The 70,429-nt window shown below is 42.7% G+C and overlaps 5 protein-coding genes and 1 long non-coding RNA gene across 6 annotated transcripts in view; 1 reads left to right on the top strand and 5 right to left on the bottom strand.

Moving 5' to 3' along the window:
- Positions 1 to 1,746, bottom strand: part of LOC144587092 (lysozyme C, milk isozyme-like) — a 6,101-nt gene extending 4,355 nt beyond the window's left edge. Inside the window, exon 1 of the mRNA XM_078386448.1 lies at positions 1,430 to 1,746. Within this exon, the coding sequence (XP_078242574.1) occupies positions 1,430 to 1,565 (136 nt within the window). The 5' untranslated portion in view covers positions 1,566 to 1,746. The remainder of the gene's footprint in view (positions 1 to 1,429) is intronic.
- Positions 1,747 to 14,296: 12,550 nt separating this feature from the next.
- On the bottom strand, positions 14,297 to 18,504 carry LOC140704709 (lysozyme C, milk isozyme). The gene is made up of 4 exons (XM_072991289.2): positions 18,369 to 18,504; positions 17,244 to 17,399; positions 16,664 to 16,739; positions 14,297 to 14,453 (listed from the first exon to the last, which is right to left on the bottom strand). The coding sequence occupies exons 1-4, from the start codon at positions 18,502 to 18,504 to the stop codon at positions 14,297 to 14,299; spliced, it is 525 nt and encodes a 174-aa protein (XP_072847390.2).
- A 41-nt stretch (positions 18,505 to 18,545) lies between these two features.
- LOC110081156 (lysozyme C, milk isozyme-like) lies at positions 18,546 to 24,270 on the bottom strand. The gene is made up of 4 exons (XM_020797638.3): positions 24,132 to 24,270; positions 21,973 to 22,134; positions 20,489 to 20,567; positions 18,546 to 19,687 (listed from the first exon to the last, which is right to left on the bottom strand). Exons 1-4 carry the CDS (start codon positions 24,268 to 24,270, stop codon positions 19,621 to 19,623), a joined length of 447 nt encoding a protein of 148 aa, XP_020653297.3. The 3' UTR covers positions 18,546 to 19,620.
- A 12,503-nt stretch (positions 24,271 to 36,773) lies between these two features.
- On the bottom strand, positions 36,774 to 44,177 carry LOC110081122 (lysozyme C, milk isozyme-like). Its single transcript, XM_020797571.3, has 4 exons — positions 44,004 to 44,177; positions 43,063 to 43,224; positions 41,966 to 42,044; positions 36,774 to 37,167 (listed from the first exon to the last, which is right to left on the bottom strand). The coding sequence occupies exons 1-4, from the start codon at positions 44,140 to 44,142 to the stop codon at positions 37,101 to 37,103; spliced, it is 447 nt and encodes a 148-aa protein (XP_020653230.3). The 5' UTR covers positions 44,143 to 44,177; the 3' UTR covers positions 36,774 to 37,100.
- Positions 44,178 to 59,926: 15,749 nt separating this feature from the next.
- LOC140704707 (lysozyme C, milk isozyme) lies at positions 59,927 to 66,047 on the bottom strand. Its single transcript, XM_072991287.2, has 4 exons — positions 64,859 to 66,047; positions 63,739 to 63,900; positions 62,230 to 62,308; positions 59,927 to 60,247 (listed from the first exon to the last, which is right to left on the bottom strand). The coding sequence occupies exons 1-4, from the start codon at positions 64,995 to 64,997 to the stop codon at positions 60,181 to 60,183; spliced, it is 447 nt and encodes a 148-aa protein (XP_072847388.2). The 5' UTR covers positions 64,998 to 66,047; the 3' UTR covers positions 59,927 to 60,180.
- Positions 66,048 to 70,124: 4,077 nt separating this feature from the next.
- Positions 70,125 to 70,429, top strand: part of LOC144587091 (uncharacterized) — a 13,509-nt gene continuing 13,204 nt past the window's right edge. Inside the window, exon 1 of the long non-coding RNA XR_013542256.1 lies at positions 70,125 to 70,429. This exon is cut by the window's right edge and continues 9,784 nt beyond it. This is a non-coding gene — a long non-coding RNA (uncharacterized LOC144587091).

The following is a 70,429-nucleotide window of genomic DNA, read 5'->3' as shown; positions in this document are numbered from 1 at the left end:
TGACGTAAAACTAACCATGAGTAAGCACAGTCTTTTTTCCATGGCATTTGTTACTTTTCATTCAGCAAGCAGGACTACCTTTTTTTGGTAGCAATTCTACTCCTTGTTTTTTTCTGTTTTGTTTCTAGTGTGATTGCCTATATCATTCTAAAAGGGCAATAGCAAATGTGTTCTGAGGTGATATTGATGATTGGGCATTTAAGAGAGAAAAGAATTGGCAGGCAACATTGCTGAATTGATATAACTTGTGAAACTACAGTTCTTATATGACATAGTACTAAATTTGACAAGCATCAACATCATCATCATCATCATCATCATCATCATCATAGTCATCCCATGGAGGCACAAGAGGTACCCACTTGAGGTGAGATAGTCCCACTGTACTGACATTTCATGCTCCACTCAAGGGTATGCTGATATAGTGGGAACAAAACCCCTCAAGTGAGTGCTTCTTGTCTCACCTCTGGATGAACTTTTTTCATTATGCTTGACAAATTTAGTGCTACACTAGATAAGCAGTGAACTTCCACAAGCTGTGACATCAAATCAGCACCATGTCACTTACAAAAATTGGTTTGAAAAAAGAAGAAGGAAGAAGCAGGGAAGAGGGGGGTGTTAATGGCAGAGGGAGGGGGCAAACAGTGGTTCCACTGAGAATTGTAGACATTTGAGGTGCAGTGTGTACTATTGCTCAGAAAATTGCCCAAGATAGTTAAGCTTTCTGTGTGAAATAGCAGTTTAACGGCCACTGGAAACTTTGAATCAACCCAAGTCAATCCAAGATAGACTCTCTGTCTAGTCATACCTTCAGCCTCAAGCCGGAATAATTCCAACAGCCCATGTTCACTGTTATCATTGTGCAAGACCTGTTGCACAACTGGTAGCTTATTTTTAGAGTTAGCAAAAGGATAGCATCCTGTATGTGTGTGCATCTAACTGGCACAAGTGCTTGCTCAACAATGTGATCCACTGGAACAGCATGAGTAAGGGTTTACACTCAGCTAGTGTTACATTAAATTCAAACTCTAGTGTTTATATTGGTATCAGTGTATTAAAAATTCACCCTTTCCCAATTCCAACAATGCAAAATAACAAGGAATGCATGCTAATATCTACTACTATGTAAAAAGCTGATGACTTTCAAATTTCTCGGCACCTCCTTTGAATCATGCTCATTTTATGGGTACTTATTTCCCATTTTCCCAATTGTCCAGATAATTTGAAAATATTCACAAGCAAGAATAAACTGTGGTAAAGAAACCATTTGAAAAGACAACAGTATTTCAGATAGTTTAAACCCCATTTTGTTCAGGAAAAAAAAGGAAAAGAAACCAAAGGAGAAACTTACCCCCACCCCCAGCAACCAATGATTCAAATTATACTAAAATTGCAATAGTTAGCTATATACCCAATAGATAGAACTCACATTCTTCTGAGTAGATGCCTTTAAAAGGATCCATCCCAAGATGTTTCAGTTCATAGTAGAGTTCACAAACACGAAACACTTTTGTTTTATTTGTTACAATGAATAGGTAAAACAAAGCAAAATAGATTATTGTCATTCCTGCAGGCCTCGGCACAGAATGCCTGGATTTCTATACTGCTAATGGTCCCAGTTCCTGACTGCAGGCTGCCCAAAGCATGTTTCCTCTACAGGTGATAATCTTGCGTCATCAGGGCAAGCTTGAAGATTGACTAAATGCTGAAGGAAACTGCCGGTGCTTCTCTAAAGAGTTCCACATCTTACAAGAGCCTCGTGGCGCAGTGGTTAAAACGCTGTACTGCAGCTAAAACTGTGCTGACGACCTGGGGTTCAAATCCCAGGTAGCCGGCTCAAGGTTGACTCAGCCTTCCATCCTTCCGAGGTCGGTAAAATGAGTACCCAGCTTGCTGGGGGGGCAATGTGTAGCCTGTATAATTAAAATTGTAAACCGCCCGGAGAGTGCTTGTAGCGCTATGGGGCGGTATATAAGTCCAATAAATAAATAAATAAATAAACTGCTAACAGCAGTTGTTCTCAAGCTTGGGCCCCCAAATATTCTTGGACTAAAACTCGCTCACCACTACGAAGCTGTGCTGGCCAGGAGTTCTGAGAGTTATAGTCCAAGAACATCTGGGGACCCATACTTGGGAATCACTAGGTTACAGAAAATAAGTTACTCAAAATATTATTTTTGAGTACCCATCAAAAAGGTGGATATTTATTCCTTCTCGTGCAAAAAACTGGAAAACTCAACTGTAGAGATGCAAGAATTATCTATCTGTCTGTCTGTCTGTCTGTCTGTCTGTCTGTCTGTCTGTCTGTCTGTCTGTCTATCTATCTATCTATCTATCTATCTATCTATCTATCTATCTATCTATCTATCTATCTATCTATCTATCTATCTATCTATCTATCTATCTATCTATCTATCTATCTATCTATCTATCTATCTATCTATCTATCTATCTATCTATCTATCTATCTATCTATCTATCTATCATTGGACTACAGCTCCAGAATATCCCGGCCTGCATGGCCAATTTTGGGAATTTTAATTAAAAAATATAACATTTCCAATCTCCACCCCAGGGTTGTGTAGCTCCTAAGTTGCTTGCACACGGTGTTAAATACCCAAGAACAATTGTTTGTATGTGAGTACCACACCTGGCCTTTTTGCAAAAGGAAACAAGTTGTAAAAACTGAGGCAGCAAAGTGTTGCTAATTAATGAGTTGTCGCTTGCATTCTTTATTGTGTACCAGCTATGTGACTGGCACGCAACTAGGAGAGCAAGTGGCAACTTGTTAATTAGCAGCAATTCACCACTGTAATTTACGCTGGTATAAATCCAATATGGGATTGTGGCCATCATGTGCTAAGAATTGCTGTTGATTTAATCCTCTAGATATATTCTGGAATTTGTGAGTGCACGCCATTCAGCTGTTCCTCCCATCTTCCTGCAGCAGCAATTGCCACAAAAGTTACTTTTGAGAACTGTCCTAGGAGGTTGAAATGTTGTGAAAGTGGCTTTTGTGTGTTGCCATTTCTGATGTTAGATTTGTGTTCTTTGGTTCTCTTGCCTAGTGATTGCCCCATTTTCTCTAGGAAGAAAGGAAAGGGGTCCTGCTTGCAAAGAATAGCACAGGTCATGTTAGCAGAAAAATGACATGTCCTTGATGTTGGTTGTGATTCTCTTACAACATCATTATATATTTGTGCTTATTTTTGTTGTGATATTCTTATACATTTTTTAAAAAATGAATACATTAACAGAATATTAGTTTCATTTGTACCCACTGAGAAGTAATGTACGATTACCATATTTTGTAGGATTCTTCTTCAGGCCCAAAGTTGATATCAAACAACAACGAGAACAACAAAAGGAAAGAATAAGGGGTGATGCTTGTGGGGGAGATCTAGATGGGTTTCAGCAGGGGGCATAGTGTCATATTAGAAATACAGAAGATCTAACTTTAGAAGGAAACTGTTCTTTCACAACAAACTGAACAGCATCAATGGAATAGTATTGCTGGATGGGTCTGTGTTACATGTTTCAGCTGGATCCTCCATAATGATGCTCAGTCCCTGGTTCTTGGCCGATGTACACAACAGGCACTCCGAATTGAGGAAAGAGATTTTTTTTTGTTGTATCCTTTTCCATTTACAGTCCTGATAGCTTTCTGAATGGACATGCACAAAGTGTCCCAGAAAGAGGCAGGCATCAATTAAAAGCCTTTGAATCCAAACGAAAACCTCTGAATTTCCCAGAAGCAAAATTCAGAATCTTGAAGAATGGCACAATTTCCCCTAGCTCTGATTATATTAGGGTTTTTTTTGTGTGTGTTTTGAGAAACGGAAGTACTTTGTCTTCCATTATGCATTTCAAGTGGATTGTCTTTAACGAGAATGCACCAGACCATAAAGTGCTGGAACTATTAGTTTCCAGCCTCCCTTCTCCTACATATCTGTAATCTTTGCTTCCCTCAGTTTTTAAAAGTAAACAAGATACCACAATATTCTCTGATGAAGCTGCTTTCACTGTGTCCCACAGAGTATGCAAGTGGGATAAGGTATGGCTTGTCCTCACTGTAGGAAGAATTGGTCTTTGATCCTCCTGTGCCCATTAAACTTAGAAAATTCCTATGAAAATTAATGGGGCATTTAACCATCATCTGAAGGTGGTTTTCATTCTGATGAAGGAACTAGCTTCAGAAAGACACTACATTGCTACAAAAGGGCCAAAGTACAGGAATATATGCCTTTGAGTAGTTCAATGAGGAAATCGAAATTATTAGTTTTATTTCATTTTGTTATTGTCTTTAAAATATTTTTATCCCACCTTTCTCCTTAAATAGGATGTTAGGGTCACCATATACCCGCTAACTCCGAATCTGACAGAAATTTCTGCATAAAGTTTCTCTTGCGTTGGATAGACTTCTCATTTGGAGAGGGCTGGTAGGATAGTTCTCCAGAATTTAGACAGCTTGAAAGGTCAGATTGAGAAGACAAACCTGCCCCTCATAAAGCTTTTCCTTTATTTATTTATTTTATCACCACAGCCGCATTTTGCAACCAAGGCAGTGCAATGCTTTTAAGAAAGTCTCTCAGCTGGTGATTAGCAGTCTTCTTCCCTCAATACCACCTTTGAATGATGCTGTTCCATATTGTAGCATCATTCTGAGATGGGGTTCTGGGGACAAGTAGAAAGTCTGACGGACGGGCCTAATTACTGAAAAGGCCTGTTCCCCGTGCACAGCAACCTTAACGCTCCTATCAGCAGCCATGCCAGTGTATTATTAACATTCAGTAGTACATTTTTCCTTCAAAAATACTGAAGTTAGGACTGCCAGACCCCAGTGTAGTTCAAAATTCATGTACTATTCTTATGCCCTCTCCAATGTAACTACAAAGCATAAAAACACACACCTACACACACACACACACACACATGCACACCAATTCTCTCTATTGGGGTTCTCTTCCATAGTGTGGACAGTCCTTTCCATACAATACTGTGCACAATGATCCTTAAAGGTCCTAATGACCCCTCACCCCCAAACTAGAGGCTGAATTTGGGATGTGGTGTTTGGGGGCAAGGAGATCACTTTGATGCCTGCAGTTTTGAACTCCTGACATTCTGGTTGGCCATGGGGACAATATTTGTTCACTGTTCATTCATTGAATATTTATTTATTGAAAAAAATTCTGTGTGCAACTGTGCTGTTCAGACTCGTGCAATTCAAGGCAGACGTGTAGTTCTTTGTTGATGTCAGGAGCGATCTGAGGAGTGGAGCGGGAGGGTCAGCCGACAGGGCGTGGTTGTAGCCTAGGGCAGGGATCCCCAACCCCCAGTCCGTGTCCTGGCAGCGGTCCGCATCCTGGGCAGGACCGGGCTGCAGACACAGATTTCCTGTCCCCCCACAAGCGGCACTGCAAGCATGCATGTGAGCGCCCCTCCACAAGTGCACCATGCCCCTGCAAGTGCACCATACCCCCCACAAGTGTGCCACACCCCAACCAGTCCACGTTTGGGAAAAGGTTGGGGACCACTCTCCCAGGGGTTGCCTGAGTGAGTTTTCAGTCCTCCCATTCTTTAGGGAGGCTCTTTCTGTGTCCCCCCCCCTATATTTCTCATACTGTGCTATTAAGAATTCAGTAGGAAGAGGAAGGGAATTAAGGAATCGTCTTTGCAGTCATCATTCATTTATTATTTTTCTTACTGCTGTCTTCCTCTAAAATACAACCAACCAAAGAGAGGGGCCACTTGCAGAGAGAACTGCACAATGACACTTTATTCAGGCATAAATGAGCTGTGTGCCTAAAATTATTAATTTACTGTATTTCTTTTTATTTATAGGTCACCTTTCTCCTAATAAGGGGACTCCCCCAGTACTAGTGCGGAAGGGAGTGTCCTTGTCTTTCACTGCTCATTTCCTTATTATATAGTGACATGTCTTATTTCTATTCTTGAGGACTAGCCCCTCAAGCAAGAAAAAAAACACAAAGAAAATTGAGGGGTGAGGGTGTCCTGTGTTTGGGCTTCTCACATAGATCCTCTAGGTGTTTTTCTATAAGACTCACGGTCATGGACTGATGGTACAATTTGGTGAAGGTGATTTCCCCCATCTTTTATTTATTTCATTTTTATTGTTGTTAAACTCGCAGTGTGCCATTATAAGCTGGAGACTTTTCTTCACTGGTCAAGGGAACTCTTTTTAAAACAGTGAAACAAGCAGTTGTTTTAATCCAGAACAGCATCACAGGGATGCTGCTTGGAGTTTTGAAAGACAGGTGGGCCTTGAAGCGGAGTAGACATGGAAGCTGGGTTAGGAAACGTGCCAGGTATATAATAGATTCAGGGGTATTTTTCTAGATTGCAAAGTTCCATTTAGTGAAAATAGTAGATATACTGTACTCAATGATCTGGTAATGTTTCCAAATATAATTTCCCCCTCCCCCCAACTGACATATATGGCTCCCTGCTTTTACTGTCCTCACAACAGACCTGCAAGGCACATCATACTGAGATAGTGTCACTAGTCCAAGGCCACCCTTGGAGGTTCGTGGGTCAGCAAATAGGGACTTGAATCTAGATCTCCCAAATCTCCTTCTGGCTCTGCAAACACTGGAAGTGACAAGACACTTCTTTGGAAGCGTGGTGAGGATGATCGCAACACAGAGATGAGCCATTGCAACATAGAAGGCCAAGGGCGGGAAAAGAAGCCAACAAGCCTCAGCGTTGTTCTGTCTGTCTGTTTTAATCTCATCTTGAAATAGATGTAAAATGCACGGACACACGAAGTAAGAAAGCACCAGCCATCATTTGGTGACCTGTATGTGCATCGTATGCGCCAGACGCAGCCTCATTATTTTGTGGTACCACCCATCGTTGGTGAAAAAAAAGCTACATCGCATAAAAATGTAGCTGAGAACATTGATGTTGCAGTGTTCATTGTGAGTTGGCCTGAAAGAATAAGGAGGAAAAACCGATGAAATCAGGAGCATATTAAGACTCTTTATTGGAGATGGGCATGAACGGTGGTTCTGTAGTTTGGCATGGCTCAGCAATTTGGCTGCCCAGCTGTTCTGTGGGCACCTCAGCTTCCCAGCTGTGCCTCCTCAAGCAGGCGTCCACTCAGAGGCAGTGGCACCGTTTCCCAGCCCTACCGTCTCTGGGCACCGCTTCTAAATGGTTTCTTGCTTTTCTTTGTCCATTAAGCAACGTTTTCAACTAGTTTGTTTTTCAAACGACTCTACTACTCACCAAGATTTTATCCCAGCTTTGCTCGAGACAACCTTTTTAACACATGCAACATCATCTTTGATGTCATCATCTAAGAACTCTGGGAAGAATGTTAAGAGAGACAAATTAACAAAGAAAAACTTGATGCCCACATCTGGGTTTTAATCAAATCTCCAAAGATACGGGAATTGCTTATTTGATGCTGCGGGACATGTAAATCCAGAAGATGAGCTTCTGTGCTAATGTTAAAGAAAACTCTGTAGGCCACTCCGTTGTGACATAGACAGTCAGGATGATCCGTTAAGATAAATATAATTCCAATAATCCTTGATCAGTCTTGCTTAACAAACAAATGCTTTGAAATTAATTCACCAGATGGAAATTTCCAATAAATTTACTTATTTTTAAATCATTGTTTTTCTATATAAAGTTTGTCAAACAATGATGTCACCAGCACATACTTATAATACAGTTCACTGCTAATGAGTGTAGAATACAGTACAGTATCTCGTATTAAATTAGATGTAATACCCTATTTTAGTTTCAAAATATATATATATATAGCTACATTTCTTCATATATTTTCATATTTCCCCCTCTCTAACAAACCCACAAACATTGCACATAAAATAAGTACATAAAATAAGTGTATGTTAAATTATATAGAATATGTTTTATTGATTGAAATTTATGGAACTGCTATATAGTTCAGTTCAGTGGTTTAGGTATCTGCCTGTGGAGCCAGAGGCCGGAAGTATGATTCCCCACTGTACCTCCTTGACAGATTCTAGACTTGATGATCCATAGGGTCCCTTCCAGCTTTGCAGTTCTAAGACTGTTTCTTCTGCCTAGGGAGGTGTTGAAACCATTATGTGAGCCCAGGGTGAGCAGGTTTCCTCTCGTCTACCAGTAAATGTCAACAAGCATGTTTGTGCTCTCAAAATGTTGTCATGCTGGTTCAAAGTTCCAGTCACCCCACCCTAGTTATGGCTCTATATAAGTGGTTCCCAATTATGGGTCCCCAGATATTCATGGACTGCAACTCACAGAAGTCCATGCCAACACAGCTAGTGGTAAAGGCTTCTGAGAGTTGCAGTCCAAGAATATCTGGGGACCCAAGATTGGGAACCACGGTTCAACATCAAGTAGCAGGTTTGGAAAAAAAAAATGCTAGGAAAAGAAAAACTGCTGGACAGCTCATTGGTTTAGCACAGAGATGGGGGGTATTCATATACGAATACGAATATCCTCGCACAGGTGGAAATAACGAGGGTCCGGCCTGTCCATTCACGATTTCGCCGCTGCCGCCAACTCCATGGAAACTTCCTATCGCTCTGTTCTCCGCAATGGATTAGCCACTCTCCGACCTAGCAGAGAGGTTTGTCATCTTGCCTCCTGCCAGGACTGGGTAATCGATTGTGTACAACGGTGCAATAGGAAGCCTCTGCGGAGCCAGTGGCAGCGGCAAAATTGTGAGTTATTTCCACCTGTGCAGAGATGTTCGTATACGAATGCCCCCATCTCTAGTTTAGAATCTGGTTGCAGAGCCAGAGGGTTGGGAGTTCGATTCCCCACTGTGACCCCTTGACAAGGGCTGGACATGATGATCCATCCCTTCCAGCTCTGCAGTTCTAAGATGATGATGATGATTCTAAGATGATTAAGAAAAGAATGGTCAGATTTCATGGGAGAAATGGTTTGTCCAAATGACCTGAATTTCTAAAGCTCTATGCTGTTTCCCTACTCTTTTGAAATTTAAAGGGTGAGCCCTAGACTACACAATATAAAAAGAAAGAAGGGGATTGTTTTATCTGAACAGGGGCAGGAGTGGTTTCTGTCATCCCTGTGGGGATATAAATCAGCCTTTGAGCTGCAGGCTTAACGAGAGCAGTTTGCAAGGAATAATCTGGGGCTCCCAGGCCTGCTTCAGCCTCCGTGTCAATTTACTGTGAAAGTGGATTGTGTTCCTTGCATCAGATATAGCAAAGGCAGAAAGACAGAATCACACTCACTGTCGCAGTTGATCTCGCATTTGTTCAATGACTCCTCTTTCCCACTGCTGCACCATTCTCTGCCTTTCAGGTTGAAAATCCCGTAGTGTGGATAGCCATCGACGACGTCAAAGTACAGAGTATTCAATTTGCTTGGGTACAAAGCTATGCAGACAACTGGCAGGGAAGCAGAGTACCAAGATTGGAAATGCAAAACGATGCATTTTTCATGAAATCTGTTCTCAAAGCAATATTTAAAATTTGCTGAATTTGAGTTTAGTCCTCTCGGCAGAAACACCTTCTCGACTCAGAAACAAACCTGGAAAATACCTTCTCAACAGAAATACTTTCAGAATATTGAGATTAAGCATTCTGTTTTGATATGAATGGATTAAACATTGAGACTTTCCTCTTGCAATACTATAAAATTGCAAAGAGATTTTACTACTACTGCTGGTTTCATTTATATCCTACGAATCAGCAGACTCCCCTATTGTCTATATTCAAGTCTTTTCAAAAACGTTTTGAATTCCTTAACATTTTTTTTGAAGCTTGCCAGTTAGATGGGTTATTAATTATAAATTAGTCAATGGTTGAAAGCCAGTAAATCACAACCAGAGAAGTCCCATTGAATCAATAAAACATGCAATGAGTTGGCTCACCAAATCCTCACTAATTCGATGGTCTCCACTACTCTAGCTGCCATTCTGCTAATCCTGCTCTGCTGATTCTTTATTGCTTTTATTAGATGCTTGATTTTTGTATTATATTGTTAAAATATTGTTTGGCTTTGCTGTTGCCCATCCTGGGACTCTTTTAAAACTGCAGTTACAAATGGAATCAAATACATGAATAATGATCATTCCAATTTCCAAAATTTATCATATGAAAAGAAAGGATTATTCATTGGCAAATTGAGATAAAACTTCTCAAGCCATCATTGCAAATAAGCAGACAGACCAAGAAAAATACACATGAACTATACGCTTCATTCAGAATAGAAAGTGAAGAGGAAAGAAGACCCATGGAAACAGAGAAATAACTTAAGCATCATAGTGAAAAGAACAATGTGCAGGAAAAGTGAAACTCACAGTGCTTTACACCAATGTTTTGATGGTTATCCAATCCAAGGCTCCTCAGTAAGTAAAACAACTCACAGGGCTCGAACACTCTGGCTTCATTTGCTATGATGAGCAAGCAGAATAAGGAAGAGCAAAGCACCTTCATTTCTGCAGAAGGGCTGTGTGCCCAGAATTCCAGGGCTTTTATAGCCCATGGCTTTGATCTACAAGTGGTATTTTTATGTTCCCTGAGAGAGCCTAGCAAAACACCAACATGCTGGCACTTTCCATGTAGAGGAGAAGGTGGCTGTGGGTTCCAGAGGGAGGGATGGTCTACTTAGATGTCTAAATGAGGCTCAGTAGACAAGACCTCTGCCCAGATAGGGGGGAACTGGAGACCTCTTCCCCCAGATGGACAGCTGATGTCCCAAGATTGTAGGTAGATCAGGCTTCTCTAGTTGGAAGGCATGTCTAGCCAAGGCTTGGTAGATGAGGCCTCTAGCTTGGCAGTGACAGCAGGAGTCCAGAGAGAGAGAGAGTTGGTCCATATGTTTATCTTTGAGACATCAGCTCACGTGTATGTCTGAGAAGAGTCTACATATATTTGGTTCAATGGGATATATCCTACCATGGATTAATGGATAGGTGAGAGAGATAGGGAAGTGCATGTGGCTCTCTTGTGTCACTCGCCCCATCTATCGCTAGCTAGTGTGTGTGGCTACCAAACAACAGCCATCTCCAAACCCCTTCACTAAGTATGGGGTTTTGTTTAACTTGTAACAGGAACTCTTTCGCCCTGAAATATCCCTTTTACCAGGCAAACAGCACCCCCCCATCCACTGCGGCTGAAACTCTGGCACAACAAAGGGCCCATTTTCAAAGAGTAAGAGCATTTGATGAAACACACAGAGCCTATGTTATATGGGTGGCACAACCTTGACGGTGTGTCCCAGCATTGGCCAGAGTTGTGTGTGGAATAAGAAGCTGTTATTATTAATAAACAACAAAAAGATGTTTATTACGAAAAGAACAAGAAGAAAGTCCACTATACCAAGCTGTTATGTTCTTATCTTACAGCCGAGATCTCTTTTACTTTACTTCTCTCTTTCTTAGTAGCTTAAGCACATTACATTAGTTTTATTTAAGTTCCAGCAAAGACAGAATGTATGTCATTTCAGTTTCTTCCCCCAAAATCAAAACAAAAACAAGAAACATAAAACAAAAAGCCAAAAACCGCAAACCACAAACACCTCTGCTAACACTATGGATCTTAACAAATTATAGCTACACTGGAAAAAATGCAGAAAATACTAAGGGTGTGTGCTGGGCTGGTTTGTATTTTTTCCGATTGGCTACATGATGTAAAGGCAAATGTGAACCAGCCCTGAGTCACCCCCACAACACATAGTTTCCCCCCTCCACTCTTGGGGTTTCTACTTTTTCTTTTGAAAAACAGATAAATTTGCATCAGTTGAGGTACAGTGTGATCATTTGAACTGATATAGAAAAGCCACTGTGCCAGCACACACACACACACACACACACTTTAAAAAAAAATTGGAAGAGGGGGAAAGGACTCTTCACACTATAGTATATATTAGCCATTGGGGAAAGTGAGCGAGCTGGGGCTGGATAATATAATTTCTTTCTTTCTTTTTAAAAATAGCTTGGTGCCAGTGCTAATGTACAAGTGCACCCAGACAGGGGTGGGGGGAAAGAATGAGAAAAGAAAATGAGAAGGAAATCAGTATTCACTCTTTCATTTACTGCTTATTACAGTGTCCTGTAGCTCTTCTTGAGTTGTGCCACCTGTTGGCTACAAGACAGTGACATCAGCAAACTGCAGACAAGCAGCAAAAAGGGGGTGGGAGAAAGAGATAAGAGGCGAGTAGATAGAGTAGTAGCAGACAGAGTCAAAGAGCCCTTCCATGCTACAATGCCCAAACTTTGGATCTGATTGATTTTCTTGTTGTTCAGTGTCCTTCACTGGTGAAGAGAATCCATGATGTAAAAATGCAGCCTGAGTTTAGTCACACGATACTTGCACGCATGCATCACATCTGCACATACACCTGGGTGTGAGTGAGTGTCATCTGTCAAGGCTGGCCAATAACATTTTGCTCCTTGAGGGGATGGACGAGATGGCCCCCTGTTTTCATCCATGTATAGCAGCGTTTCCCCAACCTTATTAGCCCCCTGGACCGGCTGGGGAAGACAGGGCACCCTCCTGTGCTTGTGCACATGTGCGAAGGAGCGTGTGTGCACTTGCGCAAGTGCTTGTGTGCTCATGCGCATGAGCAAAGGGCAGCACAGTGCTTGTGTGAGCGTGCTTGTGCACAAGCACAAACAGGCTGTGTGTGTGGGAGTGCGTGTGAGGCTGGGGGGGAGGTCTCTCTCCGCAGCCCGGTCCAGCTCAGGCCATAGACTGGCACCAGGCCGTGGACTGGGGGTTGGGGACTTCTGGCGTATAGAACATGGACTGGACAGGCAATTGAGCTTCCTTTGGTGCTAGGGACGAGCCAACCTCTGGTTTTGCAACCAGATGCTTAAACCACTGAGCTATCCAGCACTTCCTTCCCCCAATCTGGATTTAGCACTAATATGCGTCTAATCAAACTGATGGAGAATGTGTGCCATCAGTTGGAGAAAGACCTACCCTTCTGTTTCTTCAGGGTCTTTCAATAGCTTAATCATTCTGAATTGACTTACTGAGGTTGTGATTGGATGAACAGATTGGTCTTTGTTTCTATAGATTTTGCATATTTTCTATATCCTTTTGACCATTTTACAGCAGAGAAATTAATTCATTCCTCTCTTGTATCACTTTGCAAATTTTAGGTTGAAGAGTCATACATTTGTGTACACATTTCTTCCAACATATGTGTGTTCATATATTTTTCTCCTAATGGATGCAGGTAGGTGTGCCTTTTCTTCAGAGTCATAGCTTTTTTTTTGCAAGTGTTTACATATGCCAAAGCAGTCACAGTTGAAAACATAGAAATAAAACTACATAGATCAGTTTAAAATGTATATAGTGGCTGTGACGATTGTCCCACGACACTCCTGCCACTCATGGTCACGATCTAATTTGCATGAGCCTATGAGAGGATTGGAGGGGCGGAGTCAGGGGATATATAAAGGTTTTGCAAGAGAGAGAGTCAGTCAGAGTCAGTCAGTCAGAGAGAGATACAGATAGAGAAAGAGATAGAGAGGTAAGACACTGGTTAGTCAGAAAGAGAAGGAACAGATACTGAGATAAAGCTGATTAAGATAAATAGATGAAGAAGGTGGTAATTATATGGCAAGAGAAAGAGCCGCCTAGAGTGGTCGAAATGACTAGATAGGCGGGGTATAAATACAATAACTAAATAAATAAATTAAAAAAGTATGTAATGAGAGACCTGTTAATGATTTGCTTGTGTACAATGTTCATCTGAATAACTTCTGTGATCATTAAATTGGCTTCATTTCAATAAATAAGTTTTGTTTGCATTCACTACACAAGTGTCTTGTCAAACATCATTTATATTGTGGATTGAGGTAATCCACTGGCGGCAGTGAGAGGAAAACACGACTAGAGCCTTTGTGAGCGCACAACATGTAGTTGCCTCAAACGGTGAACATCACAGTGGCAGAAATTGATATGTCAAGAGAAATGTGTGCAATATATGCAATTCTGTTTGCATCAGATGATACGAGAATTACTGTATATTGCAAAAACTGGAGACTGGCATAAACTGACAGACAACCGAAGGAAGATTTTCGCTTGTAGGTTCAAAAACTACAAACTACCTTGATAGAGGTTTTGCTCTTATTGATACAATGCTGGAACTAACATAAGCTTCCATCTTGGGAAGCTTGATAAAGACCTAGGTGTTCACAATGAACCAGTGAATAGGTATTTGTAGCTTAAAGTCTCCTTTGGAGGGAAAAAAGAGAAACAATCTAGCATTGGTCTATATTTATTGTCTCTTAGAGCTGATTTGCAACACATGCATGCCAGCTAGGGTCCCTTGGCTAATCTTTAGGAAAATGTATGTGGACTCCCATTGGATTTTTTCCTTTTTTGCCATATATTAAGTCTTTGTACCAGGGTTGTTCATGGAACCAATAAGTGCAGGTTAAAGAAATTAGGTTGAGAATTTGAAGGTGGCAGTTTTTCTTGTAGTGATTCCTAGAAGCAGAAAAAAGAAATAAGAGAGAGGAAAAAATGACAGCATTCTTTATGTGCAGTCAGGCAAAACAAAACAAAACAAAAACTAAAACAAAAAACAAAAAAAAATCCAAAAACACAAGAATGTGGTAGCACTTACAGACTGACTGTTATGTTTAAATACAATATTTATATATTTAAATTTCTTGGCTTCATTCACTTTGTAAGAGTGGAGTGAAACTTTTTGACAGTAAGAGCTGTTTGACAATACCATTGTGTTTCTGTACACTCTTCATTCATTCATTCATTTAACTTATATACTGCCCAATTTTATTTATATACAGTGGTGCCTCGCTTAGCGAGTGCTTCGCTATGCGATGAATTCGCATAGCGAGGGGGTCCGGGCCATCGCTGGAGCATTCGCTCAGCGATGGCCCCTATGGCGATTTTTCGCTTTGCGATGATCGCTAAGCGATTCGCTTAGCGATCTTCGCAAAACGAAGCGGGGGAGAACAGCTGATCGGCGGTTCCAAAATGGCCGCCGGAAGGTCCGCGCCGCATTTTCGCGCCCTGCCCTCGCTTACCGAGGGCGCGAAAATGGCGGCGCTATGGAAGAAACATCGCTTAACGGTGAGTTTTCAAGCCATAGGAACGCATTGAACAAAGTTCAATGCGTTTCTATGGCTTTTTTAGTCCCGTTTAGCGATGTTTTCGCATAGCGAAGGTTAATCCGGAACGGATTAACCTCGCTATGCGAGGCACCACTGTATTTTTAAGGTACAGTATTTGACCAAACTCCGGGAGGCAGTGGAAGACAGGAGGGCCTGGCGTGCTGAGATCACAAAGAGTCGGACATGACTTAACGACTAAACATCAACAAAGGTACAGTAACACACACACAAAAGAACCTATATGTGCAATTGTATCAGGTTTTATTTTGCTTTGCAGTATTTGATAAAGGCATGTATAATTTGTGGGGCAAAGCATGGGCACATCAGCTAGTAAACAGTTTAAGGTTGCTCTCTTTTATTTTACAACTCCATCTACTGCCTTCGCTTCTCTGATTTAACGTACATCTTCCAGGATACTTTGAGGCAAATTCAAATGGTAGGTACTCTTTATTTCACACTTGCTGCCATTTAATTTTTATTCGAAAGCCATGCACACATGATAACTAGTGCCAGAGGGTTTCTCAGCCCTGAGAGCTAGGACTATTAGTGGCTGCTTTGGGAGGAGGGGGTTAATTCCCACCTGGTGTCTCTGAAATCTGCTCTCCTATCACTGGGTGCTGCTATCCAAGTCATGTGAACAGAATTTGGGTTTAGAATTTTCTACAGATGAGCAAATCTGTCATTTTCTCCCAACGCAAATTACAAGATTGTTAGTAACATCTGATGAAAAGAAGAAGGAACAGGATCACAATTGGCAAGGACAAAGTAGCCTGTTTCACTTTAGCTCACTTTTGAATGATGTGAATTTTAACGAGTTCTCATGCAGAAGGACTGAAACAAAATTCTCCTCCATCAGTATTGTCATCCTGTCTCATATTCCCCTGCCCTTTTTCACAACAGAACAATCTACTTCAAATTCTGTAGTGCTGGTAATCCTTCTTTAAGCAATGTGTATGAAGAATTAATGGGGAGACAAAAATATTTCAATCAGTGCCAACGGAACTTATAATTTATCATGTTTTGGGAGGGGCAACTCTAGTTTTGCTGCCTCCAATCAGGTCTCCTACACAATGGCTGAAATCCTGTTTGCCTAGCTACCTTGGGTAAGTCTGATGATGTCATCAAGTGTGATTATTTTTTTATAGAAAATTAAAGAAAGTCAATCTCCCCACAGAGTCCTGAGATTCTGTGGGATGCCTATTGTTTTGGTAAAGTTGTTGGGGACTGTGAGATACAGGGAGAAGTCTTTAATGTCCAAAAATCACCATCATTGATAAATTCATCCCAGTGATGGTGATTTTAGGAAATTAAAGTCTCCTCCTTATCCTGCACCCACCGATGGCTTCTCCTTGATGAAAGGGATCGCACAGTAGCCTTGGGACCTTACAGTGGAGATCTGAAATGTTTTATTTCCAAAAAGTCACCACGGCTTATGTCATCACCGGTCTTACACAGTGGAGCTGTGGCAATAGGATTTCAGCCAATGATCTCTGCTTTACTGAATTAAATAATGGCCTCAATTCGTCATTTTTAAAACAGCGGGGAGTTCATTCCACTCACCAGTGATTTATCCCACGCTCCCTGATAGCTTTCTTAAGACATTGCACGTCATCACTTATATCATCATCTAGGAAAACTGTGAAAAAGGATAACAAAGAAAAGTTTTTTTCGAGCCTCAGAGATAGAAGGAATAATCACATCTCTGGTGCTAGAGGTCATGGACATTAGAAGGGCAAGTTTTTGTAAAAAAATAAATAAATCTTGATTTGTATCAGAGAAAATTGTTTCCTGGGGCATCTCTGGTTTATCTCCCTTTGTACATTCTGAACCTTCCAGTTTGGCAAGGTCCAGCAGATATTTGGCTCCAATGCATGTGCATAAATAAATGTGTGGGTGAAAGGGGGTGGCAATATGTATCGCTATGCAGACAAACATGGTGAGATCATAAAAGAGGCAGAGTCTGGACATTATTCTTGCTCTGCCCTCTGCTAGACCTCTTTCTCGCCTTCCCTTAAAAGAAACATACAGATAGTTCAGAGCGTGTGGCTCAAAGGTCATCTTCATTGCTGGAGCCTCTTCTCGAAATAAACCTCTTACCGTGCACCTCTGAAGGCAAAGGTGGATCAAAGAAGTCACTTACGGTCACAGGAAATGTTGCACTTATTCTGTGAAATGTGCCTCCCATTGTCACACCACTCAAGCCCACTCAGATGGAAGAGTCCGTAGTAGGGGGTGCCATATTCATTGACATAGTACTGAGTGTCATACGCAGCTGGATACTGTGCCAAACAGACATCTGACGGAGAAGCGTACAGGGAATATCAGAAATGGGGGGGGGGGGCATCTATTGTTGCCAAAAGTCAGCACCAAAAAAAACACAGCAGGAAAATACATTTTTTAAAAAATCCCTAGTTTTGAAACTTTGACATTAATCAGGCCCAGTTTTGAAACATTAATCGTGGGGTTTTATTTTAATCATTCTTAAACACTGCTTGTTTTTTTTCATATTCAGTTTTTGAAATTCATTTTTTTCTTAACAGTATTGCCAAACAAACCATACCTGTCAGCTATATATATTTTATCAACAGTTTCAATAATTTCTTGAGAATGTTATATTTTTCATCATTTTTTTCCTTGCTAGTTTTATAGCTAGTTCGGCAGCTTTTGCAAAACTTGTGACAATATATGAAAAGGTGGGCGACTGACAAAAAGGATCATAATTTTTCAAGACCCTAGAACAAGCAAGAGAAGAACAATTGAAATATGGGATATCTTTGGCTCCTCAAAATCAGCTCCAAAAAAGGAAACAGGGAAAGTATTTTTAAAAATTTAAAACTTAAGTAATTCAAATTTCTGGTTCAATTTCAAAACATAGACATTGTTTGTTATCAGTTTTGAACATTGTAAAGCATTAAGATTAATTGTTCTTGGTTTTGACATTCATGTTTTTAAAGTTCAATCTTTTCTGACAGTGTTGAAAAACAGCTCACAATTGTCCCGAATAGTTTAAATAATATCCAAAGCATTTTGAATTTATAATGGATTATTTTAATTTTCTAGTTTGATAGCTTATTAGGACTCCTTTTCAAAATTCACACAAGATTTGAAAGGGCTTATTATTGTCAGACACAACTGCAATTTATTTATTTTTTTCAAAAAAATCACATCACATATAGAAAAAAGAAACCGAGCATCTACCCCCACCATGCAAACTGGTTTTAAATTAACTGCAACAGAGGAAATGCACCCAAGCCACAGAACTCACATTGTTTTACATCAATGCTCTGGTAGCCATCCAGTCCAAGATGTCTCAGTTTGTAATAAAGTTCACATGAATAAAACAGTCTTCCCTCGTTTGCTACAGTGAGCAGGCAGGATAAGGCAAGGTAAAGTGCCTTCATTGCTGCCTGTTTCTGGACAGCAGTGTGTCCACAGTCCCAGGTTTTATAGTCCAGCTGCAGCTCTGTGCTGTCAGCTGCCCACTCTTTCCAGCCAAGTGGTATAAGAACTGACTGACATAAGAATGGGGTGGCAATTCTCTAAACTTGTAGAATGTATTTTAATTGTTGGATCATCGTTATTTGTGTACTTTTTATGGTTGAGTTCTTTTATGACTTTATGATTTGTTTGTTGTGGCTTTATGTTGTGAATATTCCAGAGTGGTCTTAGGCCAGATGTGCGGTATAAAACTGACAAATAAACAAACAAATAAAAAAGTATAAGAACACAGGCTTCCAGGAAATACTGGTCTTCTTCGTGACAGAGGCAGTAGTGTGCAAGAACAGGGCTCTGATGAACCATAGACAGCTTGCGTCTGCCATTTTTACTTCCCACAATGCTCAGAAACGTTGCTGCACCAGAGGCATTGTGGGATAGGAAACGGTGGAATATGCAGCCTGTATTGTATAGAAGCTTCTCCTTTTGAAATGACTGAAAATTAAAGAAACCGGCACATTCACTGGTGGTGATGATGAAAGAGAAACAAAAAGAACTATTTTGTAAATGGTATATGTTTACAAAATCATAAAGCAAGGTACAGTATTTTTGAAGATTGAGTAGCATGAACTCTTTGAAGTGCATTTATTCACTTATCTGTTCATTCACTCATTCATTTGAATCCATTATAAGTTGCCCTTTGTTTATGTTTTTAGTCTCATTGTGAATGGGACATGTGCTTGTGGAAGCCAGTAACAAGGGACAATATTTAAAGGATATACAGAAAACTGAGAGAACAGCACCAAATTCAATGCAATATATACTTTTATTACTTGCTTTTTTCCTCTTCTGTTTACTCATTAAATTGAAAATGAAATCAATTTTTAAGATTCTCCGGCACAGAAAAAGACAACTTCAACCAAGATAATCACCCATCTTTTCACTCCACATTCATTGGAAGAGAAGGCCATTCTGCATTCTGCTAAGATGCACAATGCAAATAAATGTCCATGGAGGGGGGAAGAACAGCTGAAAGCTAATCAGAAGTATCAATCGATACAGGAGAGTCAAGACCATCAGATTCAGAGCTTGCAGCCACGGGTCCAGCTTGAGAGATTTTTTCCTTTGCAATATTTCCTCCATGCTACCCTGAAAGTCAGAATGAGAATATTTTAGAGGATGGGGAAAATGAATCACATCAGTATTTGACTTTTTCACCCAGTCTGCATAGGGCAGAATTAAAATTGAAATACTGTATAGCTATATCTTTACTAGCTAGTTCCAGGAGAAGACACAACTGCAATTTCACATGTGGACACCTGACTTCCAGTATGTAAAGCTGTGTCCAAAGAGGACAAGACTCCCTTGGCTCAGAGAGTCTTCTGAGGTAAGACTGCTGTCACCTGATTAACATATAGGCAAGAGGGGATTGGGACCTTCCTGTTCCTCTAGCTCTGCTGGACAGTGTCCAGATGGGTAAGCCCAATGGGCTCCAAGAATGTTTATGCCACCCATCTCGTTAGCCAAATGGCTCTAAGAGTCTGATGGGATGCCCTTTCTTTATTCAGAAGGTGCCTCTGGGTCTTCTTGAGGCCTTCTTGCTCCACAGTTCCTCCAAGACACGATGACTGAAGTTTTAAGATTACTTTCAACTGACCCTCCTCTAATGCAGCCACAAAAGCTCCAATTGCATCTAAAGCCTATAACTTTTTGATCCCCCCACACCTCATTACTTAAATAACTGTCATTACCCATGGAGTATACGATACAGTATGATGGCAGGGAGCCAGGAAACCAAAAGCTACAGTTTGATACCCATCTGGGATTGGGCTGTGGCAAATTCAGTGGAGGTTGCTTCTGAGTAACTATGCAGAGGATTGAAGGCATGTGAATGTGCAGCTCTTTTCTGTGCAAATTGTGTAAGCAGAGGAGAACTAAAGGTGAACTCACCAGGCATCCATCCTGTTGGGGTCTTGGACAATTCTCTTTGCACATTGGATATCGTTTGTGATGTTGTCATCTGTGAAAGCTGCCAGAAGATTTGTGAGAAATTAGGAAGGTTAGTGGGGATCGTTAAACAGTTTATTCCCAACTATATTGTGTACAAAAGGCCACTTCCAGCAAGAGCATGGAGATTGTCTGAGGGTGGGGAGAGACATTTGCCAGTATCTTATTGCAGAACAGCTGGAGGGAGAATCATGTGAGTCCTGCCCTCCCTTCCAGCCGACTCTTCTTTTTATGCCCCTTTGTAACAGGGATGCTTCTCTTGTGCCCAGTAGGCTGTCTGCCTTGTCACTGTGACCTCTGGAGGTCCACAAATTAGTTTGCTTCCACCCCACAATCGGTTTCAAGAGGCAAGCCTATGTATTTTTCTACAGATGTGATCAATCTCCTAGCCCGTATACTGAGAAAATGCTTTCAAGCTTTCCCTTTTTGGGGGTGGTTTTCAGTTGCAAGGATTTTATGTGTGTGGAGGGAGGTTTCATTGAATACAAGCACAAGATGAAATTGTGGATTCTTTGGATGTTTGACAATTGTTCCCTCAAATGTTAGGGATGTGCATTCTTAATCAGATTATCACTCTCATGTATGTACTACAACATGTGCATTATCAGATCATGTCATATCATATTTATCATATTGCACCACTTGATGCCTACTCTGAAATCCTGTTGGGTGGCGTCCCCTTGCACAGTGGTCAGAATTGCTCACAGTTATTGCTAACAAAAAGCGGCTTCCTTTTGCAGTTCTAGGATGCATGCAGCAGCAGCAGCATCATATTGGCTGCAATCCAGTATTAAATTGAGACTAGTGTGAGTCCCATTGAATCCATGGAACTTATAGAGGAATTGACTCATCAAATCCCCACTGATTCAAATGGGCCTACTGCTTCTTAGTACTGGATTTCAGCCACTGTGTATGAACGGTGTGCACCCTTCAGTGGCAAAAAGGGCTACTCCACTGCTGCCAATGATGTCATTACCAGTGGTCACGTGGAGCACTGCAGGCAGATTTTAGTCATATTTCTTTACCCGCTGCCCAGAAGTAATTATAGCAACAACAACATAGGTTATCTGTGCAATATATTCATATCAGTCACTTCAGTCCAAGAGTGGTTCATGAATGGAGCAGGGTGACTGATTTCTCTCCCCTTTCCCTCCTCCTAATCTTTCCGAGTCTACAAGTTGCCTCTGCTTCCACAGATGGGCAAAAGATTGTCTTTTCTCACAGAAGGCTAAAGGATGGGGAACACAAAGAGCAATGAGAATAAATTTTCCTTTGGGGGGTGGAAGAGCACTTTAAAGATCATAACTGGAGGGAGAAGAAAGGAAGCCTTCCTTGAGGAACTTCATCCTCCCCACCCACTCCAGTTCGGAAAGGTTCACAGGCCCTTTGTTAGTCCTTTGTGTCCCTCATCCTAGCACATTGCCTACCACTGCAGGAGCTTTTGCATCCGTTCGCTGTTCTGCCTTGTCCATTGGAACACCACCAGCGGCTGTTGATCTGAAAAATCCCATAGTCACGACTGCCATTGCTGTTTGTTGGCCCCACAACCCTGCTGTTGAATCTGCTCTCGTAATAAGCCATGCAGATCCCTGGAACAAAAAGAACACAAGAGAGTGAGCTAACATTCAGGTGGTGATCTTTTGCTGAGGTTGTTGTTGTTTAGTCATTAAGTCATGTCTGACTCTTCATGACCCCATGGACGAGAGCACGCCAGGCCCCCCCTTGTCTACCACTGCCTCCGGAGTTGGTAGCTTTGATGATACTGTCCAACCCTCTCGTTCTCTGTCGTCCCCTTCTCCTCTTGCCCTCACACTTTCCCAACATCAGAGTCTTTTCCAGGGAGTCTTCTCATGAGATGGCCAAAGTATTGGAGCATCAGCTTCAGCTGAGGGAGCTAGGTACAAAAAGCAGCATAGTCAGTCAGTAAAAAATTTAAAAATAAGCTTTGAATGGTCAGCAAAATATCTAAATAAGTACCTCTCTCTCTCTCTCTCTCTATGTATTTGTGTGTGTGTATGTGAACGTGAGTGTGTGTGTGTGAGGGGGAGAGAGAGGGCTTGATGCCATTGACAATAAGAGCCTGTGTTGTAATGTGTTCTGCTTTTTAAAAAATGGTTTAAAATAAGGTGTCTCCATGACGTAAATTGAAGAGCAGATTATTTTGCCAGGAAAGTGTGTTTTCCAGTGGGAAAGCAATATAAATTGCTCTTCTACCAGAGAGCCGTTTATTTTCGCATGCATGTGAAACTCAATATATTTCAATGGTTCTTGCATATGTAAACCCCTCTGTAGCTATACTGTGGGGGTGCCTTTGAGTAACCAGCGAAGGCAGTGGGAGAGGTGGCAGCAGCAGCAGCAACAACAAGAGCCATAGCCGGGGGAAGGAAAGAGGGACAGATGAGTGCAAGAAACCTGAGAAGGGGGAGGACACAGCCACTCCTCTCTAGGTTATATCTGTCCTTAATAAACAACCTGCTGCACAGCTGATAGTTGGGCACATGCACACAGGCAGCAGGCTGGCTTCTGTACAAAGAGCCAGGTCTGCTGCCTCTTAGGATGGTGACGGCAGCGGCAGCAGCAGCGGCAGAGGTGGTGGCTTCAAGACAAAGTAGGGAGGCAACAGGGGCAGTGGGAGAGGGAGGGCCAGAGGGATGGTTCCCCACCGCCAGCATGAACCGGAAAAACAAAGAGTGAACTGGTTCGTTTTCTTGGGGAGTTCATGCTAGTTTGTGGTTTGCGGGTGGCTACGAACCATCACGAACCATTGGTTTCCTGGTTCGTGCCCATCTCTAATCAGGACCATATTTGGAAGAGTAATGGCAGCCAGCATGGGCTGGTTGGTAGAGGTGGCTTCAAGACAAGGTAGGGAGGCAAAGGGGGCAGTGGGAGTGGGAGGGGCAGGCATACTGTGTTGCAGGAGCAAAAGTGCTGAGGGGGAAAAATTGGTGCTTCGTTTCGTTTCAGCATGAAATGAACCATGAAGCGAACCATGAACTAGCCCAGTTGTGGGTATTTCCCCCCCTTGTTCATGGTTTGGTTTGTACCTGTCTTTAGTCCTGATTCAAAAATCCCTTCAAAAGTGATAACTTTTTGTTTGGGTGGCTCTCTTCTGTTGGAAATGGCTTACAGAATGTTGTTCTCATTGGTTACTCAATATCAGATGGGCACTCCTGTGCCGGGCTTATAAGTCTGACCTTCTACTTGACCTTCTTGTTCCAACATCACATGAAAAGACCCGTCTTTATTGTCCAATGATTCTTCTCTAGCCATCCTTCTCTCACTAGGGTGCTGGCATCATTAAGGCCTGCATACTTTTTGTCACTTTTGGGAGTCTTGGTTCTCATCCCCCTATGACAAATGCCATCAGGGCAACTGACTGTAAGGGGCTAGTCCTTTCAAGTAGCCTCAATTGCCTAGGAAATGAAAATTTTATTTTTAAGATTTTTTTTAAGTCCCCAAGTATAAAACTTTCCCAATCCTATCTATCCTGTACCATGATGCGGAAAATGGTAATTTTAAAAGAAAAGAGCTGTACTTTCATGGGGAAAAAAATGACAATGATGGAGAGAAAGGAGAGTGAACTTACAGTTGCCCAGGCTGTAGCCATAGTAGCCATCCATTCCATGCCGTTTCAGAATTGAAGCCAGCTCACATTTCTCAAACACTTTGGCTTCATTCACAGCAACGAGGAGGCAGAGAAAGGTGATGGCCAGAAGAGCTTTCATGGCTGCAGCTCTTGGAAGGATGATGTGAGGACTCCTTCAGATCCCTCCAACTAGATAGCAAAAAGAATATTAGTTGTGCAAAAAACAAGCAGCAATGGCTCAAAGAGGAAAGAATGGGGAAAGGTGAATTAACTGATGGTGTGAAAAGCCCATGTTAAAAACGCTATGGAAAAATAAAATAAAGGAACTATCCTGACAAGCAACTGTGGGAAATGTATGGGATTCCAGGTATTGGCTAAAATTCTTTTGTTTCGTGGAGTCAATCACAGTAGACAAGGTCCATTGAATCAATGGGGATTTGGTGAGTAATCTCCCCTGTAAATTCCATTGATTCACATGAGCCTATTATCCTAAGGCAAGTCATAGTTAGACTAAGCACTTGTGAATCCACAGAACACACGAAAGAGTTGACTCGCTAAATCCCTGTTGATTCAATGAGCATTGTTGTTGTTTAGTTGTTAAGTCGTGTCTGACTCTTTGTGACCCCATGGACCAGAGCACGCCAGGCCCTCCTGTCTTCCACTGCCTCCCGGAGTTTGGTCAAATTCATGACACAAACTGAGAGAGCAGCCTGATGCTCTTTATGTTTCGGTAGATTGTATTTAGCCCAGCTTCACCTTCCCTCCCTGATTTTTTTTTTTAAACTACCTGTTTTACCACACAAACCAAAGGGTGGAAAGAGATAGCGAAAGGTGTAGAAAAGACAGCAAAGACCTCACCACTGGATGCCTGGCCCAAGTTCACGTCTCTCTGAAGATTTTCCTGTACAGAATGACCCTGGTCCCTAGGAATATTTATAGGGCAAGACATGATAATCGTGTTTTCCGAACAAACAAACTTAAAAGCCCTGCCAGGCTTCAAAGCAAAGAGATGTTTGCCAAACTGTGCCACCCATGTTGACAAAACAGATGACCAAATTGGGCACAAAAAACCCCCAAGTTGATTGTTGGGTAGCCTATATGGTCATGCACGTCCTATGGGGAAGCAACCGGACCATTTTTCTGGGCCTCAAGGAAGACTCCTATTTTGGTTGCTGGTTAATGGTAGTCTGAGCAGTGGACTCTGGTTTCTTAGGGCAAGTGGGGAAACAGTTTTCAGCTGCCTTTTCCTGCCTGTTTCTTTAATCACAGTGAGTCTGTGGGGGTGACTTTGGCTTCCTTCTTATTTGATGTGTCAGCCATATCTTTGTGGAACTCACAAATATGTCTAAGCATATGCAAAAATGTCTCCTTAAAGGTAGAGGCAGGTCCCAGTGCCCATAAAGAAGCAATGAGAACTACTACTGTGCAGTAGATTGGAACATCTGGCTGCAGATTAAGGAGCTGTGTGTTTGGATCCTGCTCTGTGCTTCCTAGGAAGCAGCCTGGCTGAGATTACTTGTAATGGGTGTGAATTATGGTGCCACATTCCTTGCCACCTGGACAGCCTTGGGTAGACTGCATGGTGATTCCAGAAGGATGGAATGGTTTACCACTTCTGCCTACTTTAGACCTCAAAAAATTCTGGAAGCGTAATTGTAACTTGGAATCTTGCTGGCACATACAGTAATTGTTAAATAATTGGCCTTTGGTTCCTTTCATTTCCACACTGATTTACATGATTTCCCCTCTGGAAGTATCAGTCATCAATAGGATTCTGGCCATGAGATGTTGTATTTAATGACATGTTTATATACACAGTGTATGTAGTTATGGTGGTGGATGTGAATTTCGTTGTATGGGTATACTGTGTATATACTTACAATGATAATAAATGATGATGATGATGATGATGATGATGATGATGATGATGATGATGATGATGTGGGAAATAGGTGAATTAATCAGCTGTTGAAGTGAAAATAGCGTTATTAAGAGAGGAAATGAACATTCCAAGTGTTGGTTACATAATCCCTCTGGTGATAAATAAAATGATTAAAAAGGTAAAGGTTCCCCTTGACATTTTAGTCAGTCGCGTTCGACTCTAGGGGGCGGTGCTCATCCCTGTTTCCAAGCTGTAGAGCCAATGTTTGTCCGAAGACGGTTTCCGTGGCCACGTGGCCAGCGCGGCTATACATGGAACGCTGTTTACCTTCCCACCGAGGTGGTACCTATTCATCTACTTGCATTTGTATGCTTTTGAACTGCTAGGTTGGCAAGGAGCTGGAACAAAGTGACGGGAGCTCACTCCCGACCTTACGACTGCTGGTCTTCTGACCCTGCAGCACACAAAGGCTTCCGAGGTTTAGCCCACAGTGCCACCACGTCCCTTGCATTAAATGATTAACCAACATAAATTGTCTACAGGCTAGCATAAAGGCAGTCCTTGAAGTGCAGCCTTTGTATGTTAACCCTTAATTATTTAATATCTATCAATCCCCTAAAGCTGGTGTGGGCAAAGTTTTCTATACTTTTTCATGCTGATGACACAGTCATATAGTTTCAGTCCAGACTGGAACTAAAAAGATTGCTAGCTGGTCCTGAGGATTATTATAGAAACCATCCAGCTATTATTAATTATGGAAAATCTAAAGTGCTGGTCCTCATCTGCCGTGTAATGAGCAGTTGGAAGATAGATGGCCTTTTGGTTGAACAGCCTGATGGCTTTGAGTATCTGGGTATTTGTTTTTATAGCTTCTCCTAACAGATGGGATACAGGAAACCTTCAAGAGCCACAGAAGAACAAGGTGTAAAACTGATACATACTTTTTCTTCTTCTCCTCCTTCCTCAAGAGGTAGTTTTGCTTTTGTCACAGGTGACCTTTGCAGGGAAGCTCTTTGGGTTCTCTGCTTGCATTTCTTCAATTCTCAATTCTGAGACTTATTCTGGGTGCTCCTAAAGGAGTCAGCCTCACTACTTAAACGTATGTCAGGCCAGGAAGCCAGGACATGGCTAATGGAACCAGAAAATACCAGCCTTGTTTAGCACTGCCTGGATTCCCTCTGCATCCGTTGCTGGCAAGTACAAACCAGAGGGTACTATTGCTCTCATGACTGGCTAGTGGGTTCACCATTGGCAACTGGTTGGCCACGGTGGCAACAGAATGTTAGGTTTGGGCTTAACTAGAATGGTGTTTCTTATATTCTTATCCTCTTCCATCACAACAGCTATTCCCATCTGTCCATTCGCCTGCAACCCCTCCCTCTCCAAGTAACCTATGATCTACAGAGCAGGGGTACCTCGTCCTGCTGTGGTGTGATGGGGTTCCCCCCTCCCCACTTCTCCACATCCGTGGTCACCTTGCCCTACCAAGCTCATTGTGACCAACCCAGATTAAAAGCAGAGAGACAGAGTGAATACTGTGCTGTTTAATCAATAAAATACCAAAGGGAGAGAATGATATCATTCTGGAAAGGGCAAGTACAGCTGGCAGATACAGATGCTGGAAAAATCCCCCCTTTCTAATTCCAAGTGATGGCACATCTCCACCAGCTTGGTTCAGCCTTATCTTTTAACAATGAAGGCTAAGCGGTCAGAAGAGATGGGAGGTCTTTTAGCAGAACAACACTGTTGGCATTTGCAAATATTTTTGAGCTGCACAGTAGCTGTTGCCAGTCATTTGTAACAGGTGCTGCTCCTGACATTTCCCGGAAGGGAACATCTAACAACTGTAGCAGCCTGTTATCTTTATCAATTTCCAGCCACCTTACTACCTCTGCATAGATCACACCTGTTGTTCTCCCTGACCCTTGCCTTTGTTCTCTTATCTCCCTTTTGATTTTCAAACCACCCTCAAAATGTTTGCTCTGCATTCCCATTTTTTTGCCAGGAAGCCAATAATTGTAGAACTATAAATGTAGATGTAGAGATCAGAAATTAGCTTTATTGATGAACAAGATAACAAGCAGAGAATTTATGACCCTCTTTGTTGCTGGAGCCTTGACACTTATCTCCAGAGTCAAGATGGTGGGGACACGGGAGAGGGCCATCTCTGTAGCTGCTCTGAGACTCTGGAACTCCCTCCCACAGGAAGCTAGGCTGGCCCCATTTTTGCTGTCTTTCCACAAGCACGCGAAGCCCTTTCTCTCCAAGCAAGTGTTCCCTTAATTATTGGCTACCTAAATGGGGTTCTTAAATAGAGTCTTGTGCCTTACTGCTTTGAATGTATTTTGATGTTGCTTCTGTTTACCATATTTTACTGTGACATTTATTTGATCCTTTTTAGTATTTGTATTCTTCTTGTTTGAGCTTTAAATATTGCCTTTGAATGATGTTAGCCATTTTGGCTCTTTCTTATAAGAAGAAAAGCGGGGTAGAAAGATTTTAAATAAATTAATTAAAATACTAAGTCTTCCATTCACCAACCTTTCATGCACAATTGCACCCTTGGGTTCCTTCAGTATAAAATCCCCAGTGGATAGGGAAGGGGTGCTGTTCTTCAATGCACCTTTCTAAAATCAGGTGAGTTTTCTTGTTCTGCGTGATCCCACTGCTGCTTTTGGCAAGGGATGCTGTGAAATTACCTCTGCCCTCATGCAGGAAGAAACTCTTTAAAAAAAACCTGACACCACAGCAAAAGAAGCAATTGCCTTTCTGTGTCAAAATTCTGCACATAACAGTAAAAAAAAGATACTTTTCAACTAGTGTGCAGAAAAGATAGGCGTGTTTCGTTGTCGTTTAGTCGTGTCCGACTCTTCGTGACCCCATGGACTAGAGCACGCCAGGCCCTCCTATCCTCCACTGCCTCCCGGAGGTCTGTCAATTTCATGTTGGTTGCTTTGCAGACACTGTCCAGGCATCTCATCCTCTGTCGTCCCCTTCTCCTCTTGCAGTCGCACTTTCCTAACATCAAGGTCTTTTCCAAGAACGTGTTTAACTTCTTTCATTTTGGGAGAGTCTCCCGGGTCACGGGAGAAGGCATGTCCAATTAGGTGCCCTCTAGATAATTAGAACTATAACAACAACAATAATCAATTTGCTACTGCTTTTTCTGCTGCATAGTAATTATAGTTACTCACAGCATTTGTTTATAGTTGATTGATTTAATGATATATTGGACTAGTCATATTTTACTATTCTAAAATGTCCAGAATTCTGGCTGGCTGTTGTGTGCCTTCATAAGCAACCCAGGTGTGATCACACACAGACACACACATTGCATCATTTTCTATTTATGCTGTGTGGTTGTAGTAGGTTTCCAATCAGCATTTCTTAATAAAGTTGGACCCCACTGGTTCCAAGTCAAGCTGCAGATGCTGAAAAATGTGGATTATAGCAAACGTTATTTTAATAGTGAATGCTATATTTAGCATGGTCTAGTGGCCAGTTCTGGTAAGGACATTGTAGAAAAATATTTCGCTAGTGCATGCTACACATAGCAAGGTCTCTGGTTTGGGTAATTTCATCCTTAGAAATATATATTTCTAGGACTTTTCTTTTAATATGTTTTAATACTTTCAGACTGTGGATACTGATCTTGCAGATAAGGGAGTCCTACTTTATTTCTGTGGTGCATGTTGCCAGCCCATCAGTCACATGGGCACAGAAGAGGGGATGGCTGCCTTTGCTTTTCTAGGGTTTAAGACATACACAAGCCAGTGGCAAACTTGCCAAAGATACCCTACTTACCATTTCTGTAGCCCACACAGCATTTGGCAAGAGTTTGCAACAGGTCAGAAACATGGAACAATTGGAACTTATTCTTTTGCCATTAAAAACATTAGTTTTCATTTAGTGTAATTAGACACGTTTGCCTATATCCCTATTTTAAGTCACTTTCATTAAAAAAAATCCCAATAAAGAGGGCTTTGAGGTCTGGCTTATTTAGGATGGGTTGGGCAGAACATGCCAGTCATGGGGGACAGAAAGAATCAGGGCACAGAAGCTGTCACCAATCCAGTCCTCACCGTGATTTCCCAGCATCTTCTGACAATGCTGCCCACTAGATAGCAAGGTTTCCAGCTCCCAGGCTAGGCTGCTGAAGAACTGGAAAGGAGAGATGGAGGATGCATTGGGTTCCGCTAGCATCGCCTGCTAAATTTTTGAGATGAAATCGAGGGGTGGCTCATGGACTGGGATGGGTTATATCTAATCACCTAATATGCTTGGCACCTCACTTCCTGAATCAAGCTGCAGCAGGGAGGGAGATTCGAGTCACAGGACTCATTGCAAAGTTGGACTTAAAATGTACACTTTTCCTGACCTTTCTTTGTGGTAGAAATTATATATGGTATATATATACTCTATATAAAAAAGAAAAAAACAGCGTAAAAATTGTCAGACATTTTTGTACCCATTTCTTCCCATGCATGCATTTCGGTAGGTGTTCCTCCTGATATACACAGGTGGCATTCATTTTCTTTGGATGCAAGGATTTTTGTATGCACTCCTTCTGTATGTACTCATGTATGTAACAAGACTGTTTTGGCTGATCTCTCAGTATCAGTAGTGTCCTCCTGTGCACCTCTAATGCAAGACATGGAATCTCCATTTTTGAGAGGCTCATGTATAGGATTGTGAGGGTCCGCTATTCTTCACCTCCCCCGTCCCAAATAAAGCTGTAGACACATTTGAACTGAACCATTTGTCTTCTTTATTTAACTGGGGCAACGGGATGGAAACGTCAATCAACTTGGGGACAAACTTCTCCTGTTGAAGTAACGGTTCATACAGGGGCACCCAATCTTCGTCGAACGGGTTACTTGACTTCGACGCCCATGGACCAGCCTGAACCCGTGAGGGTTCTTCGGGATCGAAGTCTTCTCTGTCAGTTGTTAGTAGAGGGGTCGTCTCCTCGAACCCTGCGTATCCCCAGGGTATGGAGGTCTCTGCCCCGGGTTGTTCCCAAGGTCCTGGCGATAACCCAGTCTCTTCAACTCCTCCAGATGCCATCTGGTCTTCTCCTCCTTCTCTCTCTCTACCCTTTTCTTCTCCTCCACTAATTTCCTACGCCACTCTCGGGTCTCTCTTTCTCCCCAATAAGAGGGCCGGACTCTAGCCTCATTCCTCCTCCTCTCTTCTGCCTCCTGTTTCGTCAGGCAGACTTGTTCCCATTTACCTGACCAGGGGTCTTGGATGGATACCCACTCCCATCCACTCTCCTCCCCTAACGGTCGGTAACTGACTTCCCCTGCTGCTCCCTCCTCAGGGTCCTTCGTCCCCCTCCCTGCCCAGACCCGAGGAGTCTGGGTAGATATACTTAACCCCTTCACTCCCTTCTCTAAATCTCCTGTGTCCACGGACTGGTGTAACATCCGGGGTGGGAATGGTTTGGGAGCTGTCTGCGTGCCCACGGAGGCTTTGGGGCGAGACGGCACTCCTAGCATCACCTCTCTACCCGGGTCACGGGTGTCACACATCCCCCCCTCCGAGAGTGCCGCTCGCTCTTCCGCGCTTCGCGCCCACGGACCCTGCCGAGAAAAATAATCGACATTAGTATGCTCTTTGCCTTTTCTGTACTTCACTCGGAAAGAGAACGGCTGCAATGCTAGGTACCATCTGGTTAGACGCGGATTGGTTTCTTTCATTCTCTCTAACCACTGTAGCGGGGCATGGTCTGTGACCAGGTCAAAGGGCGCTCCTAATAAATAGTATTTAAGGCTATGAGTAGCCCACTTAATGGCTAGAGCTTCTCTCTCAATGACAGCGTATTTTTGTTCCCGGGGTGACAACTTCCGGCTTAAATACAACACCGGGTATTCTACCCCTTCTTTAACCTGAGATAGGACCGCTCCTATGCCTCGGTCAGAAGCATCTGTGAAGAGGGTGAAGGGTATATCAAAATCAGGTGCAAACCTCACTGGTAACTCGCATATGATCTCTTTCAGGGTAAGGAATGCTTTTTCTTGGGAAGGACCCCACACTACTTTTACCGGGGCTCTTTTTCTTGTCAAATCAGTAAGTGGGGCAGCTATCGAGGCAAAGTTAGGCACGAACTGCCTGTAATATCCTACTAGGCCTAAAAACTGCTGGACCTCCTTCTTGGTCCTGGGCCTGTACCACCTAGAAATTTTGGTTACCTTCTCTTCCTGGGGTTGTATTTCTCCTTGTCCTACTTTGTAACCCAGGTACTCTACCTTGGGTAACCCAATCTTACACTTTTTGGGGTTGACGGTCAACCCTGCTTCCTGTAACCTCTCCAACACTCTTCTTAAATGGGTTAGATGTTCTTCCCACGAGTTACTGAAAATAATAATGTCGTCGATATAGGCAGCGGCACAATCTTGTAGGGGTTCTAAAACCCGGTCCATTAAGCGTTGAAAGGTGGCCGCTGCGCCATGGAGCCCAAACGGCATCTTTTTAAATTGGAATAACCCTTTAGGGGTACAGAACGCCGTTTTCTCCTTATCTTGGGGGCGTAACGGAATTTGCCAGTAACCTTTCGTTAGGTCGATTGAGCTCAGGTATTTGGCTCCCCCTAACCTATCCAATAGGTCTCCCACCTTAGGCATGGGGTAAGCATCGAACCTGGATATGGCATTAACTTTACGAAAATCGATACAAAACCTCAAGGACCCGTCAGGTTTGGGTACCATCACGGGGAAGCTCCTCCAAGGCCCATTGGAGGGCTCAATCACCCCCAACTTTAGCATTTCTTCTACTTCGTCATTAATTACTCCTGTTACATGTCTGGGCCATGATCTCCCGCTAATCCTTACTACCTCCCCTGGGAGGGTCTCAATATTATGCTCCACCAATTGTGTACAACCCGGCGTGGTGGAGAAGACCCGGGGAAAATCTTCCTTTAGGTGTAAAGCTTGATGTTTTTGTTCCCCTGACAACATGTCTCCTATAACCACATCACCGCCTGAGGTGATCTCCTCTCTATCTGGCCCTAATTCGTCGTCCACCTCAGACCCGAACAATGCTTCCCGGTCAACCCATTCTTTCAATAGGTTTACGTGGAACACTTGGGTCTTCTTCCTTCGGTCGGGGGTTTCTACTTCATAGTCTACCTCATTTATCTTTCTTAACACTGTGTAAGGGCCGTGCCATTTAGCTAAAAATTTGGAGGTGTCTGTAGGCAATAACACCAACACCTTTTGTTGGGGTTCAAAACTTCGAGGCCTTACTCTTTTGTGGTAAGAGGCCTTTTGCCTGGCCTGGGCTTGGCCCAAATTCTCTTTGGCCATCTCCCAGGCCACCTGCAGCTGGTTCCTCATCTCTGCTATCTGCTGCAGCACCCCCTTTGAATGATCCTCTCCTTCTTCCCATCTTTCCCTAATTAGATCAAGAATGCCCCGGGGCCTCCGTCCGTATAACAGCTCAAAAGGGGAAAACCCCGTAGAAGCCTGAGGGGCTTCCCGAATAGCAAACATCAAGGGGGCTAAAAAAGTGTGCCACAATTTGGGTTTCTCCAAGGACAATTTCCTAAGCATTCCTTTAAGGGTCCGGTTAAACCTTTCTACTAGGCCATTAGCCTGAGGGTGATAGACAGATGTTTTTAGAGGCTTGACCCCTAGTAATTGCCACATCTGTTTAAAGGTTAGGCTCATAAAATTGGAGCCTTGATCTGTTAGCACCTCCTTTGGGAAGCCGACTCTGGAGAATAGCTCTAACAACTCTTTTGCCAACACTTTAGCTGTTGTAGACCTTAGGGCCACCGCCTCGGGGTATCGGGTCGCATAATCAATCACTACCAATATATATTGGTGTCCCCCCGTCGACTTATTGAGGGGTCCCACGATATCTAAGGCGATTCTGTCAAAGGGCCGGTCTACCAGGGGCATAGGGACTAATTCTGCCCCTGGTCCTGCCTTGGGCTGCGTCATTTGGCAATTGTTACAGGACCGGCAAAACTCCTCCACATCGTGAGCCATCCCCGGCCAAAAGAAGCGTTGTTTCACTCTGTCCAATGTCTTCTGGGTAGCCAAATGCCCTGCCACTGGTAAATCGTGAGCCCAATGCATCACCCAGAATCTTAAGCCCTCTGGGATTACCAGTTGAGCCTCATCATCGCTGGACGCCTTGTCAATGTGATATAGCAAGCCTCCCCTCATTTCAAATCCTTTTCCCCCCTCTGGGGTAGTCCCCTCCTCCAGGGCTCGTTGCATGCAGTTGGAAAGTCCTGCATCGTCTTGTTGAAGGTTTCTTATCTGTTCTCTAGACAAATTCATGACTTCTAACTCTCTGGCCTCATTTTCTTCTTGTGCCCAGCCAACTTCCCCAGGCTTTGAAGTCAAAGTACTCAGTCCCGGCCAGTCTCTCCCTAACAGCATTTCACGGGTCATCCCGGGGACTATCCCCACTTCCATGTTTCTTTTCAAACCGTCCACCTCCACCTCAGCCTTTGTGGTAGCGTATTCTTTGGTATCCCCATGAATACATCGAATGACGGTAATCTCTGGCAACAGTTCGCCCTCTAGCTCTTTCACTAGGGTCTTACTGCAACCCGTATCCACCAAGGCCTGTTTAACGTGGCCATTGACCTTCGCTTCCACTACCCACCCCGGGTGGTTCTCTTCACCCACCTTGGAGGCGCCGGTGTACGCTTCTGCCCAAGCACACTCAGTCACTGGGCAGTACTTCCGGATATGGCCGAACTGGCCACAGGAAAAACAAGCGGTCATTTTGTCTTTACCCAGGTTCCAGGTCGCCGCCTGTTTTGAGGCTGCTGGATCACTCGTGACGGTCGGCCTAGGTACCCGTGTTCCCACTGGATTCGCGTACTCGATCCGGTCCGGTCTGTTCTTTTTGGCCCCCGTCTGTCCGGCTCCTCTTGTGTCCGCTTGCCCGCTTGGTTCCGCCATTTTCTCTCGCGGTTTAGCTCCGTCTCCTTGTGACGCAGTTCGCATTTGCCACGTGTCCTCAGCCTCTAGGTAGTCTTCTAACAGCGTTACAGCGCCCTCTAGGCTAGAAGGTTTATTCTTAATGACCCAGTTACGGGCCCCGCTGTTTAGCGTTGAAATTAGCTGCTCCATGACAACTATTTCTAAGACCTGTTCTGCTGTCTTCCCCTTTGGTTGAATCCACCTCGTGGCATTGACCCTTAATTTCTGTGCTAGTGTTCTGGGGTGTAACCCGGGTTTCAGCTTTAGCCCTCTAAACTTTCTCCGGTAGGCTTCTTCATTTAAGTTGAGAGTGTTCAAAATGGCCGTCCTCACTATGTCGTATTCCCCCGCTTCTTCTGGGTCCAGGGTATCGACGATTTCTTGAGGTAACCCTGTGAGATACGGGGTTAATATGAGTGCCCATTGATCTTTCGGCCACTGCGCTGAGGTGGCAATCCTCTCAAATGTGTGTAAGAATGCTGCAGGATCGTCTTGAGGGCCCATTTTCTGTAACTTAATGGGGGGTCGTGTTGCGATGGGTTGTTTCTGTCCCGGGCTCTCTGGGGTCTGATTTAACTGAGGGGGTCTCAGCTGTTCAATTATCATCCGTTGCTGGTCGGCTAGCTGTTTTAACAGGACCTCTTGCCCTTCCGTTATCCGTTGCATCCATTTTTCCGCGTCTGTAGGTTGCGGGGGAGGCCCCGCGTTCTGGGCGCCAATATGTGAGGGTCCGCTATTCTTCACCTCCCCCGTCCCAAATAAAGCTGTAGACACATTTGAACTGAACCATTTGTCTTCTTTATTTAACTGGGGCAACGGGATGGAAACGTCAATCAACTTGGGGACAAACTTCTCCTGTTGAAGTAACGGTTCATACAGGGGCACCCAATCTTCGTCGAACGGGTTACTTGACTTCGACGCCCATGGACCAGCCTGAACCCGTGAGGGTTCTTCGGGATCGAAGTCTTCTCTGTCAGTTGTTAGTAGAGGGGTCGTCTCCTCGAACCCTGCGTATCCCCAGGGTATGGAGGTCTCTGCCCCGGGTTGTTCCCAAGGTCCTGGCGATAACCCAGTCTCTTCAACTCCTCCAGATGCCATCTGGTCTTCTCCTCCTTCTCTCTCTCTACCCTTTTCTTCTCCTCCACTAATTTCCTACGCCACTCTCGGGTCTCTCTTTCTCCCCAATAAGAGGGCCGGACTCTAGCCTCATTCCTCCTCCTCTCTTCTGCCTCCTGTTTCGTCAGGCAGACTTGTTCCCATTTACCTGACCAGGGGTCTTGGATGGATACCCACTCCCATCCACTCTCCTCCCCTAACGGTCGGTAACTGACTTCCCCTGCTGCTCCCTCCTCAGGGTCCTTCGTCCCCCTCCCTGCCCAGACCCGAGGAGTCTGGGTAGATATACTTAACCCCTTCACTCCCTTCTCTAAATCTCCTGTGTCCACGGACTGGTGTAACATCCGGGGTGGGAATGGTTTGGGAGCTGTCTGCGTGCCCACGGAGGCTTTGGGGCGAGACGGCACTCCTAGCATCACCTCTCTACCCGGGTCACGGGTGTCACAAGGATGAACCCCCTGAATTCATTCACTATTTTGTTCATTCATTCTCTCTGTCCTTCTTCATTTGGTCTTTCTATCAGTTGATGTTTTCAGTTTTGCCATCCATGCACAGGACCTGTTGTCAATATTGCTCTAAAGACGGAATGCAGCTCTTAGAGACCAGCCAGTCCCCTTTCATTTCTGGAGGCCAGTGGCCAGGCAGGATGGTGTAGAATGGCCATGTTAAAGGTGCAGAGGAGCAGGAGAGGAAATCAAGGCTTGATGCAATACTGTATTCTCTTATTATTTGCTTCGCTCCTCTCCCATTCACCCATTAAACAGAAAATGAGGTTTGTTTGTGCCCAGTTTATTGAATATTTGTCAGCAAAGAAACAGAGAACCTCAATCAAGATCATTGCCTATCTTTTTACCCACACAATCATATGAGGAGTAGACCATTTTGCCCACCACATGGGGTGCACTATGCAAATACATGAAGAGAAAAAAAAATAACTCAGCTGAAAGCTGCTCATAAAGGGAAAACTATCCTGATCCCTACAGGAGAGTCAAGAGAAATGTTGGATTATACGCAGGACCATCAGATTCAGAGTTTGCAACCACGAGTCCACCTTGAGAGATCTTTTCCCTTGCAATGCTTCACCCATGCTACCCTGAAAGTCAAAATGAGAACATATTATTGCAGAGTTGGATTTCTGGTTTAAATTCCTTTTGGCTACACAACAGAAGTACAGAGATTTACAAAAGAGAATAGTTTCAGGTTCCCCAGATAGTCCACCCTTTTCTCATTACCTGGCATTTAATGTCTCAATAGTTCACTCACATTTTAAAATGACAGAGGATTTGTTTTAATAAAGCAGGCTGTACTATTCTCAGGAGGCTACAAGCCTTGCAAAACCTATGGTCTGACGGTGCCTTCCATGTCAGAATTGAAACTGGGTGAAGCCAAACCCAAACGGATGCTAGTAGAGGGGAATCTCTTTCATAACCACCAGGTGGAACACCTCTGAGTTCCTAAGATGTCTGCATCCATTAAGAGAGGGGTTGGGAACTAAAATGAGGTAAGGGTCAGATTCCCTCACCAACAGTCCTCATTGAGCCTGATACAATAAGCAGAACATCATAGGTTCCCTGTTCAAAAGGACCAGGGGCAGCTTCTCCACATGGCTTTTACCTGGCTCCCACCTTCCTCCCCCTTTGCGCTACGATGGAAGAGTAAGCAAAGTACTTTTGTTTAGCACTGCCAGGAGCTAACTGGGTCATGGCTTAGAAATGGCCAGCTGGCAGTGAGAAATGAAGATTTTCCTATAACTTCAATAACGTTTCCACCTTCTCTGCCAAGCTTCCATCCCCTTAGAATACACCAGGGAAAGGAAAGTAGGGCTCATATCGGCATAAGCAGCATTTAGCAGAGATGGTCATGGTGCAGTGGATAGACATTCCGAGGTTTCATTAATTGGAGGTTGCTTTATGGCAAAGCCTCTTTCATGGATTGCTGCCTTGTCGTGGCGAAGGGGCTTGAGTAACTCAGAGAAGCTATGGGCTATGCCGTGCAGGGACACCCAAGACGGACAGGACATAGTGGAGAGTTCCGACTAAACGCAATCCACCTGGAGTAGGAAATGGCAAGCCACTCCAGTATCTTTGCCAAGAACGCCCCATGATCAGAAACAAAAGGCTAAAAGATATGACGCTGGAAGATGGGCCCCTCAGGTCGGAAGGCGTCCAACATGCTACTGAGGAAGAGTGGAGGACAAGTACAAGTAGCTCCAGAGCTAATGAAGTGGCTGGGCCAAAGCCGAAAGGACGCTCAGCTGTGGACGTGCCTGGAAGTGAAAGGAAAATCCAATGCTGCAAAGAAAAATACTGCATAGGAACCTGGAATGTAAGATCTATGAATGTTGGGAAGCTGGAGGTGGTCAAACAGGAGATGGCAAGAATAAACATCGACATCCTGGGCATCAGTGAACTAAAATGGACAGGAATGGGCGAATTCAGCTCAGATGATTATCATATCTACTATTGTGGGCAAGAATCCCGTAGAAGGAATGGAGTAGCCCTCATAGTCAACAAAAGAGTGGGAAAAGCTGTAATGGGATACAATCTCAAAAATGATAGAATGATGTCAATACGAATCCAAGGCAGACCATTCAACATCACAATAATCCAAGTTTATGCACCAACCAGCATTGCTGAGGAGACTGAAATTGAACAATTCTATGAAGATTTACAACACCTTCTAGAACTGACACCAAAGAAAGATGTTCTTCTCATTCTAGGGGACTGGAATGCTAAAGTAGGAAGCCAAGAGATAAAAGGAACAACAGGGAAGTTTGGCCTTGGAGTTCAGAACGAAGCAGGACAAAGGCTAATAGAGTTCTGTCAAGAGAATAAGCTGGTCATCACAAACACTCTTTTCCAACAACACAAGAGGCGACTCTATACATGGAAATCACCAGATGGGCAATATCGAAATCAGATTGATTATATTCTCTGCAGCCAAAGATGGAGAAGCTCTATACAGTCAGCAAAAACAAGACCTGGAGCTGACTGCGGTTCTGATCATCAGCTTCTCATAGCAAAATTCAAGCTTAGACTGAAGAGATTAGGAAAAACCACTGGGCCACTCAGGTATAATCTAAACCAAATCCCTTATGAATACACAGTGGAAGTAAAGAACAGATTTAAGGAACTAGATTTGGTGGACAGAGTGTCTGAAGAACTTTGGATAGAGGCTCGTAACATTGTCCAGGAGGCAGCAACGAAAACCATCCCAAAGAAAAGGAAATGCAAGAAAGCAAAGTGGCTGTCCAACGAGGCCTTAGAAATAGCAGAGAGGAGAAGGGAAGCAAAATGCAAGGGAGATAGGGAAAGTTACAGAAACTTGAATGCAGACTTCCAAAGAATAGCAAGGAGAGACAAGAGGGCCTTCTTAAATGAACAATGCAAAAAAATAGAGGAAGATAACAGAAAAGGAAAGACCAGAGATCTGTTCAGGAAAATTGGACATATTAGAGGAACATTTTGCGCAAAGATGAACATGATAAAAGACAAAAATGGGAGGGACCTAACAGAAGCAGAAGACGTCAAGAAGAGGTGGCAAGAATACACAGAGGAATTATATCAGAAAGATTTGGATATCCCGGACAACCCAGACAATGTAGTTGCTGACCTTGAGCCAGACATCCTGGAGAGCGAAGTCAAGTGGGCCTTAGAAAGCCTGGCTAACAACAAGGCCAGTGGAGGTGATGGCATTCCAGTTGAACTATTTAAAATCTTGAAAGATGATGCTGTTAAGGTGCTACATTCAATATGCCAGCAAGTTTGGAAAACTCAACAGTGGCCAGAGGATTGGAAAAGATCAGTCTACATCCCAATCCCAAAGAAAGGCAGTGCCAAAGAATGTTCCAACTACCGTACAATTGCACTCATTTCGCACGCTAGCAAGGTTATGGTCAAAATCCTACAAGGTAGGCTTCAGCAGTATGTGGACCGAGAACTGCCAGAAGTACAAGCTGGATTCCGAAGAGGCAGAGGAACTCGAGACCAAATTGCTAACTTGCGCTGGATTATGGAGAAAGCCAGAGAGTTCCAGAAAAATATCTACTTCTGCTTCATTGACTATGCGAAAGCCTTTGACTGTGTGGACCACAGCAAACTATGGCAAGTTCTTAAAGAAATGGGAGTGCCTGACCACTTTATCTGTCTCCTGAGAAACCTATATGTGGGACAGGAAGCAACAGTTAGAACTGGTCATGGAACAACTGAGTGGTTCAAAATTGGGAAAGGAGTACGGCAAGGCTGTATATTGTCCCCCAGCTTATTTAACTTATATGCAGAATACATCATGCGGAAGGCTGGACTGGAGGAATCCCAAGCTGGAATTAAGATTGCAGGAAGAAATATCAACAACCTCCGATATGCAGATGATACCACTCTGATGGCAGAAAGTGAGGAGGAATTAAAGAACCTTGTAATGACAGTGAAAGAGAAAAGTGCAAAAAACGGTCTGAAACTCAACATCAAAAAACCTAAGATCATGGCCACTGGTCCCATCACCTCCTGGGAAATAGAAGGGGAAGATATGGAGGCAGTGTCAAATTTTATCTTCCTGGGCTCCATGATCACTGCAGATGGAGACAGCAGCCCTGAAATTAAAAGACGCCTTCTTCTTGGGAGGAAAGCGATGACAAATCTTGACAGCATCTTGAAAAGCAGAGACATCACCTTGCCAACAAAAGTCCGAATAGTCAAAGCTATGGTTTTTCCTGTCGTGATGTATGGAAGTGAGAGCTGGACCATAAAGAAAGCAGACCGCCGAAGAATTGATGCCTTTGAATTGTGGTGCTGGAGGAGGCTCTTGAGAATTCCCTGGACTGCAAGGAGAACAAACCTATCAGTTCTAAAGGAAATCAACCCTGAATGCTCACTTGAAGGACAGATCCTGAAGCTGAGGTTCCAGTACTTTGGCCATCTCATGAGAAGAAAAGAGTCCTTGGAAAAAACCTTGATGTTAGGAAGGTGTGATGGCAAGAGGAGAAGGGGACGACCGAGGATGAGATGGCTGGACAGTGTCTGCGAAGCAACCAACATGAACCTGACACAACTCCGGGAGGCAGTAGAAGACAGGAGGGCCTGGCGTGCTCTGGTCCATGGGGTCACGAAGAGTCGGACACGACTAAACGACTAACACACATTATGGCAAAGCACCACCACCACCACTTATTTCACTCCACAGAAACATAGAAATCAACCCATCAACACTCTTCTGCTAGGATCCTAGTATTCTGCTCAGTTCTGCAACCTGTGTTAAGGGCAACCCATCATTAGAAGAGGACGTTCTTGAAGAGCTGAAAGCATGCCACAGCAGGTATTTTTCTCTCTGTTTTTTTTTCTTTCGGGAGCTTTCTTTGCAAGCCTGATTTCTCAGTTATGAGAGTCTCTCTAGATTTGTGTCTCTCGAACCTTGACACGACCTCATCTTAATCGTGACTTTTTTATGAATCTTAGAATTTGACCCTAAGGTGGGCAGTGTCTTCAAGAGCAGTTAACAATTATGTTCAGGGTTTGAATGAGTTATCTTTCACTGGCTGACTTTCACATAGTAAATTATGATGAAAGTAGGCCAATTTGATTCTACTGTAAGATTACTTTCCACACCACAGAAGTTCCAGTTGCAACAGAAGATGAAGGAACGGCATGGAGCATAGAAGAGCCTCTTAATATTTTTTCCTCTATGACTGTATTTCCTCTAATTACCCATAGAGGGTGAGGGTAAGATACAGATACAATACCAGAGAACAAGGAAGCTTAAGGCACATCTGGGAGTAGTCTATGGTGAATTTGGTGGGGATTACTTCTGAGTCAACACGCAGAGGAGTGAAGCCAAGCGAAAGCCCCATTCCTTCCACTGCAGATCTTCTACATAGAGAGAATTAAAGCTGGACCTACCAGGCATTCATCCTTTGGGGGTCTCGGACAATCCTTTTTGCACATTGGATGTCATCTGTGATGTTATCATTGATGAAAGCTGTCAAGATTTGTTAGAAATCAGGGAGGTTAGTCGGGATTATTAACCAGTATGTTTCCAATAATATTGTGTACAAAAAGCTAGTTCCATCAGGAGCATGTAGACTGTCCCAGGGTAGAGACAGACATTTGTTTGTTGTTTTAACTTACACACCTACCCATAGGATTGGAGCACTCTTTGGGCAGTTAACACATAATTGCTCAAGGAACACTTTGACCCCCCAGAAAACTGGGTATTCAGTTTACCAAATTCAGAAGGATGGAAGGCTAAGCTGACCTTGAACCAGCTCCATGAATCGTTTAGGATCGAACTCAAATCCTAAGGAGAGGCTTCGCTGCAGTACTGCAGTTTCACCACGGCTGCTGGGCAGAAGGGCAGTTGTTTAAATGCTGCCCCTGCTCAAGCAGACTCCCCTTTGTGTGCACCGTTGTGCATTGGTTATTATACTGATTGTGAAAGTAGTCACACAACTGCTGTATGAGGAACCTACAAGAATATGTGCATATGTCTGGGTGTGCATGCTGATGTGATTGTCCTTCTGCTCCATGTTTCAGCTGATAACACACAAATAGAAGAGGAACATTCTAAGGGGCTGATTGTGCGTTTCATGCCAGTCTCACCTCCCATATGCTAGAATTTAGGTTGCTTTTTTCTTTTGGGGACTAGTTTTCAGGACTTAAACACAGTATTGGAGTTTGGAGTTTTATTTCTCAGAGAAAAAAGCCTGCCTGAATCATATGTCTACAACAATTCTTGGAATTGCAGTCCAGAAACATCTGGGGACCCAAGATTGGGAAGCCACTGGCTTAGAGAATAGCAAACAAATAGAGCAGTAGGAATTAATTTTCTATTGGGCAGGATATGTTGAAGATGGTAGCTGGAGGATGAGAACAGGAAAGGGAAGAATGGGACACTTCTTGAAGAAACATCATCCTCCCTTGTCCCCCCCTGCAAATCTGGAAAGTTTTACAGGGCTTTTGCTTGCTTTTAATAGTTTTCATACAAGTTAAAGGCCTACCACTGCAGGACTTTCTGCATCCGTTAGCTGTTCTGCCTTGTCCATTGGAACACCACCAGCGGCTGTTGATCTGAAAAATCCCATAGTCCCGACTGCCATCGCTGTTTCGTGGCCCCACAGCCCTGCTGTTGAATCTGCTCTCATAATAAGCCGTGCAGATCCCTGGAACAAAAGAAATACAACCAAAAAGGGAGTTAAAATATCAGTGGTGATATTTCACAGGGGAAATAAGGGGGGAAAGTTAACATTTTCTATCAGTGAAAAATTTAAAAGCAACCTTTAAAACTTGAGCAACATATGTTAAGATCTCTCTCTCTCTCTCTCTCTCTCTGTTAAATATTGGCACAGTATGTATGCTGTTCCTAATATTGCTGGTTTTCGTAGCTCTGATGCTGATGATTTCAGAGATCTGCTTATAATAATAATAATAATAATAATAATAACAATAATAATAATAATAATAATAATAATAATAATAATAATAATAATAATAATAATAATAATAATAATAATAATACAAAATTAAAATGTAATCTTGACTTTCTTCTTCAAATATGAAATAAAAAGGATAGTCTTCTTTATAAAATAGCTGCCCCCCATCCTTCTTGTCTTATGTGAATTTCATTAGGAAGGCTATAACTCAAATTCTTGTTTTCTGCAATTGTCAATTACGCAAGTATTAGATGCCTTCCACTTGTGACAAAATGCCCCAAGGGTCAACAGCGAGCCCTGGTTAGTCATTTCCATAGCCTCCATTGCAGGTGTACTCTTAAAAGAAACTACAAGAGATCCAAAGTTAAAACTTTCTTGGGTTTGACTTTTATCAGGATGTGGAAATTGGCAATTTTAGGAACAAGATCAAATATCATAGAGATGCGGGAAAATGGCAAAACTGGAGGTAAAAAGTGACAATGATGGAGAGAAGGGGAAAGCAAACTCACAGTTGCCCAGGCTGTAGCCACGGTAGCCACTCATCCCCTTCCGTTTCAGAAGTGAAGCCAACTCACATCTCCCAAATACTTTGGCTTCATTCACTGCAACAAGGAGGTAGAGGAGTGAGATGACCAGAAGACCTTTCATGGCTGCAGTTCTCTGAAGGATAGTGTGTGGACTCCTTTAAGATAAAGTGGCTTTTATAACCCAAAACATTTGCCTCTGGCTAGATGACAAAGGGAATATTGATTGTGAAATAGTATATGATAGAGATGTTGCAATTTTGGATGAACTGATGACCAGATGATGCAGAACATTCTGAACGTCTTTGGACCATCAAAGAATGTGGCATGAAAAACCAAACTAGGAATTCCCCTTACTCAAATTTCAGTTGCCCCTTTCCGCTGTATAAGAATTTCTCTGTCAGCTGTCTTGTTTCCTTTCCCTGAGGGGAAGATGATGGGATCCTCCTCATTGTGACTTTAAGAAAGAACCATATACATTAGAATTCAGCCATTATGTAGCCTAAATATACTTCTATATAGTGTCCCAGTTGGCCATTTCTTAGAACCATTCAGACCTCATATAGGGCTGAAACAAACTATATCAAAGAACAATAAAACAGTAAAATAATAAAAAGTTTCTTTCCAGATCGGCTACAGGAAATAATAGATCAGTTAGAAGAGAAAAGCAGATGCTAAAGGATGTTTTCCTTTGAGATATAGAATTCTTCAAAGAAATGTCAATTTAAATTACCGTTCATGACCCTTTGCACATACCTTCTATATGTATTTTATCTATCTGTATTCTTTGTCTTGGACTTTTGCTTACAGGCATGTGTTCTGGTGAATGCATGTCTTTGAAAACGTCTCACCTCACCAGTTAAATGAACGCTTTCTCTGGAAACTCCCATGATGCCTTTTTGGCATTTCTCACAGAAAAGGTCTCCACAAAGGTAGCAGAGCAAGAAGGAAATAAATAAAAGAGATAAATGGAAATATGGTCACAAAAAAGGAGAGAACTGATCAAAATTGAAGAAACTACTTGGATGAGTAGCGAAACATTTCAACCTAACAAGATAGAAGTCCAGTTGCCATGACTCAGCTTCCAGATAACCATACCTGGGTGGTGTTTCTAGAATGAATCACTAGCCAACACATGGGAAAAGAGAAGACGAAATTGAACTGTGGACAAAAGAAGGCACCATTTCCACTGACAAGAGTGACAGAGAAGCAACACCATTTACCATCTCCCTGTCCTCCCTAAAGCAACAAAATTTGAAAGACCAAGTGTGAGAGGACCTAAGAAACCTTCCTTGTGAGATGACCCTACAGTCCAGGTGCTGAGGGGCTACCATTCTGGGCAGGACCCGTTATCTACCATGCATTGCCACCTGGTGCACATCAGAGAGTGGATCGGTGTGTATTGAGTGTATGGGATTATGCCACCTAGACTCTTAATGCTTTGTTGAGCTTTAGGCTCACTAACAAAACTTTCATAGAATCATAGAAAAGTGAAGTTGGAAGGGGCCTACAAGGCCATCAAGTCCAACCCCCTGCTCAGTGCAGGAATACAATCAAAGCATATCTGCCAGATGATTATCTAAGTTTTTCTTGAATGCCTCCAGTGTTGGAGCACCCACCAACTCCCGAGGTAACTGGTTCCATGGTTGTACTGCTCTAACAGTTAGGACGTTTCTCCTGATATTCAACTGAAATCTGGATTTCTTTATCTTGAGCCCATTGTGGTGTGTCCTGCACTCTGGGATGATCGAGAACAGATCTTGCCCCTCCTCTGTATGACAGCCTTTCAAACATTTGAAAAGTGCTATTACCTTGTTTCCCTGTCTTATTTTTGCTCCAAAAAACGCATAAGGGCTTATTTTCAGGGGATGTTTTATATTTTTCATGTACAACAATCTACATTTATTCAAATATAATCATGTCATCTTCTTCTGGTTGCTGCACAATGGTGGAGAGCGGGGTTTCATTTAACTGGGGCTTATTTTTGGGGTAGGGCTTATATTACGAGCATCCTGAAAAATCATACATGGGTTTGTATTCGCAAAGGCTTCCACGACCGGGATCTAATGGTTGTTGTGGGTTTTTCGGGCTCTTTGGCCGTGTTCTGAAGGTTGTTCTTCCTAACCTTTCACCGGTCTCTGTGGCCAGCATCTTCAGAGGACAGCACTCTGTGCTCTGGTGTAGTTGGCTTGGGAGTGGAGTATTTATGGCTGTGAGATAGGCTTTTGTTTTTTCTGTAGATGGGTGATTAGTGTGTCTTGTTGTGGGTGTATTATTGTGATAAGGAAGAGAGATTATCTGTCACTGTGATTGATGGGTGTCATTAACTGGTCTTTTGTGTGTAGTGATCCCTGGTCCTTGTGGCTGGGTAGAGTTTGTTGACCTTTTGCATGCTGTATTTTTGAGAGCTGGGAGCCAAGTTTTGTTGAGTTTCAAACTTTCCTCTTTTTGTTGACGTTCTGCTGGTGTTTGTGGTGCTTCTCTCAATCTAGAGAGAATCCATGAACGTTTGCTCATGCAATTTATGTCCCACCAGACATACAAAAGAAGGTTTAGGAAATGTCCCAGGTAACACAATTGAAGTAGCCCTCTTCTGGTCAAAAATAGTCTTAATTATTTTAACATTTTGATTTGTTTTAATTTTACTTATCTATTATATTCTTCTGTAATTTTAATTGCACAGTGTTCTGATAGAGAGAAAGAAAGGGTGGGTATTCTGAAGGTTGGGCAGGTTGTGGTTTTCCAGGGCTTGCTGTGGCTCTTTCCCCTTGTCCTACACAGCCCTGATGCAAATAGACCTGAAAGGGTTGTTATAAGTGTCAGAAAAAGAGAACATAAAGGACAGATGAGACACTGCAAGCTCAACCCTCCTTCCCAAAAGATGTTCACAATAAACATAAGCACAGGTTCTTCTTTTTTGTGTTATCAGCAGTCCTGCACGCCAGGCAAAACAAAGCAGTTCCTCTTCTGGCCAACCCCCCCCCCCCCAGATGAGGCAATCTGCTGCTGGTAAATGAAAAAGTCAAACAGTTATTGGAATGGAAATGTTTCCCAAGCTGCTCAGATGAATTCAACCCACTGGTTAAGGCTGGCCTTTGTGATTGGTGCTTTAGGTGTCTTTAGTTGTGCAATTCTCTTTTGATTAAGCAATCCTATTAGTTTTCCATTGCCAGTAGCCAACGAATGAAAGCAGAGAACATGCTGAAGTGTGGTTTGCCTTGGCTTACGTGCCTTCCCGCACTGATAGCATGTGGGTGCTGATACTTACTGGCGGCATAGTTTAAATACCTTGACCTTTTCATGCTTGTCTCCTCACTGCTTTCTTTCAAATCCTTAGAGGTCTCCCAAGTTGCATTGTCTTTTCAGTAAGGGTGTGACTACACTGGGAAGCTGAATCGGAAGGATTTGGCTTTGCTGCAGTTTGATTCACAGCCTGTATTATGTTAGAAATCATAATCAGCACTCGTATAGAGGCTGCAGATTGATTCAGGAGTTCAGCCTTCATACTGCTTTCCTCTAGAAAAAACATTCATCTAAATTTTGTTTGTTTGTTGTTTATTTATAAAACATGGGTTACTGTCCGATTAGTGCTAGGCAATTTTCTAGGTAGTTTACATCAAAGGAAAGGTATCCCCAAATCCCACAATTTTTCTTTTTCAGAATATTTTTTACCCAGTGGTGTAGTGGAGCCAGGTCTTCCGAGGTCAAGGTCCTGGGTCTCATCAGTGACTATGTTGTTTTATTACTCCTTCCTTCCAGGCTTTCCTGTTCCCTGTGAGATAAGGTTCAAGCCTCACAGTAGCTGAAAGGTAGATAGAGTCACCCCGGAAGAAGCTATTCCTGTTCTAATGCACAGTATGGGCGATTTTTTTTCGTCTTGGCTAGGTAACTGAGAGCCTTTAACTTACAGGAGAGCTGATCTCAGAATTACTTTTCCAAGTCTGTGTTTTGCTAAACTTGACAAACTCAACCTGGTTAGCTCCACCTTTGGTGATGCTTTGGTTCTGCCTCTGTCCCATGAACTTCGTTAGTCATCAGTCATCATTGTGTGAAATGCTGGCAGCAAGGGACAGGGCTTGTGCTTAATCAGCTGCTCCTGAAGCCATTACGGAGGGACTTTTGAGGGATTTTTGAGTCACAGAGCTAGGAAATGGATTATATGTATATGGGGTCTGCTCAACAGACTGTATACCAAATTCTGGAAACAAGGGTCTCACTTCAAAATCAGCTACAGGGCTTTTTGGAGCTGGCAGAAGAGTACTTTACCTCACTTCCAATTTTAAAAAACAAAACAAAGAGAGAGAAAGATTCCTTGACAAAACAATCCACACTTCCATGTTTGTGATGTAGTACCTTTAAAAAATTGATTTAAAACATGCTAAATCCAATTCGTCTAACTGGACTCATGAGCTATAGACCTAATGCAGGTGAGTTGTAAATCATCACCCAGCAGGAGTCACCTCTGGGACAGTAAAAGGTCTGCTACCATTTCTTAAACAATAAATGTCAAGCAGATTATTAGCAAAAGAATGTCATATTTCTTTCCGTTTGCCATGATTAGAACATCTTTCGGCATCTTGATAACTTGAGACCTGACAAATAACTGGGGATGGATTGTCAGTCTTTCTTTAGGGACATGATCTTCCTTTGAGCAAAAACTGGACCACTTTTTGTGATTTCTGAGGTGATTACATGCCACAACAAGTAGTCACTGTTTGTTCATGAGGTGGAGTGACTCTTCCATGGATCCTTCATGTTTAGTCTAGCACTTGTGAGGTTAATTTTTTTTTAAGTGCCACAATTCCAAATGTAAGGTAGCATCCATAATCTGTCACATACCCTGTGGGTATGACTAAGCACCTCCTCTGGTTGTACCAAGCCACCCTTCTGCAGCTTCCTCCCTCCTCTCTCCCCATAGAGAGCAAGCGGGGCTGTTATTGCCACCAAAGTATTAGGAGAGATGGAATTGTTCTTTGTGTCTCTAACTCTGACCATACCAAGTCGGTCTTCCTCTGTTTCCTGTCTCTCTCCTTATTAAACCATCTGAGAGTGCTCTGTCCCTTTTATGTCACAGGTGTGCCCTGCCCTGCCTGGAGTGAGTTTTGAGGGAATGTTCTGTATGTTTATTCACTCTCACCTCAGCTTGCTCAATCCAACTGCATCCTACCTGCCTTTAGACACCTACCTCCTCTTCCTCCTTTTTTTATTTTTTTGGTGCCACACCTTTGCCAATCTTTGTTACTGTTTGGGAACACAGGGTTCTCACTGGGTTTTTTTTGGCCAGCCTCATTTAGTTGCCTGCAGAAATTTTCCTCCAAATGTTTCTCTTGGCCTTGGTGCCACAACTTTGCCCGTCTTGTGTGTCCTTTCTGGAGAAATTGCCCTGTTTGCTTCTCTGTGAGGAAGCATAACACTTACAGTAGCTATACTTTGTACTGCCTATTGTTCTGCCTGGGCTCAGCATCAATAATGGCCTCTTTGGTCAAAATTGCCTGGCCTGAGTAGTACCTCAGCCACACAGTCTAACAACTATCTGCACCCATGATTCTAGACACCGACCTCATACCATTTCATCTGGACTTTGTACCACTCTCTTGCCAGCCTCAGGACCATCTGTTTCTTTCTGACTTCTTCTGTCCTGCCTTTAGCAACAGGGGTTTCAGTAGTGGGCTGAATCCTCCCAAGTGTCTTGCTACTCTGCCAAGCCACCATCCTAATAACATTTTGGGCATTTGTCATCAAACCTTCCTACAGCATCCCAATTGGCAGGACTCTTCTGGTTGGCCTTGATGCAGGAATAGGGAGGGGGGTGTTTGAGGCAAAGGCCATTAGGTTCTGCTAAGAAGCAGGAGACAAAGAAAACAAAGAAAAAGAAGGGGAAGGAGAAGAAGAAGAAGAAGAAGATTTCAAGATACGTTTTGATTTGGAATGATGGTCAATTTCACAAATTTTTGATCAAGCCATTTCTCACAAGCCATTTAACTACAGATTATCAATTCCTTTCGTTTTTTTTTTAAATTTATTTTTAACAAGCGGTGACAGAAACGAAAAAGGGAATTGAGGTTAAGGGGGAAAAGGAGAAACAATAACATACTAACATCCATTCTATACATATTGCCATATCAAAATTCCAAATTGCTCTTTTTCAGATTATCAATTCCTGATAACATTTCTTTAGAAAGCTATGCTGATTAGCATCTGCAGCAGCTAATTGAAATCAATGTTCCCAATGAATTAAATTTCATTTCCTGGTGTCTAATCTATCTTGCAAACCACCCAGAGAATGCTTTAGCGCCATGGGGGCTGTGAATACCTTGAAACAACAACAACAAAAGGAAGCATAGAACTTCTGTTTATTAAGATAGCAAAATATGAATCACCTGGATCAACAGAGGAGGAGATAATTATTTTTAGATTAACTATCTCACTGGTGTGATTCAATATAGCTAGCCTCCAATTCAAAAACAGTTGAGGTTGAAATCAGGAATTAGAATAATATTAACCAAAGCACTTGAAGATAAGTGATATATAGACTTAATCCTTTCTATTATAACATTAATAATGGCAAGCCATTGAGCTATAGATGATCAAATCCTGATGACATTTCTTTAGAAAGCTATGCTGCTTTATGATTTTCAATTTTAAAAAAGTATCCTTATTTATCTACATTTACCTGATTTATGTATTTTTATTTATTTTAAAATATTTCACCCTACCTTTCTCCTTGGAAAGGACCTAAGGCAGCTTACAACACTGAAAGACAATATTTAAAGCTAAGAAGAATGAGTATAAAGAGGCACCTTACATCATTAAAAGGCAATATTAAACCTAAGAACAATAAGTATACAAATATTAAAAAGGAAAAAAAAACTTTGAGAAATAGGAAACACAAAAAAGGAAAACATAAGTAGTCCTTAAAGCCCAGTCAAAGCAGTAATGCATAACAACCTATATAAAAATCACATACAAATAACTAGTTACTGAGGAAAGGCTTGCCTAAAGAGAAAGGTCTTTGCCTGCTCGTGAAAGGAAAGCAAAGATGGGGCCAGTCTGGCCTCCTGTGGGGGGGAGGCCCGAAATCTGGGAGCAGTAAGAGAGAAGCCCCTCTCCAGTGACCTCAACAAACACCCCTGTGAAGGTGGTGAGACTAAGGCCTCCCCTGATGATCTTTTAACACCTGAGCATGTTAAAAGATCACCTCAGGTGTTAACATCTGAGCTGTGAGATATGGCCTTTGAGTGAGCTTGGCTTGAAATTTGGAACAGAGCAAAGCATTCAAAGTGCCAGCAGTTTCTGAGAAGCAGCTGTTAGAGCTTTTCCTGACTTTTATTAGGCTAAGGGGTTGCCCAGTGTCTTTCCCGGTAGCCTGAGCAGGAAGCAGGCAGGATTATTTTCTATGTCAAGATTATCTAAGTTTTTCTTGAATGCTTCCAGTGTTGGAGCACTCAACTCTGGAGGTAACTGGTTCCACTGTTATACTGCTCTAACAGATAGGAGGTTTTTCCTGATATTCAACCGAAATCTGGCTTCCTTTAACTTGAGCCCATTGTGGTGTGTTCTGCACTCTGGGATGATCTAGAACATATCTTGCCTCTCCTTTGTATGATACCCTTTAAAATATTTGAAAAGTGCTATCATATCACCCTTTAGTGTTCTTTTCTCAAGCTAAACATGTCCAATTCTTTCAGCCTTCCCTCATAACACATGGTTTCCTGCCACCTGATCATCCTTGTCACCCTCCTCTGAACTTATTCCAATTTGTTAGCATCCTTATTGAAGTGTGGTGTCCAGAACTAGACACAATACTCAAGGTGAGGCTTAACCAGTGCTAAATAGAGGGGGACTAGCACCTCACGGGATTTCTATTAATGCAGCCTAAAATAGCATTTGCCTTTTTGTAGCCACATCACACTGTTGGCTCATATTCAGCTTGTGATATGCGACATTTCCTTCTCGCTTGTAGTTTTTCTGATCCAGGTATCCCCCATCTTGTAACTGTGCAACTGGTGTTGTCAAGGCTACCTAATACTCGGACAGGGCTGCTATTTCTTCATGTAATGATGTGTTAATTACCTTTGAACTGTAGCCAATCATCTCTCATTTGAATGTTCTCACCCAAAGATCAAGAAGACGTGTTCTAGACTACATTCCACCAATTATTTCTCCCAGGCTATGACAAGAGAAATCATCCAAATCAATGCAATAGTTGGTTCTCCAGTGACATCTACTGTTTCCATTGTATTGTAGCATTCAGGTTGAAGCAGATGCAAGTGATGTTAACAGCCAGATGTTTGCTAGCAAACAAATCAGAGCAGTGTGTCAAGGATTCTCTCCAAAGACAGATCCTCTGTCTTTGGAAGTCTTGTCTATTTCTTGTCAAGGAAGTCTCTGTTCTTTAGACTTCCTTGACAAATCTCCTCATCCTACTGGGGGACCAAGCAGGCTTCATTCAACAAGAAACAGTGCTGAGGAGCACTTGTGTCCATCTGTAAGTGATTGAGTCCCATTGGAAAGCCAGAGAAGTTCTTTCAATTGAGTAATGCACGTGAAGAAACTGAGAAACTGGGGGAACACGGAATGTGGCATCTGTCTAGAAATATTGGGCTTCTATGTGAGTGACTTGGTAAAGCTGGCTGAGAAGGTGGGGGTCAGCGTCTGTCACGTACCAAGGGGGAAACAACATCTACAGCTTACCTCTGGTCAGGGAGGACATCAAAGCCAGCTTACTTACTCCGTGAAGCCATGCAAAGTGAGGGAGGGTCACAAAAATTAGATGAAATAAAATAAAATAAAAATGTGGAGGGTCGCTTCCCACATTTTACAATAGGCTGGCATTCAAGGGTGGTAGTTTAGCACACAATTGATTAGTATGGGCAGTGCACCCATAGAGTTGCACTTGGAAATGGAGTGGAAAGTATAAACAAGGTAGATCAGCTTACGGGTACGTACTATGGGCCTTCATTGTCGCAGTGCTATGCTGCTGGTGTTTGTGTATTTCCCGTTGCAGATCTGACAATCCTGTTGTCCTGGCTTTGAGCTCTGTCGAATGGCCACAGTTCCATATTATGGGCTGCCAAGGGTGCCAGCCAGACCCACTGAGGTCAGGACCTGAGTGTGGGTGCTTCAGCCACGTGGAAATGGAGATGACGGAGTGTTGTGCCCTGGAATGGGTTCTTTGAACTCCGAAGGTGCCCCCTGCCATTGCAGTGATTCAATTGGTTGGCAATGTCCAAGGTCACCAGACAGGCAGAGCACTTATCATACAGGTCATCGATGACTTGCAGACCTGCAGACCTTGGTGGCACATTCCCCTGGAACACGGATGGTGTGGTCATTGACACTTCCAAGACTGGTCTGGAGTGCCGAATGAGACTCTAGAGGAATTGAGCAGGCCCAGCAAGGTAAACCGTGAGGATGGTAGGGCCATGGTGGCCGAACTGGGATCTGCAGAGGTGCATCGGACATGAATCGAGCACCCTGAGTTGTTCAGAGGTGATGATGCCATTGTCGGACAAACGATGAGACAGCTTTTGCACTCTTTACTGGGGGGCATAAGGCTGAAATTTTTGGCTATGTGGGGCATACTATGTAACCCCTATGCCGTGGCCAATAGTGCAAAAGGGGAAAGGTGTTGGTGAGTTCCATAGGGGCACCCGGAGTGTGTGTGCAGGTCATCCTACCTCTCTGAATTGCAGAGTTTTGTTGAAGGGAGGGGTGAGGCAGAGGGATCCCTTGGGCCAGGGGAACCTAGGATCATGAGACTTGGGTGGACTTCGGCCTTGGGGGTACTCTGACATTTGGATGGTCAAGGCCATGCTGTACAGAGGACAGTGCGCCTTTGGAGCTGGGAACTTGCCCGGGGAAGGCTGGGTGGGTCGACTCTGATTCCAGACCCAGTTTTGCACTACGATAGGCCCACTTGTGGACCTTTTAATACAAGGTTTACAAAAGTTGTGGCCCTAGTTCAACCCACTTCCTGTGTTATTCCAGGCTGGGTGGTCAAAGAGCAAGGAGAAGCTGAACAAGGCTTTGCACTGAATTTTCCAGAGAAAAGAAAGAGGCAAGGTTTTTGAAAAGTCCAAAATATTTTGAAACTCAAATATCATGAATATTATGGAATTGCAGCCTCCTTCTTATGGACCAATCTGAAAAGATTTATTTGTTAGCTTTTCTTGATATCTCAGTGGTGCATTTTACCAACCCATGGTCACATTGCCTTTCTAAGGAGGATGCACGCCTGGTTGGTGGTGGTCTTTGCGTTTCCTTTTCTATGCTTCAAGACACATGTTGGCCAGTGGCAAACTTTGCAGAGATGCCCTACTTACCATCTCTGTAGCCCAGACAAGATTTAGCAAGAGTGTGCAACAGGTCGGGAACATGGAACAATTGGAACATTCTTTTGCCGTTAAAAATAGTAGTTTTGATTCAGTGTAATTAGACACATTTGACTATATCCCTGTTTTATGTCACTTTTATTAAAACCCAATAAAGAGTGCTTTTGTAAGATACGGATAGGAGAACAAAGAGAAGTTAATGAAGAAAGATGGAATCCACATGGAGATATGAACAAGGACAGAAAACTGAGAAGGAAAAGGATCTTGCAGCTACCACAATGTCACAGAATTACATGTGCATTGACAATGTCACAGAAAGTTTCTGAATGGCTGCATCCCTTCTCTTTGGAGGAGCAACTGCATTCACTGGGTCTCCCTGTGTTGGGTGCTCTGAAGTCTCGATTATTTGGGATGGGTTGGGCAGAAAGGGGAAAGAAAGAAGCCAGTCATGGGGGACAGAAAGAAGCCATCACAAATCCAGTCCTCACCATGATTTCCCAGCATCTTCTGACAAACCTGCCCACTATATACCAAGGTTTCCGGCTCCCAGGCTAGGCTGATGAAGAACTGTAAAGGAGAGATAGAGGATGCATTGGGTTCCACTAGCATTGTCTGCTAAATTTTTGAGATGAAATTGAGGGGTGTCCCATAGGGTGTATCTAATCACCAAATGTGCATGGCACCTCACTTCCTGAATCAAGCTGCAGCAGGTGAGTTCCTTTTTCTGAATTGTGCTGTCTCCTGTACAGAATGTGTTCAGGGTCAAGCCTCTTGACCCTAGGTGAACTGCTGCCTGGGGGTCCCCTTAAGAAAACCCACCTCCATCCAGAGGCCCTACTGGCACCACCAAACAGGGAGATGAGATGTTTCCTGCACCATCTGTCCTCCGGAAACTCACCAAAACTCTCCCCCTCACACTACCGGCCATGGCATGGGCCTATTTATCTGCCCTAAGCCCACCATCACAGATTGAAAATTTTGGCCCGATGGCCCCCTTGTAGGTCACCAAGAAAAAGGTCAGGTCCCATATTGGACAAATGAACTCTGTCACCTCTGTACAACTCCGGTTGGCAAACTCTTATGTCAGGATGTCTTATCACTGACTCCAGACCCCATGGCTGTTTACTTCCCAAGTTATACTGCACCTCGCACAGTCAATGCATCTAGGGTCACAATTGGCCCTCCGTACCATTCTTGGTATTATGTTTGACCAGATTAACATTGTCACAGGAAACCTGGCCTTTATGGTCTGCTAAACATCAATCACCTGTAATATCAGTGACTTGCCCATCCTTTGGACTAAGTCATTTCCTCCCAGGTAAACAACCAATGTATCTGGGGGTGCATCTGGAGCACCCTGGGACGCCAGTTCAAAGAACTCACCCCAGAGCATACCTCTCCGTCCCCTCCACTCCAATGTGGCCTGAGCGCCAAGGCCTAAATTACAGGCCCAACTGGTCCGCAAAGTGTACTTTGCTGCCCAATATATGTAACTGTGGCCATACAAAACCACTTGCAACTGGTCCATAACCAACTTGAAGCCTGAAAAACAAACACCAGCATCTATTGTGGGAGAGAACGTATGTGGGTTCTGAACCTGTATGAAGACCATCTTCCCACTTTCTTCATCTGCTCCTCCCCATATCCTAAAGCTGCTGCTGTAGATGCTGCACCTATGCGAAAAGAGCGGGTGCCAAATTTCCACCCCACTATGCCCACTTCTTCAAGACCATGGGAGGTGACTGTCCAGAATTGGTGCCTTGTGAGGGGTGAGTAATCTCAGTGGCAAAATAAATCCTCTGCTGAGGTCCCTCTTAGCTCAGCATAGAAATGGCTCTAACCAGGCATAGTTATTCACCTGAACAACGCCCAAAACTTATAACTTTGCCTTTTCCTAATTGATCCATCTTAGACTGCTAAATATTAAACAAAACTCTTGTCTTCAGAGACCAGTAAGTCGTACATCTGTAACACCATCTTTGAAATGTCTGCTTTTGATGCCCTTATCAACTCACTAATTCTAAATGCCCCAAAGAATGCACATAGTGTTGCTGCTCTAAATAATTTGACCTCATAATGCTCATTGCAAATGTTAACCCAAACACGACCCAATTGAATCAGGATTTTTGGGGACATAGGGGTGCACCTATGTTAGGGTGCAGAGTGTATAAGTGAGCCATCCGTAATAATAGAGGCCATAGAAAGAGGAGAAGAGGAGAAAAAGGGGGTAGAACAAAAAGATGAAGGGGTGACAGTTACAAAAGAGGTGGGAGAAATAGAATCAAAGGAGAAGGCAGGAAAGACGGAGGTTTGTCTAGCAGAAGAGGGGAAAGGGGGAAAGGGGGCGGAGCAAGAAGTGACAGTTTGGGAGGAAGATATAAATGAGGAAGGGGTACGCTGGTTCAGTTCAGTGGTAGCAGATTACGAGAGAAAGAGAGCTGAAACACGAAGGAAAGAGATCGAGAGGATATGGACTCAAGGACTGATAAGAGACTTCCCTAACCTAAAGGTGGGAGGATTGCTGCTGGAGCCTAAACCAGGGGAGATGAGACCGACGTGATACATGACAAAGGAATGGACTGTGATAGTAGCACCACATGAGCTTGAATTGGAGAGAGAAGCAGAGATAGCTCACAACCGGTTTTATGAGAAGCCAGATGAAAGAGCCTGGATAAGGCATGCATGTTGTGGGTCGATCTGTGCCCTACGGAGTACTCCTCCCCCAAGACCGGACTACAAGGAATGGCGTGGGGGGCATCCCTGTTGAGTCCATGGGACTATGGTGAGAGATTCAGTTCTGTTAGTTGCAGCCTGTTGCCAGAGTTAAGAGTTTCCGACCCCATAAGTAATGTGCTGGAGGAGATAAGTGTCAATAAAGAGGAAGGTTTAAAAGTTATAAAAACATCTCCATTGTTATTTCCTGCCGAAGGTGGTTACCCAAAGAAATAGAAGAACCCAATCACAGCCTATCTTCCTGCCTTCCTCTTTCCTTATTCCAACCCTCAGTCATTTTTCTGATCCGGAAATATCTTGCCGGATTTGAACAACCCTGCGCTTTGGCATAAAATGCCACAACTGACATCCTCCCTTGTATTGTGCAGGAAGCCAAACCTTTGTGATGAAGGGAAACTCTGTACTGTTGTAAACGATCTACCATCATAGGCCAGGGTCTACCTAAATCTTCCTTACTACAAAATGTAAAAAAATCTTCGGAAGCAGCCGCATAGCTATGCCTGGTGCTCGGAGCGATGGCTAAACTGTTTATTTATTGTATTTTAATTTTTATAGATACAGCGGTGCCCCGCATAGAGACGTTAATCCATTCCGGATTAATCGTCGCTATGAGGAAACATCGCTAAACGGAATGGAAAAAGCCATAGGAATGCATTAAACTTTGTTTAATGCATTCCTATGGTGCCCAAACTCACCATTCATCTAAGTTCCTCCATAGCGCCGCCATTTTCGCACCCTCGGTAAGCGAGGGCAGGGCGCAAAAATGGTTGCGGTGGCCATTTTGGGCACTCGGCGGCCATTTTGGAACTACCAATGAGCTGTTCAAAAAACATCGCAATGCGAAGATTGGTAAGCAAAATGCTTACTGATCATCGCAATGCGATGTTTTACCCATTAAAACATTGCAATGCGATCGCATTAGTGATCTAAAAAAAGAGATTGCTATGCGGATTCATCGTTAAACGGTGCACTCGTTATGCGAGGCACCACTGTATGTATATCTTTTTCCCACTGTCCTCCTGTCTGGCTTCTGACATTTTCGTGCCCCAGTATTGGGCCTGTTGCGTGATAGGAAGCATAGTAATTCCCTGAGACTTACATATATATATATACACATATACTTACATATTTATTTATTTATTTTGGTCCTCTTCTTTTTTTAAAAATTTTCCCCGTCTCTTTCCCTAACTCTCTCTTTTCCTTCACCTGATTGTCCTCCACCTCTAATTGACCCTTTATGGCAACTGTTTATCTTCACTGCCCTTTCGCTACTTCCTTGAACCCAAGCCTAATTATATTATTCTTTGCCTTTGCCTTTCCGTTTCCGTATGTAAGCTCTTTTTAAAAAAAACTTCTAATTTAATTTTCTCCTGCTATACGAAGGCTCCCCCAGGCTCCCCTAATCTTCTCCCTTCACCCCACAAGCAACAATATCAAAACCATAGTGTGACCTAAAATCCGCAAGCTCTCCAGGCCAGCCGCATATGGGGAATGCGAAACCACTGTGACAGATCCATGCGGCTTCCCTCTTGCTCGGCCCAAGGGAAGAAGAGGCTGGGCAAGAGGGACGGCACCTCTTAAAGGCTCTGCCCCTCCTCCCCTCCCTGAGAGCAGCGTCATCACTCTGTGATTGCCACCTTTAGGAACTGGGACAAACCAGCTCATGCCCATTTCCAATGGCACAATGAGCCCAACTGCATGCATCCATCATTTCTCTCTCTTTTTCCCACTGTCCTCCTGTCTGGATTCTGCCATTTCCGTGCCCCAATATTGGGCCTGTTGGATGATAGGAAGCATAGTAATTCCCTGAGACTTCAACCCTTGGCTGTTCTGCCTCTATGGCATCATGACGGTCCACCTTCGATCTGAGGTTTAGGCTCTGAACTTTCAGGGAATGGAATGCTGCTGACCTCCTGGCAGCCCCACTCTGGATCGCTGGGTGGTATCTTAAATGAGATATTCTGTTTTTCGCGGGAGTAGCCGCGGAACACTCCCATTGGTCTGCTCCCTTTCAAAGTGAAGGGAGGGATTTCCATTGCACCGCAGCCTCCACAGCTTCAAATAATGGCAGGGGGAACATGCAGTCCTCAGGACTTCGTTGGGCTGCACTTCCCATCAGTCCTGGCGAAAATGGATGGATGATGGGAGATGCAGTTTGACAACTTCAGTCCTTTCTTTGTGGTAGAAAGTATATGTGTCTTTTCTTTTAGAAGTTGGACATGGTTTCTACAACTATTGGTCATTTTCTACAAGAGGCTTATTCCATCCCATTCCCACATTAATGTGCAAACTTTAATTAAAAAGTCCACATAAACGTACCCATTTGTTCCCATGCATGCATTTCCGTAGGTGTTCCTCCCTATGTACACAGGTGGCATTCATTTTCTTTGGATGCATGGATTTTTGTATGCACTCATGTATATAACAAGGCCGTTTTGGCTGGTCTCTCAGTATCAATAGTGTACTGTACTCCTGTGCACCTCTAATGCAAGACATGGAATCTCCACTTTTGAGAGGCTCATGTATAGGATGAACCCCTGAATTCATTCACTATTTTGTTCATTCATCCACTCTGTCATTCTTCATTTGGTCCTTTTATCAGTTGATGTTTTCACCATCCATGAACAGGACCTTTTGTCAATATTGTTCTAAAGACGGAATGAAACTCTTAGAGACCAGCCAATCCCCTTTCATTTCTGGAGGCCAGCAGCCAGATAGGATGGTGCAGAACGGCCATGTTAAAGGTGCAGAGGAGCAGGAGAGGAAATCAAGGCCTGATGCAATATTCTCTTATTATTTGCTTTGCTCCTCTCCCATTCACCCATTAAACAGAAAATGAGGTTTGATTGTGCCCAGTTTATTGAAGATATGCCAGCAAAGAAACAGAGAAGTTCAATCAAGATCACTGCCTATCTTTTGACCCACACAATCATATGAGTAGACCATTTTGCCCACCACATGGGGTGCACTATGCAAATACATGAAGAGAAGGGGGGGGGGAAATCTCAGCCGAATGCTACTCATAAAGGGGAAACTATCCTGATCATTACAGGAGAGTCAAGAGAAATGTTGGATTATACGCAGGACCATCAGATTCAGAGTTTGCAACCACGCGTCCAGCTTGAGAGATCTTTTCCCTTGCAATGCTTCACCCATGCTACCCTGGAAGTCAAAATGAGAACATATTATTGCAGAGTTTTGGATTTCTGGTTAAAATTTATTTTGGCTACACAACAGAAGTACAGAGATTTACAGAGCGGAATAGCTCCAAGTTCCTGAGATACTCCAATTCTTCATCACTAACTGGGATTGAATATCTCAATAACTTCCTCGTATCTTAAAATGACATTGTGTGTTCTTCTATTCTCAGGAGGCTACAAGCCTTGCAAGACCTATGGTCTGACGGTGCCTTCCATTTCAGAACTGAAACTGGATGAGGCCAAACCCAAACAGATCCCACTAGAGGGGAATCTCTTTCATAATCACCTGGTTCCTCTGGGTTCCTAAGATGTCTGCAGGTGAAGCATCCATTAAGTTGGGAACTAAAATGAGGTAAGGGTCAGATTCCCTCACCAACAGTCCTCATTGAGCCTGATACGATAAGCAGAACATCATGGGTTCCCTGTTCAAAAGGACCAGGGGCAGCTTCTCCACATGGCTTTTACCTGGCTCCCACCTTCCTCCCCCTTTGCGCTATGATGGAAGTGTAAACAACGTACTTTTGTTTAGCACTGCCAGGAGCTAACTGGGTCATGGCTTAGAAATGGCCAGCTGGCAGTGAGAAATGAAGATTTTTCCTATAACTTCAGTAACGTTTCCACCTTCTCTGCCAAGCTTCCATCCCCTTAGAATACACCAGGGAAAGGAAAGTAGGGCTCATATTGGCATAAGCAGCATTTAGCAGAGACGGTAGTGTTTCAGTTAAGGGCTCAGCTGTGACTAATGTGTAATTACTGAAGGATCCTAGCTAGGGACGCCAACTGAGAGCCATGTAAAGACATGGACTCCCCATATAAGGCAGGCTCCCATGATGAATTGGTGCAGGGACCCACTGTTGTCTTTACCCACAACTTGCCTTGGTATTTCCTGGAGCTATCTTGACCCTTGGACCAGACCTGGACTTCTTTTTGTGATTCCTTGACTCCAGCATGATTCCCGCTGGTTCTGACAGATTCTCTGGGTTCTGACCTTGAACTGACTTATAGCACCATGTTTTTTGTTTACTGAAGTAAATCATGGCATTGCCTCAGCAACAAAGGTCTTTTGGCCCTGCTGTGGTGTGTTTCCGGCCTTGCTGCTCCTGAGCTCCAGAGTTCTGGCGTTCCTGCTTCTGCTGCTGCCTTGGTCCCTGCTCTTGCCGCTGCTTGCCTCCTACATCTCAGTGCCTTGCTCTGACTCCATGTTCTCAGCCTTGTGCTCCTGCTTCTGCTTAGTCACGACCCGATGGCACAGTGAGTGCTGTGGGACTTGATACTCTGCATGGCGGACTGGGTCCTAGTGTCCTTGCCCCTGGTGCGGGACTGCCTGCGATATCCCAGACTGTGACAATGCCACAGCAGGCATTTCTCTCTCTGTCGTTTGCAAATTAGCTTCCTTTCTTTGGGGAGCTTTCTTTGCAAGCCTGATTTCTCAGCTACGAGAGTCTCTCTAGATTGGTGTCTCTGGAACCTTAACATTGACCTCGTCTTAACCGTGACTTTTTTAAATGAATCTTAGAATTTGACCCTAAGGTGGGCAGTGTCTTCAAGAGCAGTTAACAATTTTGTTCAGGGTTTGAAAGAGTTATCTTTCACGTAGTCAATCATGATGAAAGTAGGCCAATTTGATTCTACTGTAAGATTACTTTCCATACCACAGAAGTTCCAGTTGCAACAGAAGATGAAGGAACGGCATGGAGCATAGAAGAGCCTCTTAATATTTTTTTTCTCTATTACTGTATTTCCTCTCATTACCCATGGAAGGTGAGGGTAAGATACAGATACAATACCAGAGAACGAGGAAGCTTAAGGCACATCTGAGAGTAGTCTATGGTGAATTTGGTGGGGATTACTTCTGAGTGAACACGCAGAGGAGTAAAGCCAAGTGAAAGCCCCACTCCTTCCACTGCAGATCTTCCACACAGAGAGAACCAAAGCTGGACCTACCAGGCATTCATCCTTTGGGGGTCTTGGACAATTCTCTTTGCACATCGGATGTCATCTGTGATGTCATCATTGATGAAAGCTGTCGGAAGATTTGTTGGAAATCAGAGAGGTTAGTTGGGATTATTAAACAGTATGTTTCCAACAATATTGTGTACAAAAAGCTAGTTCCATCAGGAGCATGTAGACTGTCCCAGGGTAGAGATAGACATTTGTTTCTTGTTGTAACTCATATCCCTCCTCCCCGCCAACAGTGCTAGAATAATCTTTAGGCAGTTTACAATGTAATTATGCAAGCAATACTTTGTCCCCTAGCAAGTTGGGTACTCAATTTACGAACCTCAAACGTGAGCTGGATACCTTGAGCATTTGGGATGAAACCCAGGTCATGAGCAGAGGATTAGCTGCAATACTGCAGTTTAACCACTGTGACTAGTATCTTATTGCAGACCAGCTGGACCGAAGGGCAGTTGTGTAAGTATTGCTCCTGCTCCATCAGACTCCCCTTGTGCGACCTTTTGTGCATTGATTATTAAAGTGATTGTAAAAAATGGTCACACAACTACTGTCTGGGGAACCTGACAGAGCATGTATGCATATGCGATTGTCCTTCTGCTTCATGTTTCTGCAGATAACCCACAAGTAGAAGAGAAAGATTCTTAGGCCTGATTGTGTGTGTCATTGTAATATCACCTCTCAGAGTCTACAATTCAGGTTGCCATTTTGTTTACTAGTTTTCTAGATTTAAACATGGTATTCGTTTGGAGTTTGATTTCTCAAATAAAAAAGCCTGCCTGAATCGCATATCTACAACAGTGGTTATGTGGTTTTAGTCTTTCTTCCCACAGGGACTGCATCAGCATGATGGGCATCCTCTCCCACTGGCTTACCAAGTGCAGCCGAGATATTCTAGACTACAACTTTTGTCTGTCCCTAAAAGAATGGCTAATGGGGATTGTACTGCAAAATATATGGGCAGCACCAAGTTGGGAAAGGCTTCCCCAGAATTCCTCAGACTTGAAGGCTGTATATTTGAGGCAATTGGCTCAGACTTTCTCTTTCTGGTTGGTTTTCAGCTACGAAGGCTTCAGGTGTGTGGAGAGAGATTTCAGTGAACACAAACACATTGTAAAATTGCGGATTATTTAGATATTTGGCACCCTGTATAGCTTCTATGAAACTTTCCAAATGGGGCGGGGAATGACATCTCTAAAAGAAGGCTACCTAGTAATTGCAACTACAACACACAATATATGCACACTGATCATTTCAGTGTGAGGATGGCTCATGACAGAAGTGTGGGAAACCTCCCCTAAAATTTAAGGATGAATTACCAATGCAACCACCATCCATTAGCTGCCTCTGCTTAAAAAGTCAAGCAACTCATGGTGGGCCTACAGCAGTGGTGTCCCAACCTTGGGAAAACCAGGTATTCTTGGGCCAACACTCCTAGAAGCCTTGTTCACTAGCTGTGCTGGCCAGAATTTCTGGGAATGGTAGTTAATGGCCTACCATTGCAGGAGCTTCTGCATCCGTTCGCTGTTCTGCCTTGTCCATTGGAACACCACCAGCGGCTGTTGATCTGAAAAATCCCATAGTCCCGACTGCCATCGCTGTTCGGCGGCCCCACAGCCCTGGTGTTGAATCCGCTCTCGTGATAAGCCAGGCAGAGCCCTGGAACAAAAGAAATACATACAAAAAGAGAGCTAAAATATCAGTGGTGATATTTCACAGAGAAAATAAGGGGAAAAAGTTAACGTTTTGTATCAGTAAAAACATTTCAAAGCAACCTTTAAAACTTAAGCAAAATATATAAAGGTAGAGGTGTGTGTGTGTGTGTGTGTGTGTGTGTGTGTGTGTGTGTGTGTGTGTGAGAGAGAGAGAGAGAGAGAGAGAGAGAGAGACAGACAGACAGACAGAGAGACAGAGAGAGAGATTTTATCCCTGACTGTTTTTCTAATGCTCCCTCACCTCAGCATTTTTCATATATACAGTCCCTGTGGCTGAATTATAAAAGCATTGACTGGTATTATATAACAGATACAAGTTTTAAACAAAAACGTAAGTATCTGTTAAATATCAGCATAGTATGTATGCTGTTCCTAATACTGCCGGTTTTTGTAGCTCTGATGCTGATGATTTCTGAGATCTGTACCTCCTCCTCCTGCTGCTGCTGATGATGATAATCATAATCATAATAGATATACAGGATTAAAATGTAATCTTGACTTTCTTCTTCACATATGAATTAAAAAGGATAGACCTCTTTATAAAATAGCTGCCCCCCCCCATCCTTCTTGTGTTATGTGAATTTCATTAGGAGGGCTATAACCCAAGTCCTTGTTTTCTGCAATTGTCAATTACACAAGTAATAGATGCCTTCCACTTGTGACAAAATGCCCCAAGGGTCAATAGCGAGCCCTGGTTAGTAATTTCCATAGCCTCCACTACAGGTGTACCCTTAAAAGAAACTACAAGAGATCCAAAGTTAAAACTTTCCTGGTTTGACTTTTATCAGGATCTGGAAATTGGGAATTTTAGGAACAAGATCAAACATCGTACAGATGGGGCGAAATGGCAAAACTGGAGGTAAAGAATGACAATGATGGAGAAAAGGGGAAAGCAAACTCACAGTCGCCCAGGCTGTAGCCATAGTAGCCTTTCATCCCATGCGTATTCAGAGTTGAAGCCAGCTCACATCTCTCAAATACTTTGGCTTCATTCACTGCAACGAGGAGGCAGAGGAGTGAGATGACCAGAAGACCTTTCATGGCTGCAGTTCTCTGAAGGATAGTGTGTGGACTCCTTCAGATCAAGTGGCTTTTATAACCCAAAACATTTGCCTCTGGATAGATGACAAAGGGAATATTGATTGTGAAATAGTATATGAAGCAATGAAGGAACTTCTTTGGACAATCAAAGAAGGAAATAAAGCTGGCATGAAAACACAACCTTGGAATATCCCCTAATGAAATTTCAATTCTCTCTTTCAGCTACAGTAATTAAGATTTTTTCTGTTAGCTGTCTTGGTTCCTTTTTCTGAGAGGAAGGTAATGAGATCCTCTCCGTTGTGACTTTAAGACACAACCATATACATTAGAATTCAGCCATGATGTAGCGTAAATATATTTCTATATAGTGTCCCAGTTGGCCATTTCTTGGAAGCATTCAGACCACATATTGGGCTGAAACAAACTATATTGGGGAAAAGAAATAAAACAATAAAATAATAAAAAGGTTCCTTCCAGGCTTTAGAAAATAATAGATCACTTAGAAGAGACAATGAGATACTCAGGGATGTTTTCCTTTGGGGTACAGAATTCTTCAAAGAAATGTCAATTGAAATTACCTTTTATGACCCTTTACGCGTACCTTCCTGGGCTAATACTTGGGCCACAACTTTATTAAGGATTTATAAGTAAATCCCTGATCTACAAGAGGGTCTAACGTAGTGCGAGATTTAGCTAAATCCTTGGATCTTGGTGTAGCCTTTACCTCCGGACCCTTCTAGAGCGCATATATATAATCTCTTTTTCTATTTATCTCTCTCCCTCTTTCTCTCTCTCCCCTCTCCTTACTCTCTTCCTCCTCTAATTAATCCCTATGGCCACCACCAATACCCCTTTGCTTTTTCCCCCCTTTCACCTATGGCTGATTATAATTAATATTCAATCTCCCCCTCTTCCTTTCTTTATTTTATAATCTATATTAGACTTTTCTTAGAGGAGTTGCCATCTATGTGAAAGTCCATAAGGAAGCCAAATTTATCTACACGGACCGGGAGGGAAGAATCCTAATGGTAGAAACAGAGATTAATAATAAAAAAACCACTGATAGTTGCTATATATGCCCCTAATCAAGCTCAAGAAACATTTTATAAGACGCTTTATAATATTCTAAGAGAGAAGAATTATCAAATTATTTGTTTAATAGGAGACTTTAATGCCATAGTGGATCCAGTAAAAGACTACAAAAAGAACCATAAAGGAAAAAATAAAAGAAATACACTAACCAAAATATTTTTTCCATATAATATAATAATATGAAAGAAGAACATAAGAAGTTGGAACTAGAGCTACAAAATAACCCTAACAATAAATTGGTGAAAAAGGAAATGAGCATGTTGAAACACAAACTGAATCTTATGGAGACAGAAGAAATGGCAGAACAAATAAAGGCCGCAAAACAAGATTTCTTTGAAAGCACAAATAAACCAGGATGTTGGTTAGCATATAAAAAGAAAAAAGAGTAATAAAAGATAAAAAAGGTGTACTACAAACTCAAAAAAATTACATAATATAGTAATGGATTTCTATACCAATCTTTATAAAGCATGGGTAATACATGAGAAGAGGATAAGAAAATATTTGGAAAGAGTATATCTCCCCAAAGTACCAGAAGAAATAAGAAAGATGATGAATACTGAAATAATAATAATGAAATGATTGCTGAAATAATGGAAAGTATAAATAATCAAAAAAATGAGAAAACTCCTGGGCCAGATGGACTTCCTACGGAGTACTACAAAATATTCCAAGAAGAAATAATGGAGCCATTAAAAAAGGTATGCAACGAAGCATTAAAAGAAGCGATGATTCCGGAAACCTGGTTGGAAAAAAACATCACGCTAATACCTAAGGAAGGAACAGATCCAACACAAATAAGAAATTACAGGCCGATTTCTCTACTTAATGTAGATTATAAAATATTTGCAACTGTTATGGCAGAAAGATTGAAAAAATACTTAATACAATTTATACATGAAGATCAAAATGGTTTCCTCTCAAAATGACAATTAAAGAATTATATAAGAATAATAGATATTTTAGAATACTATTAAGCACATCCAGAAAAACAAATGGCACTTCTATTCCTGGATGCTCAAAAAGCTTTTGATGATTTAAACTGGGAATTTATGAAGACACAATTGGAGGTGATGGACTTAGGATGAAACTTCCTAAATATGATAAAAGCAATTTATACAAAGCAAACAGCAAAAATAATTGTAAATGGAGAAGGAACTGACAAAATTGAGATTGCCAAAGGTACATGACAAGGATGCCCACTTTCCCCATTGCTGTTTATTCTTTCACTGGAAATACTGAATAGAGAAGTTAGAAAAAATGAAGAAATACAAGGAACAAAGATTAAAGATGAAATATACAAACTCCGAGCATTTGCGGATGACCTGGTCTTTATTCTGGAAAATCCAGTGTAAACAACTCCAATTTTATTCCAACAAATAAAGGAATATGGAGATGTAGCCGGATTAGAAATGAACCAAGAAAAAACAAAAATTTTAACCAAAAACTTAACCCAAAAACAAAAGACCCAACTTATATCGAATACAGAAATCCAAACAGCAAAGAAAGTAAAATATTTAAGAATTAATTTGACCGCTAGATGTTCCTCATTAAAAGAAGACAATTATGGGAAACTTCTTGAGCAGAAAAAACAAGATTTGGCAAGACGGGAGAAATTACAATTATCCTTTTTAGGTAAAATCACAACGATCAAAATGAACATTCTTCCAAAACTAAATTCTTTGAAGAGTTAAATAATTTAGTTACAAAATTTATATGGTAAAAGAAGAAGCACAGAATTAAACGTAAGCTAGTACAAGATGCAAAAGAAAGGGGAGGATTTAGTCTACCAAATTGGAATTTATATTATCAAGCGAGTGCTTTAAATTGGATTAAGAAATGGATAAAATTAAAAAACAGAAAAATATTATATCTAGAAGGACACAACCTTCAAGCGGGCTGACACGCCTTCTTATGGTATGGAAGAGCAAAAACCCATAAATACTTTGAGAGAAATGTAATAAGCAATTCTTTGTTAAAAGTCTGGGAAAAATTAAATGCAAAATATATGTGAAAACTCCTAGATGGATGTCATCGATGGAAGCATTCACTCACCCAAACCTATTAAATTTTGAGAAAATAATGACATATAATGAGCTCTTAAATGAGGAAGGACTGTTAAAGACAAAAGACTAGCTAGAGAGCCAAGGACTGATTTTTTCATGGTGGCCCCAAATGCAACTACAATCGATCTATAATCAGGACAAAAAAAAGAGAGAGAATTTTATAGAGAATATACAACACTTGATAAAATATTACTCAGTATAGAAAAACAACAAATTCAAAAAGTATATAAATTTTTATTGCAATGGGACACCCAAGATAAAGAGGTTAAGGAGACATTGGTAAAATGGTCAAAAATTTTTGGATATAGTATAGAGCTTGAAAAATGGCAACAAATGTGGACTAAAAATCTTAAGTTTACATTAGCAACTTCTGATAAAGAAAATCTATACAAAATGTTTTATAGATGGCATCTTCCTCTATCCAGACTTGCAAAAATTTCTGTCAACATCTTGAATAAATGCTGGAAATGCAAAAACCAGGAAGGAACTCATTACTACACATGGTGGACATGTGATATTGCAAGGAAATACTGGATTAAAATTCATACATGGACTAAGCAAATGACTAAGCAAGAAATACAATTTAAACCAGAAAGCCTCTTATTGGGATTGATACCAAATAATATAAACAAGCAAAGCTATTATATAATATCACATATCCTGACAGCAGCTAGATTAGCATGGGCACAGGTATGGAAAGAGGGAGACCCGCCAAAAGATGAATTGATTATAAAAAAAAAATATTAGCGTGTGCAGAAATGGACAGACTAACGAAGAGACTAAAAGGGCAAGAAAAATCCATTTATTATGAAAACTGGAACCTATTCTATGAATGGTGGAAAACAAAAGCTTTGTAACAAACAGAAAGTAAATGAGTAAAATGAATAATATGGAGAAGATCTTGCTGCAAGAAATGTATTATTATACAAGAAGGCTTATAGCAGGGGTCTCAAACTCAATTTACCTGGGGGCTGCTGGAGGCAGAGTCTGGGTGAGGCTGGGCCGCATCAGATTTTCCATCAGAAAATCTTTGTTAAAAAAATTCCAATCTTCTCAAATCTCTTTATTTTTTTTAACACAAAATAAGATAATAAATAAATAAATAAAGAATTAATAAGAAAATCAATCAATCAATCAGTAATTAATAATAATAATAAAAAGTCTTCAGTGGGCGACTATATGTGGTTTCTTCAGTCTTCTGTATCTGCTGTATTCAGATTCAAATGTCTGCATTAACAGTTCTTTAACCTTTAATCTTCTAAACATGAATTGTCCTGAACATGAGCTGTTCTTCTGAACATGGCTTCTCTTGCCTACTCCTTGCTGCTAGAGACCTGGCAGCGCTTCCTCTTGCATAGCTGAGCCACATTTGGCTTGAGGGAGGAAGCAGTTGAGACCCTCAGTATGGCTTGAAGATGATCATCAGTCAGTCTGGACCTGTACTTGGACTTATTGAAGTTCAAGGTGAATAAGAGCTTTTCGCACAAGTATGTGCTCCCAAAAAGGCACATGGTCCGCTTGAACATTCGGGAAAGCTCAGGGAAGCTGGGGGTCAGTTTTCTCAAAAATTGCCCAAGCTTGTCTGCTTTTCCACTCACCTCCCTGAACTTCGCTTTGAGTTCAGAGTTGCACTGCAGGTCAATGAGCTCCATTTGAAGCACAGAAGGGGCATCTTGCACATTAAAGGAGAAGGGGTCCACAAAAAATTGAAATGTGGCTCTGTGCATCCAGAAGGGGGGGGCCCTCTCCCTGCCCGGCAGTCTTCTCCCTCAGGGGTTTGGCACCACTGGGGCTTCTGCTTTTAGGTTTCTCTCTTCCCCCCCCTTTGCGGGTCACCTGATGAAGCTGCTGCTGCTGTCGCCTCGTCCCCTCTGCGCTTCTCCTTCCCACTGCCTGGCGCTCCTCCACTCCCAGTGCGCGCACACACCCTAGCAGCTGCATGCACCCTTCTGCAAGGCTGGCCCCATCAGCAGAGTAATCTCTCCCCCCTACCCAAGGGCTAATGGGGCTTCTAGATTCCCACTCTGCCAAGATGCTGTGGTCTTGCCCAGTGTGGCTCAGGGAGACGGGGGGGAGGGGAGCGCGTGTGAGAAGGCTGTTCTCTTGGCAGCACCCCCTGTTTTTTATGTATTTGATGGGAAATACATAAAATACATCATAAAATTTTATGATGGGAAAATAAAATAATTTTTAAAAAAGACTTCTTTATTTGAAGGTGTGGCATTCACCCTTATTATGTTGAATAGGTTATGCATTGCAGCATTCATGTTCTGA

Source organism: Pogona vitticeps, chromosome 2 (assembly GCF_051106095.1).
Source record: "Pogona vitticeps strain Pit_001003342236 chromosome 2, PviZW2.1, whole genome shotgun sequence".
Taxonomy (NCBI): Eukaryota; Metazoa; Chordata; class Lepidosauria; order Squamata; family Agamidae; genus Pogona; species Pogona vitticeps.
Note: the sequence above shows the minus strand (reverse complement) of the source record. Positions and strands in the feature narration are given on the sequence as shown.

Excerpts from the sequence above, each read along its gene's own strand:
- LOC110081122 (XM_020797571.3), bottom strand. The coding sequence starts at position 44,142 with ATGAAAGGTCTTCTGGTCATCTCACTCCTCTACCTCCTTGTTGCAGTG. Across the intron at positions 43,225-44,003 it reads TGGCTACAGCCTGGGCAACT|GGATCTGCACGGCTTATTAT; the intron begins GTGAGTTTGCTT and ends CTTTTGTTCCAG. Across the intron at positions 42,045-43,062 it reads ATGCAGAAAGTCCTGCAGTG|CTTTCATCAATGATAACATC; the intron begins GTAGGCCTTTAA and ends AAATCTTGACAG.
- LOC140704707 (XM_072991287.2), bottom strand. The coding sequence starts at position 64,997 with ATGAAAGGTCTTCTGGTCATCTCACTCCTCTGCCTCCTCGTTGCAGTG. Across the intron at positions 63,901-64,858 it reads TGGCTACAGCCTGGGCGACT|GGCTCTGCCTGGCTTATCAC; the intron begins GTGAGTTTGCTT and ends CTTTTGTTCCAG. Across the intron at positions 60,248-62,229 it reads CCCCAAAGGATGAATGCCTG|GGTAGCATGGGTGAAGCATT; the intron begins GTAGGTCCAGCT and ends TTTGACTTCCAG.
- LOC110081156 (XM_020797638.3), bottom strand. The coding sequence starts at position 24,270 with ATGAAAGCTCTTCTGGCCATCACCTTTCTCTGCCTCCTCGTTGCTGTG. Across the intron at positions 22,135-24,131 it reads TGGCTACAGCCTGGGCAACT|GGATCTGCATGGCTTATTAC; the intron begins GTAAGTTCACTC and ends TTTTTGTTCCAG. Across the intron at positions 20,568-21,972 it reads ATGCAAAAGCTCCTGCAGTG|CTTTCACAGATGACAACATC; the intron begins GTAGGCAATGTG and ends ATCTTCTGGCAG.
- LOC140704709 (XM_072991289.2), bottom strand. The coding sequence starts at position 18,504 with ATGAAGGCACTTTACCTTGCCTTATCCTGCCTGCTCACTGTAGCAAAC. Across the intron at positions 17,400-18,368 it reads GAGCATTGATGTAAAACAAT|ATGTCTGTTTGGCACAGTAT; the intron begins GTGAGTTCTGTG and ends CTTCTCCGTCAG. Across the intron at positions 14,454-16,663 it reads GAGCGTGGGATAAATCACTG|GAATCACTACAAGAAAAACT; the intron begins GTGAGTGGAATG and ends TTCTGCTTCTAG.